This window comes from Microtus pennsylvanicus, chromosome 1 (assembly GCF_037038515.1).
Source record: "Microtus pennsylvanicus isolate mMicPen1 chromosome 1, mMicPen1.hap1, whole genome shotgun sequence".
NCBI lineage: Eukaryota > Metazoa > Chordata > Mammalia > Rodentia > Cricetidae > Microtus > Microtus pennsylvanicus.
In genome coordinates this window covers 157,028,985-157,101,073 of record NC_134579.1, presented here as the reverse complement: position 1 = coordinate 157,101,073, position 72,089 = coordinate 157,028,985, and the positions used below count along the sequence as shown (strand labels likewise).

The 72,089-nt window shown below is 38.7% G+C and overlaps 2 protein-coding genes and 2 pseudogenes across 4 annotated transcripts; 1 reads left to right on the top strand and 3 right to left on the bottom strand.

Moving 5' to 3' along the window:
• Positions 1-1,733: 1,733 nt before the first annotated feature.
• On the bottom strand, positions 1,734-21,545 carry LOC142832726 (uncharacterized). Of its 3 annotated transcripts, none has more exons than XM_075943451.1 (5): positions 21,363-21,545; positions 14,295-14,559; positions 13,684-13,810; positions 13,108-13,203; positions 1,734-5,568 (listed from the first exon to the last, which is right to left on the bottom strand). In XM_075943451.1, exons 2-5 carry the CDS (start codon positions 14,307-14,309, stop codon positions 3,032-3,034), a joined length of 2,775 nt encoding a protein of 924 aa, XP_075799566.1. In that variant the 5' UTR covers positions 14,310-14,559; positions 21,363-21,545; the 3' UTR covers positions 1,734-3,031. The 3 variants fall into 3 exon arrangements, with proteins under 3 accessions (XP_075799566.1, XP_075799575.1, XP_075799554.1); XM_075943460.1 differs by having other exon boundaries at positions 14,374-14,559; XM_075943439.1 differs by having other exon boundaries at positions 13,684-14,559.
• Positions 17,417-17,857, top strand: LOC142833024 (large ribosomal subunit protein eL29 pseudogene; annotated as a pseudogene).
• Positions 21,546-32,163: 10,618 nt separating the features above from the next.
• Positions 32,164-34,466, bottom strand: LOC142832950 (heat shock factor protein 2 pseudogene; annotated as a pseudogene).
• A 131-nt stretch (positions 34,467-34,597) lies between these two features.
• On the bottom strand, positions 34,598-70,412 carry LOC142859825 (uncharacterized). The gene is given in 6 exon segments (XM_075990295.1): positions 34,598-37,131; positions 45,821-45,827; positions 58,016-58,749; positions 59,881-59,941; positions 60,137-60,263; positions 70,353-70,412. Coding segments are annotated over 6 exon segments (1,710 nt in total). The 3' UTR covers positions 34,598-36,410.
• Between the last annotated feature and the right edge of the window lie 1,677 nt (positions 70,413-72,089).

Sequence of the window (72,089 nt, the reverse complement as noted above, 5' to 3'; positions counted from 1 at the left end):
CGAAGACACATACACTGAAACCTTGCTGGTAGGCCATGACCTTGTGGTGATGCACAAATTAATGAAGATGGGTTAAATTAAGATGTAAGAGTTAGCCAATAAGAATCTAGAGCTAATGGGCCAAGCAGTGATTTAATTAATACAGTTTCTGTGTGACTATTTCTGTTCTGAGCAGCCGGGAAAAACAAGCAGTCTCCCTCCAACAAATTGGCACAAATGTGGCAAACTAAATCCACTTATAAACAGGAGGAAGCTTGATTATTTCGGTTCTGGTGGCCGGGAAACAAGCAGCCCCCTGCAGCATAAAATGACTTCTGATTTAATGGTTTTGTGTGATTCCTGACACTGACAATTACTTGGTCTTTGCTTTTTATAACTTCTTTGACTCTTTTCCTTCTGTTGTTTTGTCTTCTAAAACTTCAATATGATAAGCTATGTTTTACCTAATTAAAATTTATTTTGTTACATTTAATAATGAATGGATGGATGAGTAAATGAGTGAATGAGTAAGTGAAAACTTCACTACATGAACAATTGAATTGTCAATTAACATGGTAGGAGAGGCAAAACAAGTACTTACAAGTAGAAGTCATGGTTTCCCTTTGATTGAGTGGGTCTTAAGTCGAATTAGAGAGCTGTTCATGAGCATCACATCAAAGCTGGGAAAAGCTGGTGGTTGCTTCTCTTTTTTGGAAACTTGCTGGGACCTTTAGAAACCATAATATGTAGTCCTCAGGGAGGGAATATTGCACATATTTCCAGCTCAGGAGTCTCTGGGCACTGTTTCTAAAGTAGCATGGTGTCTACAGCAATGGGGACTTCTATTTCTGGGGCCAGACAAGAACAACTACAAATAGGCTGTGTGTTTTGAGTCTTTTGGAGAGCCCTGTCCAACTACTCAAAAGGACTTCCCATGACTGACTATTATTAAGATTTTAGTTAGCTGTTCTTCAGCACTTGGAGACAGGGCTGTCAGCTCATATAAATTCATTAAATCATATATGAAACTTTATGTACAGAATTACGTGAAGTTTGATTTTAAATAGTATGGTTCCTTATGTTTGTTTCAGACATAAAATTTTTCCGTTACCTTCCTTCCTCCTTCTGTTTGCACCTCCCTTCAACTTCCACTAGAAACATCCCTTCCTTATTTCTCCTATCAGATAATTTATATTCTGTAGTTGTTTCAAGCATCTTTAGTGTTATGTTACCTTACTTACTCCCTCCTTCTTCAGTATTTACCTCCCTCAGGAACTCTCTTTCCTATTTCCCTTATCAGATCAAGTGTGTCCTGCTATTTACCTTCACACTCCTCATACCTGTTATCATATCTACTTCCTTCCACTTCCCTAAGAAGTACCTGAAGTACTAATCTTATTGGTGTTAGTAATAAAAACCTGGAGACAAATACTAGGGAGTAAAAGCTAAAAGATCAGAGAAGTAAAGTAGCCAGCCATTAAAGTTCTTACCTCTATGAAATCATCCGAAAGGACTGAGTTCCTGTCTTCTCCTGCTCTCTCCACCCAGCCACATTACTTTCTGCCTCCACCTCCCAAGTACTGGGATCAAAGGCATGAGAAACCAAGTGCTGGAATCAAAGGCATGTGCCAACACTGCCCAGCCTCTATCACTAACTAGTAGCTAGCTCTGCCCTCTGATTTTCAGGCAAATTTTATTTGAGCACAAACAAAATATCACCACAAGCATCTACTTTCTCATTATTTCTTTTATGATGAAAAATTTCTGTACAAATTATCACTCATGTTACAGCTAACATTAATGCCACCATTCCAGTATAAAACATTCATAACCCAAAGCAGCAGTAAATATTTTTAATTTACTAATTAGGAATATAGACAAGAGTTAATTTAATGTCATAAACAATCTGTAACATATAATTAAAGATTAAATACTATCAACACAGTAATCTTTACACTGAAATATATGCTACAAATGAAAATACAGTGTTCAACTCGAATATACAAAACAATGCAAGCTTGACTTTAGTTACCAGAAATCTTATTCTGGTACAAGTTTTAATACCTTAAATTATAAGTTCTAAACCATTAACAATTGATTTCAGACTTAATTCTATATGAACATTAGAACATATACCGCCTATTTTCAAAGAAATTGCTTAGTGGATGACTTAGGTGGAATTTCTATTGCTGTGAAGAGACACAGTGACCACAGTAACTCTTATAAAGGAAAACATTTAATTGGGGATGGCTTACATTTCCAGGGGTATTGTTCATTATCATCATGACAGGAAACATGGCAGTACTGTGGTAGAGAGGTAGCTGAGTTCGACATCCATATCAGCAGACAGCAGGAAGAGAGACACTGAGCCAACCTGGAGCATTTGAAACAGTGATACACTTCTTCCCACAAGGACACACCACTTAATACTGTCACTCCCTATGTGCCAGTGAGAGTCATTTACATTCAAAATACAAGAATGAATATAAGGTTTATTTCTGGGTAAAATGTTTTCAAATTCATACAAGTGGAGAATTTCCTGGTGTTACTCTCTGATGTTAAGGTTTGAACATTGGTTAGAAGTTTCCTTCTATTCTACTCATGTTAAAGATCATTTTTCTTGGGTGAACAGTGGGTTAGCATTACGCTTGAATCTGTCTCTTACCTAAATCATATGTGTTCTAAATTTAGGATTGTGGTAATGGATTTCAAACACTCTTTACATCTCTAAGGTTTGTGTCCACTATGGATTCCATGGTGATACTTAAGATTTGAAAACCAGAGTCAGGCAATGGTGGCACACCTTTAATCTCGGCACTCGGGAGGCAGAGATGGAGATCTCTGTGAGTTCAAGGCCGGTCTGGTCTATAAGAGCTTGTTCCATGACAGGCTTCAAACTCTGTCTCAAAAACTAAAAAAGTAAAATAAATAAATAAATAAATAAATAAATAAATATATATATATATATATATATATATATATATATATATATATATATATAAAGGGGGTTTGAAAACCAGGTAATGGAATTTGAACATTTATAAAGGTTTTCTCATGATTGGATTTTTTGATGTTTTTGAAGAGTTGAGCCCACAGCAAAAGACTTGTCATAGCCTTTGCATTTGTAAAGTTTTTCTCCTGTATGGATTCTGTAGTGACTTTGGAGATGTGAGTGCTGGGTAAAGGTCTTGCCACAATCTGTACATTTGTAAGGTTTCTCTCCAGTGTGGATTCTATGATGAACTTGAAGAGTTGAGTCCCTGGTAAAGGATTTGCCACATTCTTTACATTTGAATGGTTTCTCTCCAGTATGGATTCTGCAATGAACTTGAAGATACGCTCTTTTGGTAAAAGACTTTACACACTCTTTACATTTGTAAGGTTTCAGTCTCCTATGTATTCTTAGGTGAGTCTGAAGTTGTGAGTCCTGAGAAAAGGACTTGCCACAGTCTTTACATTTATAAGATTTCTCTCCTGTATGGGTCTTGCGATGTCTTCGAAGAGATGAGCTAAAGGAATAGGACTTACCACAATCTGTACATATGAAAGGTTTCTCTCCACTATGGAGTCTGTGGTGGGTTTCAAGGGCTGAGCCTTCAGCAAAACACTTGCCACATTCATTACATTTATAAGGTTTCTTTCTACCATGCATTTTGTAGTGAGTTTTAAGATAGGCACCCCAAGCAAAGGACTTGCCACACTCATTACATTTGTAAGATTTCTCTCCAGTATGGGTTCTGTGATGTTTTCGAAGACTTGAGCTGTTTGTAAAGGATTTGCCACAATCTGTACATTTGTAAGGTTTCTCTCCAGTATGTATTCTGTGATGAGCTCGAAGGTTTGATCCTTTGGCGAAGGACTTTCCACATTCTTTACATTTGTAAGGTTTCTCTCCAGTATGGACTCTGTGGTGGTTCTGAAGATGTGTGCTCAGGGTAAAGGACTTGCCACAATCTGTACATTTGTAAGGTTTCTCTCCAGTATGAATTCTCTGATGATCTTGAAGATTTGATCCTTTGGCAAATAACTTTCCACATTCTTTACATTTGTAAGGTTTCTCTCCAGTATGGACTCTGTGGTGGTTCTGAAGATGTGTGCGCAGGGTAAAGGACCTTCCACAATCTGTACATTTGTAAGGTTTCTCTCCAGTATGCACTCTGTAATGAACTTGAAGAGAAGAAGCATGAGTAAAGGACTTGCCACATTCTGTACATCTGTATGGTTTTTCTCCAGTATGGATTCTATGATGAATTTGTAGATATGATCCTGTGCAAAAAGTCCTTTCACATACTTTACATTTGTAACGTTTCTCCTCAGTATGGTTTGTATAATGCTTTCTAAGGCCTGAGAACTGGGGAAAGGACTTTCCACATTCTGTAAATTTGCATGCTTTTTCTCCACTAGAAAGCATCTTAATCCTGAGGCCTGAAGATCTGGAGCATTTCCCAGATTTCTTATATTTTTGACCAACAAAGAATCTTGAAGGCCCTGTAAAATTTGAAGGAGGGGTAAACTCTGGTCTGTATACTTCATATTTCTGAGGTTTTTCTCCAGTATGGATTGACTCATTTTGAACATTTAAATGGAAATTGAAGGAATTATTACTTCCAATAAACAGGCATGGTTTTCTTCTAATATCATTTATATTATCCTTCTCTATGTTAGATGATTCAACTGAGACTTTACTGTATTTATCACATTCCTGTCTGCAAAATTCTCCTGTAATCCTAGTTTCAGTACAAGGACAATTTGATAACCCCTTTAAAATTTCATCCTGCTGCTTATTTTTGGATAAATTCTCTTGGCTTTGGTCCTGCTGGTGGAAAGGAGATAGTGTGCACTGACCAGAGACATCCATACATCTACCATTTTTGTAACAATTCTCCAGAAAACAATTACTTATGTGACCATCATTAGGAGTTACATGATGATTATACTTGGCCCATGAGTCATTATCTTGGTTAGTAATTCCTGTCAACTGACATTCAAGCCTCGCTGGATTCATAGACACATTCTTATGTTGATCTAAATGCCAGAACTTGTCACAAAGTAGATTTAATTGCTCAGGAAGTTGTAAAGAATTTGGAGTCAAACATTTTTCACACTGAAAACACTGTATGTGTTTTTCTGTATTATTAACTCTATTTTCCTCACAAAGTGTTGAAGTACTGCTTTTTCCCATACTATATAAAAAATATCTCAAACATTCTGATCTATAACCACATATGTCACTTCCCAGTGTATTCACATTTCTCTGTAGAGTAAAGTAATGTTTCAAAAACTGATGTGAACATTTTCCTAGAAGAGGCTCCCACTGTGAATGTGTAAGTGGCCCAAGGTGAGCCATGTCAGGAGAAGGTGAAGTTTCTCGATCTCCTCTGTTAGGAATGTCAGCAGTGAGTGTTGCATAAAGATCATATCCGTCAACACATAATTCATGCTCTTCATTGTCACCTGTACATTCCCAGAATTTCCTTACATGTAACTTTCTGAGGTTATTACTTTCAAATTGTCCTGATCCTTCTCTGTTGACAAATTCTTGTTTGTTCTCTGTTTTGAACAGCTCCTTGTTATGAAAGCACGATAGGGCTAGAAGAAAGAAAAGCAAATCATTATCTCACTTTGTGACCTTACATGAAAATAATATAAAAACATAATAAAAGAATGTGAAATAAGTACTGGGACTGTAGCAAGATGGTGCTACCCAAACTTCAGTTCTGCTGTCAGGAAACAAGTATGCCAAACTTGAGGATTACAGGAGGATATTGTATGGAAACATGTAACTTGTAATAAATGGAAAGGCTGGCATTAATTTTGTAGTGTAAAAGACAAATTTTTGCTGTGCTTAAACATGTATAATATAAACTATTCAGGGCCAGGTTTCCAAAGTTCAAATCAACACCAGCTAATTAGTTGAGCTGACCCATACTGCCGTCTTGCTTCCTTGGATCATTAATCTCCTGGCATTGGTAGTTGCAGAGACATCTGTAACTTGAACCCAAAATGTAGAACTGGACCCTCAGAAGATAAGAAAAAATTTTAAATAAAAGTAGAGGTTATGAATTTGGTTCCACCATCCAATGTCTCACAAAGGTAAATAAAAGTTAAACAGTATGGGTTCTTCTTAATCCATGAGGCAAAGTATTTCCTACAAATACTAAGAGGTTTGTTAAGACTCAGAGGAACAAAATACTCAGAACAACAGCTCTCCAATTTCATACAAATAACTTTAAAATTCATTCTTTGGTTTCTGGAACAAAAATCCACTGATAGTGAAAACTACAAGTGCACAGGAAGCAATATAAAAATTTTGGACAATTATTTTGCAATCTGGATGTAAGCAATTCATGGCTTGGACCCTTTCAGAAGGACTGTAAAATGAAAAACATCTTCTGCTGTACACATCTTGACACCACAGGCTGACTGGACCCTACGGCTGCTCAGGCTTCCCTGTGGTTGCTGGGCCAGGCATTTGGGGGTTCACCCTCATGTGTGATCTGAGTAGAGACTGGCATAACCTGGGATCAGTGTAGCAATAAGCAGGTCTGTGCCTAAACACCAGGGATAGGTGGCTCTCCTGCCTCACAGTCTGACACAACACAGCAGATGGAGGGAGAAGGACCCAGTATTTTTGTAAGGGGTTTATAAGGACAAAAATCAAAAGACCACCACAAGATTACAATCTCAAAATACAGAATTACTTATTGCAATTGTCTAAAGGTTAGGTAAAGCTTAGCTGTTATTCTCTAATAGGCTGTCATTGCCTAGGGCGGGTTGTTCACTCATAACAACTGTCCCGTGGTCATGTCCTCAGGATATCTGCTGACCCTTTGCTAACCACAGAGGCTGCTTGAAAACTTATCTGATTGGTCCCTTGTTACTCAACTGATAGGGGAAGTTAGGTGGTCAGCATCATGTCAGTAGTTTTGTGTGACCTGGGTTTTTCCCATTAGCTAATACTTCCCTGCAAAGGGGGCTAGCAACCCCTGGCTTTTCTCAGGGTTGTGGTGAAGTTCAAAGTCCCACAAGGTCCCAGGATCAAAATGGAATCCGTTCTGGCCTCGCAACAAGAAATCATAGATTGGATAATGATAAGAAGGACAACTTATTGGTACAGAGCCTAAACAAATCATTGAGCCAATTAAATAATTGCAGGCTGATTGTTTCACACTGGCAGGAAGTAATGGCACGTTGTTACTCAGGATCTATAGATAACCATTATCAGCAAGATCTTTCAAGACTTTTTGAAGATATGCCATGAATAACATATAAAATTATGTCTTAAAAAGTCTAGAGATTGCTCTTACAGATGGCTCTTCAAAAGGACAAGGAGCTTATATTTTATATATAAATTCTACATCCACCACAAAAAATAAGAAACCCACACAGCTCAATGGTATAAACATACTATAATCAATCAGCTTTTCTTAGATGTTTCTCAGTTATTGAATATTTTGACTCTGCACACTGTGTTCAAAGTATTTCTTTCCTAGAAACTTCAAGACTTACATCCACCCACACTAACAATGTTATTTCACAATTATTTCTCTCCTCTTTCAGGCATCTATAAGACAATGGTCTCAAGAGTTGTTTCATAACTTACATTTATACTTATTCTAAGTTTCTAAGTTTGTTAATACTTAATTCTCATCTAATACTCAAGCTGATGTACTGACCTATTCCTTGCCCTTAATACTTTCTTTTACAGTCTCTTAAAAATCTCACGAACTTCTTTACCTTCTTGTTTCTTCAAACCCTCTACTGATGGAACTAAGCATCAAGGTTTAAAATCTAAAACACCATTTGGCAGATAGTACTCATATCTCAGAATTTGATGTTGAAAATATGTTCATGTAACAGTGCATACTTTTTCTAATATAATTGTTGCTTCTGTTCCCAGCAGTGAAACAACTTAGAAGCCATTAATAATTTAGTATGCACCTTTTCCTTTCTAGGACTCTTATTACAAGTAAAAATTTATAATGATCTTGTTTATACTAGTAAACACTTTAAACAATGTATGTGATATTAATAACGTTACTATAATCCTTCATATTCCACATAATCAAGCTATTATAGAACAACATGACACCATCAAATATTTAAACAGCAAATTTTAAAAATAAAAGGTATACAGTCACCTAAATCAGCACATACTATGGTATATGCAGCTATCTCAACTTTAAATGTTTTTACGTTAAAGGTTGGTTCTTTTTCTTTGGCCCAAAGTATTTGGCACTAAAAAAGATAGAGCTTAAGGTATATTAAAACTGTAAAAATCAAGAAACTAATCAAAAGAAAGAATAAGATGTCCTGCTAACATTCAGGAGAGGTTATACTGCTTCTTTCCAGGAAATCAAAGTCCTAGTTGGTACCTACTCTGATGCATTCAACCAGAACTGCACCCTGGAAACCAGTAGACAAAACACATGAAGACTGACAACAATCATATCAAGAGGAGACAACCCAACAGGAAGAAGATGACTTGTGGTGACAAAAGGACACAATACTATGGACCCCCAAATATGACACTCAGTTTGTCAATACAGACTCCAAATGCTTTCTTTCTTTTTCTTTTTTTTTTCTTCTTTTGGTCACAGGGGATAAATGCTATTCCTGGAATGGACAGTAAGATGTTGTCTGTCATGGTAAGGATTGTTTTTATGCTTTTTGATTATCGGTCCCAAGAGTGATTACTGGTATAGTAATAAAAGTTTAAAACATGGCCGTATGATTAGAAAAAGTACTAAAATTACAACAGATATATCATTGGAAACTAATAAAACTGTGGGTAAAATGAGAATGGTAGGAAGATAAGGCCTACAAGGCCGAAAGATGAGCCAACCTGAGTGCCTAACAGCAGGCACTGTCAGAGACCCTGATCATGCCTAGCCAATGAGGGGTGACCACAGGATGTCAGTGGACTAGAATGTAAACAGGGTGCTGGGAGGAGGAACCACAAGGCTCTCCTCGCTGCTGAATAAATGAGTTTACTTGACTCCTGGTCTCTATGTCATTGATAGGGTGGCTTCTCAATCTCACCCCCAAAGGAGTCTCTAAGACCCTGCAACATCTGGCACTTGAACAGGTTCTAGTTGTCTCCTTCTCACTTGCGGCAATGGACAGCACCCCCAAGATGGTGTATTTCAGTCAGGAGCTCCATCAATATTGTGTGGTTTTGGTCCCTTTGTCAGGTAAAATGTTGAGACCCCATTTCTTTCCTTCCTTGATGTCTGTCATGTTTTTCTGCCAGTATGGCTATAAAAAACGCATTTTTTGTTTCAGTTCACCACACATAAGGGCTGACCCCCAGTAGGTAGAACAAAGGCTTGGCTGCCAAACATCTCTCATGCAGAGATACCATGCTGGCATACAGCCATGACCTAAAAAACCAAGGAAGTCCCTGACTAAGCCTAAAACATAAAGAGTCCGACAAAATTTTCCACCCCTGTTAACTGCCATCATCTCTCTGCTGTCTCCCTCAAAATGGGTAACCTCGTAATCACCCCCACCCACCGCCCTTCCATAACTGATCTCTCTTTGGCATCCAATGAGGAGGAGACAGGCAGCTGAAGCCCTGCAAAGAAAATGCTAAGGAGAGCACAACCACAGTTAGGACTGCAAAAGCCACTTCCCTGTCAGCTCTGTTCCAGCTGTGGGGAACAGCACTTCTCCTGAGGCACTCTTGGAGGGAAGTGCTTCAATGTCCACCTGCCCCTGATGGTGAAAACTCCCTCACACTATGGCATGAGCCCTAGCCGCTACAGTCCCTGTGCACCCCCCAGTCATCTCAGGCCTCAAAGGCCAGCAGAAGCCTTTCCGGTCAACCTGGGACAGAAAGCTGTTAATCAGTCCTAGATTGCACCCCAACAGGTGGACTCTCCCTTATCCGGAAGGTGTCTAATGTCTCAGGTAGCGTAGTGGAGAGTAGACCTTGGCCCCACTAGGGAAATATTACTCAGACAATTGATTTGGGAAGGCCTTACGGTCCCCACATGCAATGCAGTTGCAGCAGTCCTTAATGCGGATATTTGCAAGTGAGAACTGGACACAAGAGAATATGGCATTTTAAATGTTTTAATAACTTAGGATTTTTCATGACAATGAGACACGTCTGATTTTGGCAGCACTAATCTACTTCAAGAGGAAGATGGGCATCAAAGAGGCTCCTTATGGAGTTGATTAGCCATTTGGGCAAGAAATTGTTCTTGCCTGGACTATTGCATAAACTAGACACAGAGAACCAGCAGAGAGAGGACTGCTGAACTTGCTAAAGGTGAGATGGTCCTTCGGGGTTCCTGACTCATGAAAGAGTCTGCGAGAATTTCTGCAGGACACAGCAAAAACTGACTGAACTCTCTTTGAAATTTCCTGCTTCATGGAAATGTCTGCTGGATACTATGGGCCTGAAGGCCAAAGATGGATGCCCCAACGGGACAAAAGAAATTTGGGTGACTGTCTAGGCAGCGAGATGTCTCTGTCATTTCTAGAGTTTTAGAAGTTGCTTACTTCTTGTTTAATTAGGTAATATTATATCCTTCTGGAGTTATTGATGGAGTTGAAGAATAGTCATAGTTATAGTTTTCCTTAGTTATGATAAAAGATAAAATAGGTATAAATATTGTAACTGTAATTCTTGCTTTACAACTGTTGTGTTATATGTAATTTTGCTATGTTAAAGTTAAAGCCTTTCTTTTTTGTTTCAACAGAAAAAGAGGAAATGATGTAGGTGGGTCTTCTATCTATCTGTTGCTTTCATTGGTTAATTAACAAAGAAAACTGCTTGGCCTGATAGGTCAGAACATAGGTGGGTGGAGAAGATAGAACAGAATTCTGGGAGGAAGAAAGCAGAGTCAGGAAGACGCCATGTTTCTCCTACCCAAGATGGCCGGTGGTTAGACTCATGCCAGTAAGCCACAGTCAAGTGGCGATACACATTAATAGAAATGGGTTAATTAAGATGTGAGAGTTAGCCAGTAAGAGGCTAGAGCTAATGGGCCAGGCAGTGTCTAAATGAATACAATTTGTGTGTTGTTATTTCGGGGCATAAACTAGCCAGGCGGCCGGGAGTCAGGCGGCAGGAACGCAGCCTGCTGTTCCTTCTACATCTGTCCATCCCTAATCAAGAGGTAAGATATCTCTCTTCATTGATGGAGGGCCCCCCTGCCCATCCTTCAAAGTTAGGCTTACTCATGAGGCTAAAGATCTATGACAAAGTGCTTTGGCCATTCCAGCTACCTCTAGCCTGCAATGCCACGACCCTCAGAAGTCCTGGTTGGCAATGTTCCTCTGGACACCCAGAGGTTTGGGGGAGCATATGGCAATCTGTCTAACTATTATGGATACATCAAATACATTCTGATCTGTGTAAAGTCACCTCTAAGTTTGATCAATCTTTCCAACTTGACCTTAAGGCACAAGTGTGGCAGAGAAAACATAAGGACAAGAGCCAGATAAGCTTGTCTTCCCCTGTTCCCCTGTTCTCTAAAGATTACCCAGTCAACCTGGGTGGGCTCTATCTTGTTCCAGGAAATGGTTGCAAGATTCACAGGAACTATGGACAATCACTTGCCAAAAAACAACAGTTTCAAAGGGAAAGCATCTTTATTTCTCTCTGGTCCACATTAACGGTCTTCTGAGGAACCAGAGAGAACTGTAGAATTCTGTATACTGATACTAATTCTAATCCCATAGAAGCTTCCTCATGTGTATGTGTGTGCATATTAAATCAATTTAAGTGGCATTCCTATGTCAAAGTAGAGACAAAACCCCAATCCAACACCATATGCTAACAAAGACTCCACTATAAGGAATGGGTTACATCTTTTTGATTAATTAGTCCAAGGACTCCAACAGGCACACCAAAATATAGAGGCTATATTGCTTTTTCAATTAACTCCCATCCAGAACCTGACAGAAGACCTAGATTCTTTGAAAAGTGAGAAATAGAGTTGGTGCTCAACTGGATATTTCATGTCCATAGATTCATATTCATAGTTCTCAGGAAGGTAAAAAATACGTTACAGGAGGAAAAAAAGCAATCATGAATATAAGCTAGCTATGAATTCTATGGTCTCCCATGATAAGACTGGTCATCAGCCCTAGGTAAAAACTTACTAGTATTCTGCTAAATGAATACATCAATAAAATGATTCCTAATGACACAGGACTGCAACCTTAGATTTATGCACCACTTAACCCTCACCAGATAAGTTTAACATAACACCCACAATTGGACAATGTGCAGAGAATGAGAAACTTTGAAGCACTCAGAACTATGTATCTTTAGGGCTTATATATGATATATATGAGAAGGCAGAACAAATGTAAAGGCCAGAGGTCATGGATAACTAAAGATAAGGCATTTTCCAGATATAACAGGACTATCAGCATGCACAAGATTTACACAAGCTCAAGACAGAAAAACTCCCAGTGAGGAGGAGGAGAGAAAGAAGGCACAATCTCATACCCCTAGCCAAGCACCTATTTAAAGTCCACAGATTCTGGGAGAGGGAAAAATCAATATCCTTCAATGGATGGAGATGTTATATCAACCACATTTCTGAGTATGCCTCATGTTCAGAAGCATATGGCCAACAAAAATCCAGATCTTTGGCCTTTTGTGATTTTTTTTAGTCTTGTTTTCATTTTTGAGAAACAGAGTGCATATAAAAAAGAAACCATGTCGTTGGGTTAGTGTGGCTAAAGGGAAGTGGATAGGAAAACGGTGAGAGAGGAGAAAACTTAAGAAAAACATGTATTTTACAAAATTCTAAAAAAGCACAACAAAAAACCCCAACCAACCAATCAATCAATCAAACAAACAAAAAACAAGTAAATGAATCTAGCAGTACTGGCTAGTAGTGTGTGGTGCAGCATACAAATGCACCATGTAGAAGAACACACAATAACCCTAAAAAACAGTGCCACACTTATTTTGAAAAAGTAGATATTACCTCAACACTATTTAGATGAAATGAGACTAAAAACAATGTAATTCCACTGTATACTACATTCTGGATGCATTAAGTATCATTTCTAATGAGGAAATGGGCTAATACATCTGCAAGTCAGTATTGCCATTTGCTTTAAATTCACCACAGGAGATGATGTTTCATTCCAACTTACCTGATTCTATGCCTTTTGCCTCCTCTATGCCTGTAATTGAGGATTCTTTGTTTTGTTCAAGACAGACGACTAGTTCTGGTTTTGATATAGGAAGGCCTGTGCATTGGAAGAGACAAATGACAATTTCCTTACATTATGTTTACTCTGGTTGGGTTTCAAAAACTGGTTTTTAGCCAGTGGATAAGGGACTAGAATGGAAGATCCACAAGAGACTTCCTAATTGTTACCTCTTAAGAGATGCTTTAGACTTTCAGATATTGATACGTTTAATTTTTGTATATATTTACTCTCCTTCAAATTACTCTAAGAAAAAATACAACTGGTAGAATCAACTTTAACAAAGATACACATATGTGCTACTAAATGTCAGATACATGTAAAAGTACTATTAAATTGAAGGAAGGATTTTGCTAAATATCAAGATAAGGGAGAGTGGTTTAAAATGCTTCTATTAACAACTATCTCAGTCTAGGACAAACAGAGCTGAGACTCAGAAAACAGACAGGTATAAATAGAAAACATATTTGATAAAAATCATAGAATGAAGTAGAAATAATGAAAGAAAACTATTCTCACCCACAGAGACCAGGTTGCTGTAATTCTCCAACATGACAACCCAGTACAAAGTCCTCTGAGCAGAGTTCAGGCATTCCCACTCCTCCTGGGAAAAGTCTATGGCCACGTCCTTGAAAGTTAAAGGATCCTGAAATAAAAATTGTTTCATTCTGTGTCCTTTGGCTGAGTCTTTACTAAGTGAATGAAACTTATAATTAACTACAAAATTTGTTCTGTTATCATTGATCAATCTACATTTTCCTAAAGTTCTGATCTGGGAGGGAGGGAAAGAGTATGTTTTGACTTGTCTACAAAGACCCCAAGGATCCTCAGGTGATAATTTAATGGGCGTGGGTCTCTCCTCGGTAAGAAGTAATCATCCACATCTTTCTCTATACCACTTAGTATCTACATTCATCTCTATTTCAGAAAGTTTGTAAATATTTCAGATCATGCATTCTTGGAGAGAAATATAAAACAAGGGAAGAGAGGGGGAAGCATATTGCAGCACATAGGTGACATAAATTTTAAAGGGTTAATATTGAGAACCATATAAAATAATCAAAACAACAAAATAGGCTAACTATAATGATCAGGTCCATGTTAGTATTGTTTTTAGAAGGATGGAGGACCTGGTGACAACTCATCTCTGTTATCTTTTGTAGTCTCCTCCAGCTGGGTGTGATGGGTACACAGGGTGACAGTGGCAACCTTCACTGATGTAGAAGTGATAAGGATCACAGGATATGGGCCTTTCTATGTTGGCCTCTGGCTTTGGGTAAGCATCCTCTTCACCCACATAAGGTCGCCAGGATGGAGTTGTGGGCAGGCTCAGACACAGGTAAGGGTGCAGCCTCTTGACTTGTCTGATAAATGTCCTCTGGGTCTGTGTAGGGTCTATAACAAATTGAGAAGGAAGGGGTTAGTAACTTGTTCCTCAGGAACTTCTCTATATGGGGTGCACCTCACCTTTGAGCGGCAGAGTAGGAGGTTGACCCAATTTTTACCTGTCTAAAGAGAATATTTAGTTTACCTAAGTTAAGCAGAGCATATAATAACATTTAGAAACACTGTAGATTATACATGATGGAGAGACTGATCCTGAAGAATATGTGAGGCAAACAGATGACATGCTCTGTGCAAGATTTGATATTGGCAATCATGTGAGAAAAGGAAAATAAAGTCTTATAAAAAGTGAGGAAATAGTGACTACTTGAGGGTTCTGCAAATGAAGCATTCCTGTAAGAACAACCTGTCCCATCCCTGTGCATACCTTAGAACAAGCCATCTCTCATTAACCTTCTGTTTGATATTCTCAGGAAATTTCACCTCAAAATTTCACCTTCCTCATGATAATCTAGATTTGAAGGCAAACAGCAAACCCTCTACACCTCTTACTATACCCAGAGACTAGAAAGCTGGAATCCAATATGACCTCACTCTGCCCTGTGTCAGGGCAGATGTGCTTCCTCAAAAGCTCCTAGAGGAAGAACAAGCCTAAGGTTATTACTTTCTGTATTTAGGTAGGCAAGTGAGAGGAAGGCCTACATTGCAGACCTGTGAAGGTAACTGAAATCACCTGCTACACATTACACATGCAGGTTGGCATTTCCAATGGAGCCTGAGCACAGCTGTCAGAAGCCCTAAGGACTCTTTTCCTTGCTTTCTTTTTCTCTGTGATGTTTGAACAATACTGATCATTCTCTTGAGAATAACTGACAAAATTTATGGTGTAGCAACAGCTAAAACTATTTCTCAAACTGGCTGAAAGATCTAGACGTTTGATACCAACAGGGAGCGAATAAATCCATGTCCCACAACTGTCTCCAATGAGGTACTCTGGTTTCCACATCCCAGTCTAAAATCCTATGGTGCTGCAGCATGGCAGAGACACTCATAATCAGATTCTTTTACAAGTTTCCTTTTCGCAATGGCATTGCTTCTCTAGGATGCACTGTCAAAAGCACTAATGTTAAGAAAGAGACATGAGAAACAGAAGGTGAAATTCAGACCAAAACGTGGTCTAATGCACTGCTCTAAGGCCTTTGGTGGTTAAGATAGACAACTAAACTCCATCCTCAAACATCATTGTCATTGTCGGCAATTTAACGTATATAAAAGAATGAAAAATCTCTCATATATAAGTGTGCTGTAAAAAACAAGAATTCCTTAATTCAATTGTACCAAGAATGCACTGCACAATACTGGGAAGTAACACTGTACTCCATTTCAGACCTCACACATGCTCAGTTTGTCTTCATTTTCTTCAGAAATTGGGCAGTAACTACTCAACCATTCCTTTAATATTTAAAGGGAATGCTCAAGCTTTTCTAATTTCCTGTCTCTGTCTTCCACTGAGGTAAGGTGTTTCATAAAATCCAGGCTGTATTCCATGTATCTCAGGATGCAGAATACAGGTTGTATGGATCCTGCACTGTGAAATTTAAATGTCAGAGTTCACTTCAAAATTACTACAAATGAAGAATATCCATTGAATTTTAAGTGATCAGTAGCATGCCAGTGCATAAAAATTTCCTTAAGTTAGAAATGAAAGCAGAAATTGAAAACATCCCTCAAGAGATTTAAATATAAACAACTCCAACATTGTCGGCTATGGAATTCTCCAGAAGAGGCACATCCAGCATAAAGAAATAAACCCTCCAAAGTCCAACTTTTCACCCAAGTTCCTGCAAGAAGAAGAAAGAAGAAGAAAAAGAAGAAGAGGAGGAAAAGGAGGAGGAGGAGGAGGAGGAGGAGGAGGAGGAGGAGGAGGAGGAGAAGGAGAAGAAGAAGAAGAAGAAGAAGAAGAAGAAGAAGAAGAAGAAGAAGAAGAAGAAGAAGAAGAAGAAGAAGAAGAAGAAGAAGAAGAAAGAGCAGCCCACAGTACAAGGAGTGAAAAAAAAAAGACCCATCACTTTGGATAATCAATCAGAGGTATAGCTGTGTTTATGGACAAGGGAAATGTAGCTTTTTTAATGAATAAAATGTATTATATTTCATGATATAATATAAAATGTTGCTCTATGGTGGAGAAACACAAACCTTTAATCCCAGCACTGGGGAGGCAGAGACAGGCAGATCTCTGTGAGTTCAAGGACAGCCTGGTCTACAGAGTGAGTCCCAGGACAAAGATACACAGAAACCCTGTCTCAAAAAGCCAAAAGGTAAAAATAAAAGAAATGGATGTTAAAGTACAGCCACATAGAGATGAAAAATACACAGAGAATCTTGATATTATATGTTACTGTCAAATTCACATTTAATTGTCTCCAGAAACATAACAAGGGAATGAGGAAAAAACAGACAGATACACGATAGGTGATCTCGGCTCTCTGATGGAGAAACTATATCACCAGGAAAGCTCAGTCTTTTTGTATATAGCTGAACAGAGAGGCCAGGTTATTGAACACAAATAAACAGAGTCAGGGTTGATAGATACAGCTGAACAAAGACATGCTTGGCTCCTATCACTAGAAGCAGTCTCTGTAGCAGAGCAGTGTTCAGGCCTGCAACATCTGTACACACTATCAACATCCACTTATGTACCAGAGGAAGCTTTGTCACCTTCCAAACTTCACATACTGGAGAGGGAGATGCTTTGCTTTTTCCCATGGTTCTGAGGCTATGGACATATACCCACTTCAATGACACATACCCAGCCACTCAAGCCTTCACACATTAAGAGCTGCTTTTGCCTGATGACTGCATCTGTTAGAATTTGTCTAAAGAGGGAGCCGCTGATTACCGTCCAGCCATGGCCAAGTCCAAGAAGCACACCACACACAACCAGTCCCGGAAATGGCACAGAAACGGCACCAAGAAACCCGGGTCACAAAGATACGAATCTCTCAAGGGGGTCGACCCCAAGTTCCTGAGGAACATGAGCTTTGCCAAGAAGAACAACAAGAAAGGCCTGAAGAAGATGCAGGCAAATAATGCAAAGGCCATGAGTGCGGAGGCCATCAAGACCCTGGTGAAGCCCCAGGTGGTGAAGCCCAAGGTGCCAAAGGGCCCCAGCTGCAAACTCATCCATCTTGCTTTCATTGCTCATCCCTAGCTTGGGAAGCGGATTACAAGCTACATGGCCAGGGGTCGTAAACTCCAAAAAACAAAGCCCAAGGTTCAAGCCAAGGCAGAGGCCTCAGCTGCAGCTCAGGCTCCCAAAGGTGCCCAGGCACCTGTGAAGGCCCCATAAAGAAGATCTCAGTCTGCCAATGTGAAGACAGATGAACTGGTGTGAATACCTATACAGTATTTGCAGATGTTCGGGACCTTATACTGTTTTTACAAATAAACTTGAGGCAAGTTCTGTTAAAAAAAAAAAAAGAATTTGTCTAAAGCAATCTACATTGTCCTGTCATAACATCTTGTTCGTTGCATCATGATTCATGGAACATCTAACATTATTGACACCATATCAGTATATAATGGACACTCATCAGTAATTGAAAACAAGCTTTAATATAGTTATTAGGTTTTGAAAAAAAGAAAGGATTTGAGACTAAAAACAATTTTTAATACAGTCTATTAAAAGCTCAAGTACTACCAACACAATCATCTTTATATTAAAGCTTATACAGATACCAATACTCTTTCTAGTAAGAGTATAAAACAAAGTCATAAATCAGAGTACTTTTATAGTATGTTAGTGAAAGCAGCAGAATGGTTTAGAGGGTGTTTTACCAACATGCCTAACAACACAAGTTTGATGCCTGGGACACATATGGCAGAAGAGAACTACCTATAACCTATACATGCACATGCTCCCAAACACATATGATCATACAAAACACACACACAAATATGTAGAAACCCACTCTCAGAAAATAAGAGACGGCTTTAGGAAGAGACTAGAAATGGTCATCTGATTTCCATGCCAATTTCCATGCAGGTGCAGTCAAACAAATAGATACACATACATACACACTAAAACAATACCACCATAAAACTAACATTGGTGGGACAATGAGATAGGAGCATTATAATAAAGTAGGGAAATCTCTATTATGGGCCTCAGATGCTCTCCAGTGACCTTTGCCTCTCAGTTATTAGAAACCATTGGGCTGTTCAGGTGAAACACAGGGGTGGATACTGAATACCTATCGAAGGAACATATACAGCTAAAGATGATTAGACTCCATACCTGAAACACACAAACTCTCTACAATCAATAGTACTTTCCAGTTCATCAGCCTCAAAGAATCTTTAACGTAGGTGCTGGTTTTAGTTTCTGGAAACTTCAGTTGTAGGCCTATAATCCCAGCACTCCAGAGTGGGATCACAGACACATTTCAGGCCAGACTGCTTTGCAAACAGTTGCAGGTTAGTCAGGATTACATAGGGACATCCTTTCAAAGGAGAGACAGGAAAGAAAAAGGAAGGGAGAGAGAAGGAGGGAAAAAAACACTTGCTGCTTTAGCAGAGGTCCAAGGTTCAGCACTCACATGAGGCTCACAGCCTCATGTAACTCTAATCCTAGGGTATCTATCAGATTCCCTCTTCGGGGCTTCTCTATACAAGCAATCAAACACTCTTATAAAAATAAACCTTAAAAATGAAACACTCGAAAAATAACGAAACACACACATACACCTGCTTTTACTGAGAAGCATTGTGTATGTCTTCATCACTTTGGTTCTGACTTCTACTCTACTCTAATTACTAACCTATCTCATCCCCAGCCAGGTCTCCAGGTAAGTGATCCTCCAACTCCTGCCTCCAGAATGCTAAGATTACAGGACAGTCCTGACTTCCTTGCTCATATTATACCTCCTTCCGCTCTTCAACTGGACCTTGGGAGCTCAGTCCAGTGCTCTGATGTGGCTCTCTGTCTCTATCTCTGTCTGAAGATGGGATCTCTATTTGGATGCACACCTTCCTAAACCTGGATGTACGGGGTGGAGGACCTTGGACTTCCCACAGGGCAGGGCACTTCGCCCCTCTCAGGACTGGAGGGGGAGGATGGAGGGTGTGGGGGGAGCTGGAGAGAAGTGGAAGGAGGGGAGTAAATGGAAATTTTGATTGGTATTATTTATAAAGTAATAATTTAAAAAAAGGATAACAAGTCAGTCATGTACCACCACAACCTGCAGGGCATAACTCTTAATTTCTAAACCTAAGACTCAAGTCAGTATACCAGAGACAGACATTGGCTCACTAGGGCAATTTAAGGCTTCTTCTGGCTAATGTAACCAATGTATGAACTCTCAGCCTTTGTTTTTCTTTTTTTCCTCTTAAAAAAAAATCAGGTGGTGCTCAGTTGGAGAAAGTGGCTCACTGGGGAATAGAGAAAAAATTTTTAAAGATTTATTCTTACAATTCCATTTTTTTTCTCAATTTGTATATGGGCTGTTTTTTGCCTGTCTGTGTGTCTGTTCATCACAAGCACAAGCATGCAGGACCCAGGAGGCCAGAAGGGAGCAATGGATCCCTTAGAACTGTAGCTCCTGCCAGTTCAAAGTCACCGCTGAGTGTGGGTGCTGAGAACCCAGCCCTGCTGAGCCATTTCTAGGCTCCCTCTGCTTTTCATTATCATCAATCTCAACAATAGGCATACTAGTTGATGCTGGCTCTTGCCTGTTTGGGTGCAGAAACTTAAGCTTCTGCCCTAAATCCACTTTGTGGTTTTTGTTGTTTTGTTTGGTTTGGTTTTTTTTTAATTTTTTTAATTTTATTTATTTTATTTTTTTAATTTATTTATTTATTAAAGATTTCTGCTTCCTCCCCCTCCCCCGATCAAGTCCCCCTCCCTCATCAGCCCGAAGAGCAATCAGGGTTCCCTGACATGTGGGAAGTACAAGGCCCACCCACCTCTATCCAGGTCTAGTAAGGTGAGCATCCAAACTGCCTAGGCTCCCACAAAGCCAGTATGTGCAGTAGGATCAAAAACCCATTGCCATTGTTCTTGAGTTCTCAGTAGTCCTCATTGTCCGCTATGTTCAGCAAGTCCGGTTTTATCCCAGGCTTTTTCACCTTTCTGCCAAACTAATCCTTATTACATCTACAGATCCCAGGCACAAGCCAAACTACTGACCCAGCCACTCATCCGCAGAGGACTCCAGTAGTTATGGAAACTGGCAAAAGGAAATAAATTAGGATTAGTTTTTAAAAATCATTTTTTCTGTTTTCAGCTCCAGTTCCATATAGAAAATACAATACAGGGAAGTGAACTTATCAGAATACTTGGTCACGGGTGCCACTAAACATACTAACCCATATTTACTCTCTTTCATTGACTTCTTTCTTTTCAGTAGAAGGAATCTATAGCTTATACTGTTTAGGCTGACATGGATGACGGATACTGTGTCCCCAGTTTACACGTAAATAAACTCATTCTCCCATTTTTACTTACCGCTTGTACTTTTTCTCCCCTCTCAGGCCCGTGTTTGGCTCGGAGTCAGGGCTCCGGTTACGACCTTCTCAAACATTACCGTACCAGAAGTTGCGCCTTCACAAGCACCGGTCCCAGCGCTGCCCAAGCCGCCCCACCAGTCTGACTCCCAAACCAAGCACGGCCTGCCGGGGCGGGTCACAGGCCACCTCGGGAACTCACCCAGAATCTCCGGGATCCTGCTCCCACACTCACTGAACCCTCTGCCCCGACTGTCTTCACCCAACTTTTATGAACGACGGGGTGAAATCCCACAGGAGAGCGCACTGGGAAGTGACAAATGAACAGAATGAAACGGGCCGTTCCCCACCTGTAGCACAAACCGGCGCGAGGCCTCCCAGCGTCCTCCCAGCTCGCCGCCACTCTAAGGCTCGCTGCACCTCGGAGACCCGGGACAACCGCACGCAGGAACAGAAGTGCACTCGCGGACACCCACACTTCCAGCGGCCGCACTCCACGCACACGCGCAGTCCTCGCAGGGAACTCCGAAAAGACCTAAGAGGAAGTGACCACTCTAGGCTACTTCCGGTTATTTTGTTTACTGAGTCTCTCAGCCTACACTCATGCTGCTTGTGGGAAGATACACAAGCGCGCTACCACTGGTGGAGGTAAATCTTGCCTGTACTTATTATGGCTCATTTGCTGGTTTCTGTTCCTTCAGAAAGTGACATGGCCGCACCCACAATCCGGTGAATGATAGGAGGCCACCATCAAAGTGAATCAGTTCCATACAAACAGGTTTCTCTGGAAGGAACAGGCTTCTGCCTCAGCTGCCCAGTCCCCTTTTCTTTGGCTTTCTATTTTCTGATTATTTCCCTACACCCTTTTCAGGACACTGTATCAACTCTTAAGAATGTTCATTTTGGTTTCTCAGGTGATTAAGTGTATAAAATATATTCAATAGTGAAAATCTAAAAATTTAATGTGATTCTTTAGGTAGGAGCTACCTATAAGCTGCAGGTGTACTTCCTCCAGAAATGGCACTGGGAAGAACCCTGTGTTCTTCTGTTCTTTGAAATTAGACAGGTCATTCTTGCCTCTGCAAACATCTTAGGTGGACGTAATGGCCTTAGTATAGGCCGCTGCAACCACAGCCTGCCTTCTCTAATTCTTTGCAGACAACAAATGATGAATGGCTTCCTATGAAGGCAGATGCTTGGTCCTGTATCCATTCCCTTTCAGCCTAGGCTTTCTGACACAACCGGCACTGGAGCTCTTATGTGTGCAAGAATGAAACCAGACCTTCGACTCTTACCCAGCACAAAAGCCATCCTTAATTCAGTAAAGGCCTTCAGGTAAGAACTTCCAAGTTGAAACTGTTAGAGGGAAACACAGGGGAAACTCAAGATACTGGCATAGGTAAGGACCACTGAAGAGGATTATGTTCCTCAGGAAATAGTAGCGATGCTCAGCCAATTCAAAGGCACTGTGCAATAAAGGGAATGACTAGTTAATTAAGTGAAGAGACAACCCACAGAATGAGGGAAACATCATTGCAAACTGTGCATCTAAATGAAGAGTCATAGATCCAGGACACTGAAAAATCAAAATAGGGAAAAATGTTGTCATTATTTTGCAATAATTCTCTAAATTGGCAAACACGAAGAAGAGGAGAGGTGCTTGCTATGTTTAAGCCTTTTAGAAAATATGGAGTCCTTCATGTGGTCAAAAACATGAGAGCCTTTGAGAAAAGTAATACTTTAGAAATCAGGAGAATGGGTGATGTTTACAAATTAATGGCCCATAAATGTTGCCATTCAACATACTGTTAGTGTTGTGCAATATTCTATGCATTGGAATAAGGGTAAAAGCCATCCTTAGTTTCATGTAGTGGAGACAGAGTTTCAAGTATGAATAGATTTTATCTAATTTTCATCATGAGAACATGCTGGATAGAAGATAAAATTGTGCCAGTTTTTGGGGAAATAAAAAAAAAAAGTAACCCCGTGGACTGGTAGGATATACATATGCCCTATACTTAGGAGGCAGAGGCAAGAAGGACCAAGAGTTTTAGGCTAGTCTACATTAAATCAAGAGCTTACATCTTCCTTGAACACAAGCTCATCTCTCTAAAACCACACATTTATCACAACAAAATGTAGTTTGTTTTTATTTTACTCTTTTGGGGGGCACCCAACTCCAAATTAATACACAGAGGTTTATTATTACTTATGAATCCCCAGATTTAGCTTGGCTTGTTTCTAGTCAGCTTTTCTCTTTTTTTATTTTTTATCTCTTTTTTGCATACCAATCCCAGTTTGTCCTCCCTCTCCTCCTTCTGGTTGCCCCATCTTCCACCCATACCCACCCAACTTTGGCTCCTCAGAGAGGGTAAGGCCTCCCATTGGGGGTCAACAAATGTATGTCAAATCACCCCCATTGAGGCACAATCAAGCCACCCCCCCATGTCTGGGCTGAGATAATGCAGAAATTGATCAATTACGGATTGGAAGTGTGTTGAAGGCCTCAGAATTCCATAAGAAACATCATGTCAATAGCAAAGGTTTATAGAAAGAGTTTTTTTCTATTGCATGGAAACAAGCCAAAGAGATTATAAAGAGATGTTCTACTTGCTGTTTCTATAACCAAACACCACTACCTGCAGGGATCAACCCAAAGGATACTCAAAGAAATGAAATTTGGCAGACAGATATGTTGCACTTTGCAGAATTTGGAAAATTAAAATATGTACACCACACCATTGACAATTATTCTGGATTTCAGTGGGCAACTGCTTTAAGCAGAAAAGGCTGATTCAGTAATCACATATTTATTAGAAATTGTGGCCATCATTGGTATACATGCTCAAATAAAAAGGGATAATGGTCTAGCATATGTCTCCAAAAAAATGAAACAGTTTTTTGCTTATTATAATATGAAGCATATTACAGGTATACCACACAATCCTACAGGTCAAGCGGTTGGAGAATGATCAAATTAAAGTATAAAGGATATGTTAAACAACAGAAAGGGATGGAAAATACCCCCAGAGATTTATAATGCTTTGTTAACCTTGAATTTTCTTAATGCTAATGAGAAAGGGACAACAGCAGCAGAGAGACATTGGATAATAGAAAAGTCTTCTGAATTAAATCATTTGGTATATTTCAAGGAAGTGTTGACTTCACAATGGAAGGCAAAAGATGTGCTACATTTGGGAAGGGGTTTTTATCTTATTTCAACAGGAGAAGAAAAACTATGGATACCATAAAAATTAATAAAGATTCGCTTTAAAAATAAAAGAAATATATTGAGAAAGAAAAATGACAGCTCATCCACAATAGTGACCATCATATGGGTGGTAAGGAAACCATATAGAGTTGGGGCATATAGGGTTCTACTCTTGTCTTTACAGGAAAATACACATCTTCAAAATTCAAGAGACCCTGGATGTTTGGATGCTGACAGAAGGAAAAATAACTATCCAATAAGGATCAACAAGAAAAGGGAATATGACTTGTAAGGAGGTGATCAAAACATATATAGATAGATAGATAGATAGATAGATAGATAGATAGATAGATAGATAGATAGATAGATAGATAGAGAGAGCTGGCTTTGGGGTTGGACAATGGCTCTGTCCTTCTCTAAATCCAAGCATGTTGTTAAAATAAAAATTCAGAGTTTCGGTCTCATGTCAAGAGCCATCTGGTATGAGACAAAAAGAAGAAAAAATTGTAAAAAAATTTAGTTTTCTTCATACCTATTTTTGTTTCTATAGTACCTTTCATTGGATATATATATATATATGTATATATATATATATATATATCTGTATGTGTTTAAGTTAAACTTAAATATTGTTTAAGTTTTCCACAATGAACAGTTAATTTTCCTGTGATTATCTTTGAAGTTTCCAGAAAGAAGATGGGGCCCCACAACAACAACTCCACCTGGTTGATATGACATCATGATGCTGATAGCACCTGTTTTGGGGACCAGCTGCTCAAGATGGTTCCAACTCGTTAGTTGAAATGGTGCGCTTTTCTACAACATTCTGGCCAGAACTCCAAATAGGAAGCTCAGAAAAAAACCCTACCAAATACTCAGAGACTATTTGCAATTATACCAGACGGTAATCTTAACCATCATTTTACTTTCACAGGATCCCATAGAAAGTACATTGCCCTTATGACAACTGGAAGTGATTCTAGGAGGTGACATCCCATTTCCAAACAACATTTGTCCTCGAGATTAGGGACATCATTTAGGGGTTGATTATAATTGGTACAGGGTTGGGATTGGGGGTGAGGGAAATTAAGTAGACTCAGGAATCTCTTTGAAACAAAAGGAGGAAATTGGATGGGATAATAGATTAGTGCGAGCTTACTCACACTAATAATAATGAGTAATAGAGTGAATACTTGTGAGCTATGATTTATAGGCAATTTACATTAGTATAAATTCTTGTATATTGATACATGCTTAAATTATATTGAATATGTTCCTATTTTCATCCACAATATTTTTATACCTAGGCAAAGTTATTTTGTCATATTCTATGTATGCTTGCTTCTACCTCTGCTTAAGACATTTTGTATATTGATACACTTTTGGGATATATTTATCATTTTGCAATATATATATATTTACCTTTGATCAAGATACTTATACATTGTTTACATTTTGAGATCATTGTCCTCATTTGTTGCACAGTTGTTTAAAGATTGTTTAATATTCTAATATGAAGTCTTAGTTTTAAGATATATAGGTATTAAGATTCATAGGTCAATAGTCATCCATGTTTATCATACTTATAGTTAGATTAATCAGGTTCTTTAGATACATAAAAATTGTATTCTGCAAAGATAGGTAACCTTCAACCACTTCAAAGAGCTGTAGAATATGACATTTAAATAACGTAGGGCTCTGTTGATGTGGGACACAATTGCTCCTGGCAGCACCGATCTATACCCAAGAGAATGTTGAGCACTGAAGACACTCCACTTTGAGCTTGTTTTCTTCTTGGTTGCACTGGCCTTTGGGCAAGGAACTGCCCATGCATCAACCACTGACAAAATGCACAATGTCCAGACAGAACAAGCAGGATACAAGAAAAAAAGACTGTCAAATATTGCCAAGAGAGGGTAAAACAGTTTTGAAAATTTTCCTGCCTCTGAAAATGGTCTTTCAGCTACTCTAGGCCAAGCCAAAGTTGGTTGCTCCAACATTGCAAATGCGATTTTGAGTGATTGCCCAGGTAGCCAGTTGTCTCTGTCACTTGTTGCATATTTTGGAAGATGCTTGATTGCACTTCCTGCTTACTCAAGTAATATTATTTCCCTTCTTGGGTCTGTGATTGGGTTAAAGACTATATAGTTATAGTTACTTTCCTCTCATGACTTAGCCAAGTTATTTCCTTAAACTCATTAGGATTGGATAATTATTGGAACATATGTTTCATGCTTGATATTGTTTATGCTGATTGTAATTCTATATTTTATACCTGATGTTTGTTTTTATTGTATATAACTTTGTATTAGGCTTAGAACTTTCTTATTTAAATAAAAGGGGGAGGTGCTGTAGGAATTCCTACCACCAGTAGCCTTTAAGTTACCTGCCCATTTGGGCTTGGCCTCTTATACTATATATGGTAATGTAAAGTGCACATCCCGCCTCTTTTCCAGCTGCAGGATTCAGTTGCTGCTCCCTGTTCCAATAGAGGATTGTGATCTGTGAGTCTGCCCCAAAATAAATAACCCTCTATTATACTCAATTCTGAGCAATTTTGGAATTTCTCTTAAGCACCTTTCTTCAACTTATGTTATCTAAATTAATTCTAGCCCCTATAAAATGAATTTATTACCTCAATGCTGATGAAATCAAAATGGGTGTTAATTTTATTTTAAAATAAAATATGTTTTCTAGACAAGTTAATGAATTACAAATAAATTGAGCCTGTGGTTTTGAAAGTACTGACATACTCCTGCCTCTCATTGAATCATCTTTAAGGTAGTATGCGGTTATTTTTTAAACTAGCAATTAACCTGCATTGACCATGTTGACAGACTATTAAATAGACAACCCTACTATATAATTAAGGTTTAGTCTTAGTGCCTTGTCCTCTTATGTTTGGGCAGTATAGGATGATTGATGTTTCTATACCACTGCTGTATCACAAGGCAGTTTCACCTTCATTTCTCCTCCTGATCTCTTAGAGACCATATCTTCATGGATCCAATTACTGTCCCTATAGCTTCTCGCACCTTCTCTTTAACTGAAAACATCCTGCGATGTGACAGCTTTAATCATCTATAGGTATTGGGTATTTTCACATTTTTTTCCTACAATTAGGCATGAACTTAGGTTTGAAATCCCAACACTTGGAAGGTGGAGGGAGAAGGTTTCGGATTTCCAGGTCACCCTTAATGAGGTAACTATTTCAAGGGAAGCCTGGGATAAGTTTGACCATATCTCTATAACAAAAATTATTTTATGCAAATATTGATATTTTTCTCTCACCTTTTCTTCTTAAACAGTACTTCAAAATATTACTGTAAGCCAATGCATAGTGATCACTACTCTTTCATTTTTTTTATTTAAAATGTTGTTTCTTGACCATTTTTATATGCACTTTATTATTAAATGTCTTTTTCCTCTGATTTCTTTTCACCTCAGCATCTGATTAGGTCAGAGACTCTTCTTTGAGTCATCATCATTTGAGGAGTTGGCTCATCAAAGACATCCTCCATTTCAGTGATTTGACATCCAGTTTTTGAGTTTGATTCATTCTCAAATTTTTCATATAGCTACTTACATTGTATTCTGTTTAAAATATATAAAAGCTGTTTAAAATGTTTTATAAACAAGTATAAAATATAGTTCACATAAATATACTGATAATTTTATCTAAATAAATATATTCATATAATTTATACGCGTTTATGCAAATAAATATATTTATAACATAAATTTGTTTATACTTGTCTTATATTAGGTTTACTTGTTCAAATAAAACTCTAAACCCAGAGACTGAGATCAACAGGTGTGCTGCCTAGACATGTTGAGTTCTTTGAATGGAAGGGAATAAAATATCACACAAACTAAAAAATCCGTTTTCCACTGTGTCCTTTTTCTCCATTATTACAACCAATACAAATTAATTCCAAAGTCCCACCAGTGAAATCAGAAGCTCTGTCTCTCAAAGCCTGCCATAAATCCTGGATATATTCCACCTACTTCTCTTACCTATTTCTTTGTGTAGCAGCGAATAATGAGTAAATTTTCTGGATTATCTTGTCAGATAGATTAGCAAAAACTTTTTTCCAGAGGCAGAATACACTTCAGAGGAACTTCTACAGAGGTAACCAGAAATAATCAAAGCAGGCAATCCTAGCTTAATTTCCTCAAGCATGTGCTTTGTTGTTCAATCTGAATTCCACACACTGTCCATCTGCTTCAAAACTTACCAAAAGAGAGAGAGAGAGAAGGTGAGTAATTCTGCCCAGGGTCTTCATAGGGTCTTCCTCTCTTGATCTATACTAACTCTGGTATAACAAAAATTTTGATTAAAATAGGCCTCTTTTGTTTTTCTACTATCTACTTACCTTTGGCTATAGAGTGTCAGTGGTAACCCTGTGATGCAGAGGAGAGGTTACGTATTTTTCTACTCTTTTATGTTTTTAATCATAAATTTTGGAATATCTGTGATATCTTTAAGTTTGAAACGAGGTATGCTGGTTTTTTGTACTTCATTTTTTGATTTCTATTATGACTGTAACTAGTTTTTAAAAGTTAAACATGATATATCTGTAGTGAAGACTGAATTGTCAGAGCTTCACAGTGAAGATTTAGGCTACTTTGTCTAAGACTTGCCCTGTTAATATTTTCTGTAGTTTAGCTACGAAAGGATACAGTTTTGTGTTGTTTTGATTTTGTGGGTTTCCCAAAAAACTTCCAGAATGAACCCTGTTGGCTGCAGATCTTTGTTATAGCCACTGTTTGAAACTCTGTTAAAGTCCTGGAGAGGAAAAATTTTTTGCATTTCAAATTATTAAATCTTGGTTTTCTTATTGGGCACATGCTCCCTATGGTTTTTAGTTGTTTATTACCTCATTTCTTCACTAAGCATTGCTAGAAGGAGAAGGCAGAAGCTGACTAACAAGACTTTTCTTAGGTAAGATAAAGTGCCCAGAAGGAGCATCCTTTAATGACAAGCCCTTGCTACTGAGAACACTCTGTAACATTCTCAAATGACTTCTTTCTTGAGTCCTCTGATGGATCACAAGGGTTTTTGTCTCCACTCTCATCAGTAAAAACCTTGTGAAGTTCTAATAAAACCCTTACAGTCTAAAGACTATACAAGAGCAGGCCCAAGATCTGAAGATAAAAGACACCCAGTCTTCAGCAACATCTAACTCTGGAATTAATTTAAATGTTTTTGCCAGCTATGGCTCCTGTGATTCTGATGGCTATTCTCAGTGTTGATGTTATATTTTCTCGTCTCTCAATTGTCTAACTGGTGGATTTTTCCTATAACCTCAATTTTCTGGTGAAATTCAGAAAGGTGAATGGACACAAGTTGAATACTTTCTTTGTTTTTTTATAAAGTCAATAGCAATGAGTTCCATTTTTAAAAATATTATTCCATTTTAAATAGAAATCAAATTCCAAAACAATATTACACAATATGCAACTTTCCTTCATATAGAAGCAATAGGATAACCACTTGAATGAGCACCTTCTGTTGAAATTTTATTTTGTTCAGTTTAACCCACCATCTCTTCACTATATTACATACATAAGCACTGGGCAGCAGAAGCAGGATACGGTGTTTAAAGCAATTGTCAAATCATAGTTTGAGGCTAGCATAAACTACAAGAGACATTGTTCTAAACAAATAATTAGCAACAACTGAGAAAGATAAAAAGAAATTCTTAATGACCTGCGAACAATGGGAAATAGAAACAAATAAGAGATTAAAGCATGGTGTATTTAAAGAAAATAAAACTTAAAAACTGAAACAAATAACTGTCTTTTTAAAAAGATAAATATAATTGAGAAAACACAAGGTCATACTGACTTTGAAAAAGAGAAAACCATACCCTGATAAAGGGATTGACATTAATAAGGTATTATTGCACCATGCAATTATGTTCAATGTTAGCTCGTGAGACCTGTGACCTGACATACAGCTACAGTTAATAGATATGACCATGACAAGGATTGCCCATATCTGCATACGAGAATTTCATTGTTGGAAACTCAATATTCATTGGTGCAAACTAATCTTCCCAAATAGTACACCCAAAATCTGTCCTGACATCATTTACCTAAGATGGATAAATTAATGCTGGGAAAAATCACTTATCCTGCCACAATCAGGTCCTATTTCATAATGGTGACTTCAGCAGCTGTTTGCCTACCCAGTTTCTCCCTACAGTGTATATAATAAACTATTCCTTTTATTTTGGTCTGAAGGCAGAAGAAAACAAATCCTTTTTCTGTTACTGAAATGGACAGTTGACTACATGACTCAAATTTGGAATTTTAAGACACATTGGTGGTTGAGTTCTTTAATATATAAAATGCAGTTGGTATAATCACAAGGGCAGCAAGGTCATTGGCCTGGGGATCAATGGCGTGAGATCAGTGCTACCAGATTCAACATAAGAAAATTTGTCTCAGAAATATTTTTCTTACAAGTCTGGAGGCGCTGCTGTTCTAGAATTAATATGACTTTCCAAGGATGACTCATTCCACACATTTAAAGGTTTAATAAAGAAAAATCTCTTTAATAACAACACACAATCAATGGTGGTCAGTGCTAGAAGAGGAGTCAGATTGGCACAGAGTTGGCATTCCACATATGCTGTCATCCTTACGTCTCTTAGGTTCCTACCTGAGATTATACACTGAACAACTTAAACAGGGACGGAGAATGCGAGTCTAATCACATAGGCACATGGAGATTTACAGAGCAAAACTATCTTTTAGATGAAGCATTATTAGCTAAACATAAATATACCATTATGCATGATTTAAAAAATAGATCATAGTCTAACATCTAAATGATATATTTAAAAGATGTATCAGTGCCACAACGCTCACACAATCCAAAGACAGAGAACACAAATTTAAAAAAAAAAAGATGAAAGTCACATATCGCCGGGCGGTGGTGGCACACGCCTTTAATCCCAGCACTGGGGAGGCAGAGGCAGGCGGATCTCTGTGAGTTGGAGGCTAGCCTGGTCAACAAGAGCTAGTGTCAGGACAGGAACCAAAAGCTATGGAGAAACCGTGTCTCGAAAAATCCAAAACAAAAAAGAAAGAAAGAAAGAAAGAAAGAAAGAAAGAAAGAAAGAAAGAAAGAAAGAAAGAAAGTTACATATCCCCACTGTGAATAATGAATGATCTTAAGATCATTATTTAAATGAACAGCTATTCTGAGCTATTCTAACCTCAGAATGAGGCTTCTTTTGCCTCCATGCAAGTTGGCTTAAAGGAAGGCTGCAGAGACTGCTGTCTCAAGACTGTGTGACATTACTGTAAAGAACTGAATTTTAAGCTTTATTTTATGTCAATGGGTATTGGCTCTCATGTGTCTGTGTTCAGTACGTGCAGAGGCCAGATGAGGGAATCATATCCTTTGAAACTTGAGTTACAGGAGATGGTTAGCAATCCTGGTTCCTGGCAATTTAACCTGTGTCCTCTGCAACAACACCAGTGCTCTTAACTGTGAATCTATCTCTCAAGCCACACATTTTATTTAAAATTTATTTTTATACATTTTAATTAAAACTTACTACATCACTTTCACTCTTCCTCGTCCTCTCTCCGTTTCCAAATTCTTCACTTCAAATTCATGCCTTGTTAAGTATGTGTGAATAAATGTGTTAATTTATGAGACCTATTGAGTACATTTATATTCATTGTATGTTATGATTTCAGTACTGAACACTCCGTTTTGGATATACAAATAGAAAGAACATCCCTGCCTGACGCTAAATGACCCACTAACAGGAGAATTTTACTCTTTTTTTTTTTTGAGTCTGACCCTTAAGTATCTTAAGTACCTTGAACAGAAAATATTATCAAGAAAACTTTGAGTGGTAAATACCTCAGCTAACACTTCCTAGTGCCATAGCCCTGAAGTTTTTTTTTTCTAGTACTCAACATTAGTCATATTTATTTTACTAAATACCATGGTTTAAAAGAACCAACCAGAAAACATACTTAAACTAGTCTAAGTGGACAGGGTTAATGCAACCTGTCTCCACGTTCTGTTTGTGGAGCTGGAATCACTTCTAAGTGATTTCTCGTGTATACTTGGCCTTTTTTGTTGAGGCATTTCTCTGAACCAAAAGACATGAAACATTACAAGATACAGGCACTTTATGTTTCCAGTTTTAAAAATAAGCCTAGTTAAAAATACTTAACAAAAGTAACTAGACCAGAGTTTCCTACCTTTATTTCTAAACACTTTAACTGAATTGAAAATAAACAAGTTTAACTGGGATTAAGTGGTCATATTTGCATATAAAAATCCAAATTACTACAATTGGAGAAAAATGGCCATTTGAATTCAACTTAATACATTCCAATAATGTGCATTAAAATTTATACACCTAAGCAGCCAAGTAACATCTGAAAGCTTTGCAAGAGTGTGGTTAGCGAGAAAAGCAAAAGGTGCTTTTATTCCACAGTATCTGATTAAACAAAAAGTAATTTACAAAACAAAGTACCAAATGATACTTTAAAATAAATACTTCATCATTTTGATGAATATATACATAGAGTGCCCACTGGGGGTTTAACTATCTAAAAGTGGCATATCACTATCCAGAGGTGCAGGAGCAAGTTCACATAAATAAAACAGAGTGGCTTCACTAGCTACGGCTTCAGTCAACGGTTCCAGGCGAACAAGCTTACTCTGGGTTGGCTCTTGGTCCGGGTTGCTGTCCAGAAGCTCATCAACTTCTATGGGTTTATCTACAGAGGGTATAACTTCTGAGGTCACTGTTGTAGTCCCCTGTTCAATAGCCGAAGCAGAGTTCCCATCGAGGAGTGCGAGAAGTGGAAAGGCAGTATACTGGATAAGTTGTTTATCTCGTTTGGACTTGGATTTTCTTCCGTCTTCTGAACCTTGTTGAATGACAGTGCTCTTGGTAGTTTCTAATACCTTATTCTCAGAATCAACCAGGAGATCTGGGTCTATGCTAAATTGTCTTCCTGAGAGCATGGCTTGGAAGTCCTCTAAACTACAATCGATGCTGTCAAGGTAATCCAACAGCTCAACCTTTCCCAAGAGGTTAATGTTATCATTCAAAATGGAATCCATCATGGTCACAGGATCCTCTGAGGTTAGACTGGATGAGCCATTTATCTGGACTGCACTAGACATGAGGGGGCTGCTGCCAGCACTTCCCAAACTTAATGACTCTCTGGCTAGCTCATTCTGATCTGTACTCTGAATGACAGGAGCGTACTCGTCTTCATTGTCATCTTCAACAATTACAATGTCAGGATACTGGCTACAGTTGGGATCAGATGCAACATCCTCATTCGTTTCTGGAATAACTGGAATATTTTCTTCATCCGCATTATCATCAGTAACATCATAAATAATTATATCATCTGAAATCCATTCTCTTGACTTTAAACCTTCAGTCCTACTATGTGGAACTTTATGATGGTGACTATCAGTTGGTTCTTTGACTATGTGCTGAAATAGATTCTTCTTCTGAGCTCCATTAGTGTTTAGAAGAAGAGGCCTTTTACGTTTTAAACTCACAAGCTGATTATTCTGAACCAATGTAACAATAAACTGGACAGTCTTCCTAATGACTTGCTGCTGCTGTGCGTGCTTTGCTCTTAATTCTGACACCTCCTTCCAAAGGGACTCATTCTCACTTTTTAATTCTGAAAGCCTGGACTCAATAGTTCCTTGCTTCATCTGAACCTTCTGAGCACTACTTATAATTTTTGTTAAATCTTCCTGACGAATTTTATTTTCCTCTGGTTTTGAAGATGAAACCTTCCTTTTAATGTTCTCCAGCAAGTCGTCTTGGCCTTGTTTGAAGTAAGGATGCTGAAATTCAACAGGGCCATCGCTTTCCTGTTTTATAATTCCAGAATCGATATGTAATACTTTACGGAAGCCGTACATAATTAGTTGTCTCACAAAGCTGGCCATGTTATTATGTTTGAAGTACTTGGGAAGAATTTCTTTTGCAAATCTCTGCTCATCCAAGACCAGAAAACTTTGCCCATTCTGGCTCCAGGTGATGAACTCATTGGTGTGGGTTTCCTCCACCAGCGTCCACAGCTTGCTGAGAAAAGCCGGCACGTTGGAACTCTGCTTCATTGTTAGCCAGGCGCAGGGATTCCGAATTCTACTCCCGAACGCGGAGGTCACTTCAGCTGCGGCTTCGGTGGCGGTGGTAGCGGCGGCGGCGGCGGCAGCGGCAGCGACGGCAGCCAGCCCTGAAGTTTTACAGCTACAGGGGATACTATGGAGACTGTCCTGAGATAATCACAGTCTCCCAAGGTTCCATGGGCCTCCCACCATACCCTAATAACCATTTTCATCTTGGACGACTTTGAATTCTTGCCTCCACTAAGTATCATGGTTACAGGCCTATGCCACCATAGCTGGCTTAGATGGCTTCAACTTCATTTAGTGAGTCACTAGAAGGATGAGATGAATAAGATGAAGCTATACAAGTATATTAAAAAAATACTTATCTGTATAAGCCGGAGCTTTACTATATATAAAATAAGGACAGTACCTTGCCAAAGTCACTTGATAAATTACAATAGACTCAAAGACAAAGAAAAGCAATATGGCTCGTATTTAGAAAACAGTGGATTTTGAGGCAGAAGGGCTGCAGTTGATGGGAGTCTTTTTCGGCTGGTTGTCTGCTGTGTGCGCACCTGTAAATCAGGTATACTGGAGACAAGGTGGGCAAATCTGATGTTCTACAAGAACTTAGTCTATATAGTGAGCTCCAGGATACCCAGAGATTCGTAGTGAGATTATTCTTCAAAATAAAAAGAGGGCAATAAAAAAGAAAAATGAGCAAATTATTATAAAAAATTAAAAACATGACTTTTTTTTCATTGTGACTAATTTGGAACACTGATGAAGACATAAGGCAGTTAATCCATTCTTGGGGTCCTAACAGGTTGGGATAAATGACAAGAGACATACACAACTAAGCAATAAAACTAAGCCATGTAGTGAAAGTTTTAACATCTCTAAAATGTCTCCCAACCTTAGATCCTGTCTCTACTGCAAAGTGGTCAAATAAAGAGTGAATGTTTCTTCAGGAGAGACATTCTCATCTGGAGGAATCGGTCTTTTTCCACAATAAAATTCCTAGGGAAATTAGAATTTCATGTATCTGCTATTTCACTATTTGTTCGCCAAAGGGAGAGATATAAATGTCTCTTACAATTCTCTTAGAGTCTGGGCTACCTCACTCCGAATGTTTTTCTCTAATTTGATCCATTTGCATGCAAATTTCAAGATGAGCATGGAATGTACTCACTCATAAGTGGATACTAGCTGTAAAGCAAAGGATAGAAAGCCTATAGTCCTTAGCCCCAGATAAACTAAGTAACAAGGAGAACCCTAAAAGAAACATATATAGTTTCTCCTTGGGAAGGGTAAATAGAAAGAGCTCCTTATAAAAATGGGGGCAAGGGGGTGGAGCGAGAAGGGAGGTTAGAAAGGGAGGAGGGTGGAAGGGAAGGGGAGGATAACTTGAGAGGGAATATGATGGTCAGGATGGGGGAAGGGAAAACATTAACCAATAAAAGCAACACATATACAGAAAGGAATCCCACATCAACTGGTTCTGTGCTCCGTTGGATAGGGATAGAGTGTGTTTCTTTGGCTCCAGGTCCAGGGGAAAAGTGTGTTTCTTCATTGTCCCCTTTTAACGTTTGGGATCTGTTTTCGGGGTCAGGGAGTTTCTTTCATTGGCTCTGAACTCAGGGGCAAGGTGTGTTTCATTGACTCTGATTTCAGCACCAAAGTATGTGTCTTTAACAAGTGCTGGTTTTAGGGCCAGGGTGCTTTTCTTTAGCTAGCCCTTCTACCCTATACATATATATGGCTTCATAAATTCATAAATTATTTTTTCATGAGTTTGCTGGTATAAACAATATAAAACAGATATAAAAATGCTTGAACAGATTTTTACACAAAATTTTTTCTACTTAATAAATATTCTTGTGCAACTGACTATAAGTGTGCTGGCTAAAGATCTTACCAAATGATTACAATAAGAAGCCCTCAATATTTTTTCAGGTAGTCAAAGATTACTGTGGTATGCAAAGACTTTAAATATTGATTGCACACAGTAAGTTTTACTCCTGCATAAAGGGCAAAATTTTACCTCACTGACTACATTTATAGAGGTTCTCTGCAGTATGATTTTTTCTCATGTTTTCGAAGACTACACATCCATGAAAAGGCTTTACCACAATTACTACATTCATAGGGCTTCTCTCCAGTATGTGTTTTTTTATGCCTTTGAAGATGAACTTTAGATGCAAATGCTTTACCACATTGATTACATTCATAGGGTTTCTCTCCAGTATGTGTCCTTTTATGTATTTGAAGATAACTGGGAGATGGAAAGGCTTTACCACATTGATTACATTCATAGGGTTTCTCTCCACTATGGGTTCTTTTATGCATCTGAAAATAATTGTGAGATGCAAAGGCTTTACCACATTGATTACATTCATAGGGTTTCTCTCCAGTATGGGTTCTTTTATGCATTTGAAGATTGCCCTGTTGGGCAAAGGCTTTACCACATTGATTACGTTCATAGGGCTTCTCTCCAGTATGTGTTTTTTTATGCCTTTGAAGATGACCTTTAGATGCAAAGGCTTTACCACACTGAATACATTCATAGGGTTTCTCTCCAGTATGTGTCCTTTTATGCATTTGAAGATTGCCCTTTTGGGCAAAGGCTTTACCACATTGATTACATTCATAGGGCTTTTCTCCAGTATGGGTTCTTTTATGCATCTGCAGGTGACTGTGAGATGCAAAGGCTTTACCACATTGATTACATTCATAGGGTTTCTCTCCAGTATGGGTTCTTTTATGCATCTGAAGATGACTGTGATATACAAAGGCTTTGCCACACTGATTACATTCATAAGGTTTCTCTCCAGTATGTGTTTTCTATGCATTTGAAGATGACTGTGATGTCCAAAGGCTTTAACAAACTCATTACATTCATAGAGTGTCTCTCTAGTATGTGTTCTTTCATGTTTTTGAAGATGACTGTTATATGCAAAGGTTGTAGTACATTGAGTATATTCAGAAGTTTTCTCTCCAGTTTGACTTCTTTCATGTCTGCAAAGATATAATGGAACATATAAAGCATTATCATATTCAATTCACTGTTGAATCTTTTTTCTCTTTATCAATTAATTTTACAATTTGGTCCAATTGTAAAGAAGAATTATATCTTAAAGTTTTATCGTTGTGTTTACACTTTACATGATTTGTTTTGCATCTTTGGGGAAACTTGTGATGGTAACATCCTTTATTACATGGTTCTCATTTACAGAACCTTTTTTCTATATGAGATTTTTCAGAAATTTGAATAGAACTGGAAAAAAATCAAACCTTTACCACCCTGATTGCATTCATAAAGTTTCCTATACTGTGATATTACATCTGCTTCATGCACTAGGGCAAACAGAAGTGTTTATACAGTCCTAGTACCCATGGGGCTTTTAGGCCATGTGAGTTTGTTAATGTATTAACAATAGAAATAAAAAAGAAATTACTTGTATACTTTAATCAAATTCAACAAGAATACTCAATGTAGGGACTGTTACATATCTTCTAATTATTCTGAGAGAGAGGTATGCTATATCTTTCCACATGCCTATGCTCATATGTCTTGTAACCAGACAGAAATATAATACAGCTAATGAACGAAGAATAAAAAACATAAGATTTCCCATTGAATACACAGTTTGACTTTCTGTCCTCATAGACTTGTGATATAGGTATTAAGGTTCCTCTAGAACAACTGCCCCTTGCCCCTTGACTCTGCCACCTCAAAAAACTTAGCACTTAGCACAGTCACAAGTATATGAGTTATACTAGTTTTACTATGGTCAATTTGTGTATTACAAAGTTTTGGAGATATGCTTATCAGCTCTTCAATGTGTACACCTTTTGCAATGTGAGCAATATGAAATAAATGGAATGACAATTCTACATCATAGCTCTCATGGAGCTATAATTAAAATGGTAACATATGTTAAGGCATTGTTTCCTTGACTTCTTTCTTAAAAAGATGCCTTACATATGAAATTCACCAATCTTATATGCTTTTGTAAGGATTTAATAATCTCCGATGCACTTTAAGTTGTACTCATTCACACTGTTGCTTTTGTTTAAAAATTCCAGGACAGATTACAATTTCTTCAGAGGCACATTTGTATCAGCTTGCACATGAAAATTACCTTTCATGTTTTCTAGAATGTTGACAATGTTCTTCAATATTATGGTCTTCCCAGTTGAATCCTAAAAGATAATACCAGAAAATGAATGTTATATTATTGCAAATTTGAGAAAAAACTACTATCTCTAGTGAACTTTAGAACTATGCCTGTTGTACTTACCTCATTCTTCTTCTTTCTCAATCAAATTACAGAATAACATCAAGAACCAACAAACAGTTGTCCCCTTAAACACATGAAGGAAAATTCAGTCTTACCAATGGTAGTGAGGTTCCTGTAGGTCTCCAACATCACATCTTTGTAGAGAGTCTTCTGGGAAGGATCTAGCAAATTCCACTCTTCCCAAGTGAAGTCGATATGCACATCATCATAGGTCACTGCATTCTAAAATATCCCATACACATGTATAACAGAAAACATGTTACTGGCAATATTATACATGTATACTTCTTTGACAGTATAGTCATATAACTCTGGTGTTCCTTACTCTTATTCCATGACATAGACATGATAATTGAATCACCAAGTTACTTTAGAAGGAAATTGAATAGGAGATTCACCTTTGTCATTTCTGTTCCCTTTGAAAGGGATATCACCTTGCAAGAGAAAAGCTTATTGAAAAAGAAAGACAAACAGATCAACAGTACGGGGACACATGAGAGAAATTGTATATAAACAATTCCTAACTAGATAAGAGAAAAATAAGATGGGCAACCTGGGTGCAATGACTCTTGCCTTTAATCCCAGCAGTCCAAAGCAGAGGCATGTACTGCCTCTGAGTTGAATGCCAGCCTAGTCTATGTAGTCATTTCCAGGACAGCAAGAAGTGCATATTAAGACCCTGTTTCCCATGCAAAAAGTCAGTCTAACAAAAAAGAAAAAAAAATGAGGAAAAACTCAGGGTTTTTGTGGAAGTTCTAACAAAGTGTTATGCATTCACTCCAGTTCTTTATTCATCTTCCAGAAACCTAAAATGCCCCTATTTAAACTGTAACATCAAAATGATTTTACTAAGAGGCACTGTACATTTAAGAAGTTACAAATGGATAGATTAAAACAACAGAAAAATTAATGTTAATCACAAATAACCAATACAAGGCAGGAAAGATGGCTCAATAGTAAAGAACTCTTGCTGGTCTTGCATATAGTTGGGCTTAGGTACATGCATGGGTGATCATAACTTTCCATTATTCCAAGTTCAGAGTTTCTGGGACCATCTTTTGATTACTGTGAGAACCATGTACCCATATGGTGCATATCCATGCATACAGGTAAAATACTCACATTCAATAAAAAATTCAGAACAAATACAACAATCAGGAATAAGGTTATGCACCTGCAATCCAAAGGCTAAGAAAACTCAGCTAGGACTAAAGTCATAAATACATGCCATTCTGAGACACAGAATGATAACCTTTGCCAAATTTTAAAATTTAAGATACGGGTAAAGCTCAGGACAACAGTATATGCTTGACAGAGGCAAAACCATCATCCAATAATATAAAAACAAGAAAGTCAGGAATGTTGGCACACCTTTAATTCCAGCACTTGGGAGCCACAGTCCAGGGAACTCTTATTGTGGGGCCAGGCTGGTATACAGAGCTACTTTCAGTACAGCTAGGGCTGCACAGACAATCCTTGTCTTTGAAAACAAACAAGCAAAAATTAAAACAGTAGACTACCAAACTGCATTAACACTAAATAGCAGTTACTTCTATTGAATTGTATATGATGTAGGAACAAAGTCTATAATAATGGTGAAGGCATGACACCACAAGAAGGAAGCTAGACAGATTAGTTTCAACCATAACACAGTAGACACAAGCAACAGGAAATAGGTTGATTCTACAGATTCATATCATATCCCCAATGAGGAATTTTATCCTGAAGGGCTCCTCCTAATAATTAATAATGGTTTGTTAACTTAAGGTTTTCATGACAAGGAGACACATCTGCTTCTGGCAGCAACAATTTACTTCAGAGATCATACACAACTGAAGAAACTAGACTGGAATTTGCTTTCATTGCAGCAAGATTAGCCACTGGGCAAAGAAACTGCTCTTGCCTATGACTGCTGGCAATGTGCTGTGCAGGCTGGACATGGAGGGCACACAGGAAAAAAAGGCTGCTGAACTTTGTCAACATAAGGTACAATAGACCTTCAAATTTTTTGCTTCACTGAAAAGTTTTACAGCTCTTCTGGGCCTGTAAGTCAAAGATGGATACCCAAACATCACAGAGGAACTGTGGGTGATTTTCCAGGCAGCCAAATGTCTCTGTTGTTAGATGATATTACATCCTTCTGTGTCTTTGATGGAGCTAAAGATTAGATAGTTATAGCTGCAGGTTTTCTTAGTTATGATAGAAAGTAAGTTAGGTGTCAAATTTTGGATTCATTATGATAGGATAGATAATGCATTATTTTCTCTGAATATGCTAAGTACAAATGGACAGCTTACTGTACACATAATTCTTACTTGATAATTGTTTTGATTGTATGTAGTTTTAATAGGTTAAAGTTAAAATCTTTCATTTTTGTTTAGACAAAGAGGGGAAATGTTATATTTTAAGATGTGTTACATTTGGTTATTCTATGGAAAATTTGCTTTGAAGATGCAAAAGTGTGTTGCATTTATTTAACACTGTGAAGCTATGTTGCTGTGCCCATATAAAATATTTTATGGTCTAATAAGTACCTGAATGGCTAGTTCCCACCACCCAGCTCCCGGCCACTGGCTAGCTTTACCCAAAATAATTACACGGAAACTGTATTCTTTTAAACACTGCCTGGCCCCTTAGCTCTATCCTCTTCTTGGCTAACTCTCACATCTCGACTACCCCATTTTTAATAATCTGTGTAGTACCACGAGGCAGTAGCTTACCAGGAAGGATTCTAGCCTATGTCCATCTTGGGCCGGGGCTTCATCGTGTCTGCCCCAGAGAGGAGAGGCATGGCAATTGCCTCACTTCCTCCCAGCATTCTGTTCTGTTTACTCTGCCTACCTAATTTTCTGTCCTATCAAGGGCCAAGGCAGTTTCTTTATTAACCAATGAAATCAACACAAACAGGTTGACAGATAACAATACTACATCATTTCCCCTTTTTCTGTTTAAACAAAAAGGAAAGGCTTTAACTTTAACACAGTAAAATTACATATAACAAAACAGTTATCAAGTAAGAATTACAGTTACAATATTTATATCTACTTTGTCTTTTATCATAACTAAGGAAAACAATAACTATCTATCTATTCTTCAACTTCATCAAAGACTCCAGAAGGATATAATATTACCTAAGTGAACAAGACGTAAGAAACTTCCAAAACTCTAGAAGTGACAGAGACATCTCGCTGCCTGGACAGTCACCAAAAGTTCCCCTATATCATTGGGGCATCCATCTTCAGCCTACAGGCCTAGTATCCAGTAGACATTTCCATGAAGCAGGAAATTTCAAGGAGAGTTCAGTCACTTTCTGCTGTGTCCTGCAGAATGTCTCACAGACTCTTTCATGAATCAGGAACTCCGAAACACAATCTCATTTTTAGGCAAGTTCAGCAGTCCTCTTTCTGCGAGTTCTTTGCGTCCATTATGCAACAGCCCAGGCAAGAGCACTTTCTTGCCCAAATGGCTATCAAACTCCATAAGGAGCCTCTTAGATGCCCATCTTCCTCTTGAAGTAGATTGGTGCTGCCAGGAGCAGATGTGTCTCATTGTCATGAAAAGCTCTAAGTTATTAAAAAACATTAAATGTCATATTCTGTAGTCTTTGAAATTTGAAGAATTTTGAAATTTTGAAATTTGAAATTTGAAGAATGTCTATCTAAAATATATCTATGTACATCTAGAAAATCTAAAATGACTACAAACTTGATTATTATTAATGATTATCCATTAACAACCTATATACATTACATTTATACATGAATGACATAATCACAATACCTTAGTCAAGATCAGAAATACATATACATTTTACAAAATTGACCTTAAATTTAAATCACTAAAGCAAAATCCATATCAATGCAAATTATTCATATCTATATCATATCCCCCTTTAAATGTAAAAGAACATTTATAAACAAAATTTGGGACATGGGTGCAGTTTTTTCTCTCCAAACTGCTTCCTGCTGTATGGGGGCGCTGTTAATCAGGTCTTTTATAGTGTAACCTGTGTGCTAGATTCATCTCAGTCAGCAGTTGAGTGAAGTAATTTTTTGAGGGTGTTCACAGCAACCTTTCAGGAGGGCGTGGTCTGTCATACTCTATTGGGATAGAAGCAATTCACAGGGTCTCATCCTCTATAAAAACAAAAGAAGAATCTCTTTTCCAAAGTATCATATCCTTAGATCCAAATTCTGAAGTCAAGTTATTTTCAAAATATCTATCTTGGATTAGTTCAGCAGCATTTATAAACAAATATCTTTTAGCAGCTGTTGCTCCTTCCTCAGCATTCAAACAATTCAAAGAGAGCATACAGTCAGGCAGGAGAAAGGATAAGAGGGGCTGGCAGGCAGAGAGAATATATAGAAGAAGAAATCTTGGAGGAAAAGAAGGAGCCAGAGAACAAGGAGAGGAGGACTCTAGGGGCCAGCCACACAGCCATACAATCAGTCACCAAGGAGTAAGAGTAAAAGTACGATATATAGAAGAAAAAAGCACAAAGGCAAAATGTAGACAGCATAATTTAAAGTTAAGGAAAATGGGCAAGACCACACCAAGCTAAGGCCAACCATTTATAATTAAGAATAAGCCTCCACATATGTTATGTATTTGGGAACTTGGTGGTGAGCTCCCCAAAAGAACAAAAATAACAGTTTATGGATTATTGTGAACAGGACTGCAAAACTAGACAAACATAGATACATTTAACTTTAAAATGGAAGTCAAAAATATATTTGTAATATAAAAATAAAAAGTGCTTTGGAGAAGAGTTTTTGCTTTTGTTCCCACAAAAGATGACAAGCTATAGATTCCTTCAGGAATGAGATGGATCAGGTTTGATCAGATGAAGCCTGAATCTTGAAATGTGACATCTTTCAACAAAGATTATATCTTGTCTTCTCTGGAATTGGACATTATCTCAAATTGTTTCTCTCTGACTCTAAAGATGCTTTCACCCACAGACTGCAGAGCAATTTGGAGAACATGATGCCCGAATCCCCAGAGTGGTGTGTGGTGTGGGAGGCTTATGGATATTTGGTGGGTTATAGGTGTGTGTGTGTGTGTGTGTGTGTGTGTGTGTTATCATTTAGGGGTATATAGGAATATAGGTTTTAAAAAAACACTTTACACTCAAATATTTTGCATAGGCATAAATTTTGGTATACCAATAAAAATTTAAAGTTCATTTTTGTTTCATTATACATGTTTCTACTCTTTATTGGAGAATTGAGCTTATGCAGCTCATTTAAATGCAATGAATAATTAAGAAATTGGGTTAGTAGTTAATCTATGATAATCAAACTTGTAGTAACATTAGGTATTTTCCAAGATTGAATATATATTAGATAGATAAATGGTCTTCAAACACTTCAAAAACCTATAGAATATGGCATTTAAAATGTTTTGTTAACATAAGGTTTCTCATGATAATGAGACACATTTGCTCCTGGCAGTACTACTTTACTTAATAAAATGATGATTGGTATCAAAGAAACTCCACTGGAGTTTGGTTTCATTGTTGCAAGACTAACCATTTGGGCAAGAAACTGCTTTTGCCTTGACTGCTTCAGTATGCTGTGCAGACTGAACATGCAGGACCCACAGAAAAGTGAATTCTGAACTTTGCTAACACAAGGTAGCACAATCCTTCATGATTCTTGCTTCAAAAAAGTCTGTGAGAAATTCTTTAGGACACAAAGGAAAATAGTCATGAACTTTGCAAATACAAGGCAGGATAGTACTTCAAATTTTCTGCTTCATTGAAAAGTCTGCCAGATGCTCTAGGCCTGTCAGACAAAATGGATTCCCCAATGTTTCAGGGGGATTTTGGGTGACTGTCCAGGCAGATGTTTCAGTTGTTAGGTAATATTAATTTTTCCTGAGGTCTTGAATGGAGTTAAAGAATAAATAGAGTTGTAGTTTTCTGTAGCTATGATAGAAAGTAAATTAGCTATTGGTCTTTGGAGTCACTAAGATGAGATGAATAATAGAGTGTTTTCTCTGAATTTGCTAAATACAAAAGAACTGAAGATTGTAAATATAATTCTTCCTTGATAATTGTCTTGTACAAAGTTTTACTATGTTAAAGTTAAAACATTTTGTTATTAGACAACAGGGGTGAAATATTGTGGAATATTATTTTAAGATGTGTTATTGATACAAGCTGCAACATTATACAGTAATTTTTTAGCCATTTCTTCACAAGTGACTTACCATAACCAAGGGATCTGATAAAGGTTAAAGCAAAAAGAAAGCTTTTTCGGGCATTGTTGCTTTGTGAATAAAGTGGGTGAACTTTGTTGGAGATGTTACTAACTCCCATTCTGTTACATATTTGGGAATTACTTCCCATAGTTCAGAACTGTTTCTTAAAAATAGTTTCCCACTACCAGTCTTCCTTTCCTCTCCCCTAGGTATACACAGAGATCTGCCTTCCTGCAATTATCTTTATCAGTAGGCATTCAGTCAGTACACAGGCAAAGAGCATCCCACTTAAGATAACCACAGAGCTCCAAGGACATAGAATTACTATCTATAAAAGCTGCTGCTCTAGCTTTACTACAGGACCAGAATAACTGATAACAGCATACCCCAGAACTGATAATTTAGAAGACTGGGTCCCTTATGTTTCTTTCTACTGCATAGAGTAAAACTCCAGACCTAGGTCCATAGAAACTTCAGTGTCTGGTATATGTGCTATTTGATCAACAGCCATCAGCTTCCTCCTGACTGTTTATGTAGATTGCCTGGTTACTTGGTAGGCTCAATGCATACTGGGAGAAAAGAAGCTGTACTCTGATTCAAAATATAATCTATGCTCTATTCATAATTTTACTGAACAGGCTGAGACTGCACAGAGTGGACCAAGAGGTAAATGATTACCCACCCAGCAGAGCACCCCACTCTCTTGGCCCTCAGTAATGGGGCAAAACCCTGTGACCCACCCCCACCTGCCACACTTCTCTAGTCAGCAAGCAGGACAGCTTCCTGCAGGTAGGCTGTTGGTGGAGGAAGGTCATTGGTTAAAAAATAAAGAAAATGCTTGGCCCTCATAGGTTAGAACATAGGTGGGTGGAGTAAACAGAATAGAATGCTGGGAGGAAGAGGAAGTGAGGTAAGATGCCTCAGACAGACGCCAATTCCTCTCCTCTCTGGGACAGACACGATGAAGCTCCGACCCAGGATGGACATAGTCTAGAATCTTCCCGGTAAGTGCACCTTGGGGTGCTACACATATTATTAGAAATGGGCTAGTCCAGGTGTGAGAGTTAGCCAAGAAGAGGCTAGATATAATGGGCCAAGCAGTGTTTAAAAAAATACAGTTTGTGTGTTGTTATTTCGGAGCATAAGCTAGCCAGCTGGCTGGGAGCTGGGGCGGCAGGAATGCAGCCCGCAGCTCCCACAACAGGCTGTTCCAAAACCCCCACCCCATCGATCAGACCCTGTAAGCTACAAGTTCCAGTCTGCCCCCAAAACTGCCAATACACCCATCACCATCCACTTCTCCATCCGTCACCCCTGAAAATCACAGAGCAAACCAAGAGAGCGGACCAAGGACATCAGTAATAACCATTCAAAAGATTCAATATTCCAGTTAAGGAACTAGCCCACTATTTCTTAATTCTGATTTACTAAATCTCCAGAATAAAAAAGGCCAAAATATCACACAAATGACTTCTAGCTTTAACTTTTATGGTCTGTCTTTTTCCATCTGAAATGCTATGATCTCAATCTCTACTTTCTGCCATTTCTTTTAACATTCCCATCTTCCTGGTCCTACAAGGATAGCAAATTAAATTCTGTATACAACTTTCTATGTTTTTTGCCACATAAAGTCATTTCATACACATTCTTCTAAAAAGACAATATTTCCAGGTTCTACCTAGCAACAAAATTACATTTTAGGTTCAATTTTTTGTTCTAACTTGTTTTTTAATTTTTATTTTTTGAGACAAGGTTTTTCTGTAGCTTTGAAGCCTGTCCTGGAACTAGCTCTTCACAGAGATCTGCCTGACTCTGCCTTACAAGTGCTAGGATTAAAGGCATGTGCTATCACTGTAGGACTTTAACTTGTATTTATGCTGCTGGTCAAAAATGCAAGTTAGAGGCAGGTGATCTCTGGAGTTCAAGATCAGCCAGATAAGTAGAGTGAGTTGGATGACCATAAAGGCTACAAAGAGAAACCCTGTCATGAAAGAAAAAAAAAGTATTTTCATAAGTAGCAAATCATGCAGCAATAATCAATGATAATGTTTGTTAAATGCAAGGCAGGTCTTGGAGGTTACAGATTCAGACCATCGCTGTCTTAGAGTTACTAATGTTATAATGAAGCACCATGACCAAAAAAGTAAAGTGTGGAAAAACAAGTTCATTTCACTCAGTTTCATGTAACAATTCATCATCAAAATAAGTGAGGACAGAAACACAAGCATGGTAGGAACCTAAAGGTAGGCACTGAAGCAGAGGCCATAGAGGGGTCCAGCTTACTGACTTGCACTCTATGGCTTGCTCAGCCAGCTTTCTTATAGAACCCAGGAAAGCCATTTGGGGATTGGCCTCACCAACAATGGGCTGGTCACTAGCCCACTAATCACTGTTTAAGAAAATGCCCTTCATTTTGACTGCAGCACAATATTATGGAAACATTTTCTCTGTTGAGACTTCTTTTCCTCAAATTTTTCTAGATTATGCTCAATTGACATAAAACTTGGCAGTACAACCACAGAAGTAAATAATACCTTGAAGCAAGACATGTGAGTTTTGTTATTTTCCTTGTTGTTTCCTAATGCATACAAAATTGTTTCTATACTTTCCGTCCAACATGATAGCATTGTTTCCAAATACTGTATTATCCCTAACTTAGAAATGTGCTGCAGATCCAGCAAGATGGGAATACCACTGGGCCCCGAGCCTGAAGTTCTTAGTTCCATCCATAGAAACCACATGGCGGAAGAGCAAAACCAAATCTTACGAGTTTTCCTTTGACTTCCACACTCATATTGCCTTAGCACAAGTGCACATTCACATGTAAAGAATAAATATTAGATGTTTAAAGAAAAATATGCTTCAGCTAAGAACTATTGATGATGACAGGTGTGGGAGGTCATGCCTGTAACTGCAATACTTGGGAGCCTGAGACAATCTAGACTACATAGTGAGTTCCCAGACAATCTGGGATAAAGAACAAGACAGTGCCTCAAGAAAAAATAAGCTAGGTACATCTGGGTGTTACACATATGTTCATTTGGAAGTCAGGATGCCGAGGCAACAGAAGACTAAGATTGAGGTCAGTATACAATATACAATACAAGAAAAACTTGCCCCAAATGGACAATCACCACATTCAGCATAGTGTTCCCTTTTTGCTGGAGGCATAATTGATTTTGGTTTCCATACATGCTGTCTTATGCAGGGTCTGCATACGGGCTAAAGACTGGGTACATGTGACAACTTCCTCAAAGAGCTCAAAAGATTACTATTTTCACTACAAACACACACACACACACCAGCATGCTGTGCTGCTTGATAGCATTTTACCTGCAGTAAAATTTTCTTCAAAATCAAGGGCTAAGAATATAGTACATTTCCGTAGCAATTTGAAGTCCTAAATTTCATGTCACAGGACTGTCACAAGTGGGGAAAGGGACATCACTGACCTTTCAAGCTACCTGACTCTTACCATGGGAGCCCCAATGGAAAATCACTAGCAAGATATTGGTAGTTTGATATAAAATGTTCCAACCTTGTCAGGCAGTGGTGGCACATGACTTTAATCCCAGAAATTGGAAGACAGAAGAAGTGGATCTCTGTGAGTTCAAGCCCAACCTTGTCTATAGGAAAGGCTTCATAGCTACAGAGAAACTGTCTTAAAAAACCACCCCCCCCAAAAAAACAAAATAAATAAACGCCCTAGCCTTCAGAACAGTAGGTAGGCATATTTATATTTCTTGTAAGTTAGCCAGCTTTGGATATTATAAAAATAATAAACTGATATAGGTCTTATCATCTATATTCTAACCAACATAAGTACCTGGGGAGGATGCAGTGAAAATACTTTTTTTTTTGCCTGCTTGAAATACAGTTGCTGTTTACTCATGGAGGACACTAGATATCTCCTTGTTTTAGCAGTTATAAATAGATCTGCCATGATCATCCCTGTGGGGGAGGGAAAGGGAGAACTAGAGTGACAGGTGGCCACACCCCACGCTGCAGAACGAAGAGACAAGCCTTGGAATCATAGTGGACCTGAAAGTCAGGTGAAGGACCAGAAAAAAAAATAGGTGCTCATCATTTGATAAAAATTCAACAGCCATTCATGACAAAAGTCTTGGAGAAAGCAGGGATAGAAGAAATTTATCTAAACACACACACAAAAAGGCAATACAGAGCAAGCCAGCAGCCAACATCAAACTAAATGGAGAGAAACCCAAATCGATCCCACTAAAATCAGGAACAAGACAAGGTTGTCCACTATCTCCATATCTATTCAGTATAGTACTTGAACAGATATAGTACACCTAGTTACAGTAATAAGACAACAAAAGGAGATCAAGGGGATATAAATTGGAAAAGAAGTCAAACTCTCACTATTTGCTGATGATATGATGGTACACATAAGAGACCCCAAGAACTCTACCAAGGGAGCTCCTACAATTCATAAACACATTCAGTAATTTAGCAGGATACAAGATTAAGTCGAAAAATCAGTAGACCTCCTTTAAAGAGATGATAAACAGGTTGAGAAAAAAATCAGAGAAACATCACCCTTCACAATAGCCATAAATAATATAAAATATCATGGGGTAACTACAACCAAACAAGTAAAGAATGTGTATGACAAGAACTTTAAAACTTTGAAGAAAAAAAATGAAGAAACCGGAAAAATGGAAAGATCTCCCATACTCTTAGGTAGGTAGAATTTACATAGCAAAAATGGAAGTCTTACCAAAAGCCATCTATAGATTCAATGCAATGCCCATTGAAATCCCAGCAAAATTCTTCGCAGAGCTTGAAAGAACAATACTAACTTAAAATCGTAAAACAAAAAACCCAAGATAGTCGAAATAATCTTGTACAATAAAGAAACTAGTGGAGGCATCACAATCTTTACCCACAAACTCTACTATAGAGCTACAGTAATGAAAACTGCCTGGTGTTGGCATAAAACCATACAGGAGGACCTATGGAATTAAATAAAATAACCGAATATCAATCTAGGCACCTATGAACACCTGATTTTTGACAAAGAAGCTATAATTATAAAATGGAAAAAAGCATATTCAACAAATGATACTGGAATAACTGGATGTCAACATGTAGAATACAAATAGATCCATATATATCACCATGCACAAAATTCAGGTCCACATGGATCAAATCTGTGACTACATCAAGAATTTATACTGGATTCTCTGCAAGCTCCGTGGAACTCTGTCATACATTCTGCGCCAATACTTGGGGGACATAAGAGGTAAGTAAGCAGCAGCCCTGTGACCCAGACACACCACTCCCTAAGAACTCCAGGGGGGAGGAAAGCCAGGGGGCCCTTCCCAGGTTCCTCGGCATTTCTAGTCACCAGCAAGGAGCTTGCCTGCTAGCTCTCAATCCAGGAAATTAATCCACACACCTATGAACACCTGATTTTTGACAAAGAAGCTAAAATTATACAATGCAAAAAAGAAAGCATCTTCCACAAATCATGCTAGCATAACTGGATGCCAACCTGTAGAAGAATGAAAATAGATCTGCAAATATTGCCATGGACAAAACTCAAGTCCAAATGGATTAAAGACCTCAATATAACTTTGACCACACTGAACCTGACAGAGGAGAAAGTGGGAAGTAACCTTCAATGCATGGGCACAGAAGATCACTTCTTAAATAACTCCAGTAGCACAGACAATAAGAACAACAATGAATAAATGGGACCTCCTGAAACTGAGAAGCTTCTGTAGAGCAAAGGACACAGTCAATAAGACAAAAAGGCAGCCTACTGAATGGGAAAAAAATCTTCACCAACCCCATATCAAAGGACTGATCTCTAAAATATATAAAGAACTCAAGAAATTAGACATTAAAATTCTAAATAACACAATTCAAAAGTGGTGTACTGAGCTAAACAGAATTCTCAACAGAAGAATTTCAAATGGCCAAAAGATACTTACGGACATGTTCAACTTCCTAACTTCCTTGACTATCAGGGAAATGCAAATCAAAACAACTGAGATACCATCTTACAACTGTCAGAATGGCTAAAATAAAAAACAACAATGATAACCTATGCTGGAGAGGATGTGGAGTAAGGGGAACACTCATCCATTGATGGTGGGAATACAAAATTGTGCAACCACTTTGGAAATCAGTGTGGTTGTTTCTCAGAAAACTGGGAATCAATCTACATCAGGATCCAGCAATACCACTTTGGGAATATACCCAAAAGATGCTCAATCATACTATAAAAGCATTTGTTCAACTATGTTCATAACAGCATTATTTGTAATAGCCAGAACCTGGCAACAACCTAGATGCCCCTAAACTGAAGAATGGATAAAGTGGGGCACATCTACACATTAGAGTACTACTCAACGGTAAGAAAATAATGACATCTTGAATTTTGCATGCAAATGGACGGAATTAGAAAGCGCTATCATGAATGAGGTAACCCAAACACACACAAAAAGAATGAATATGGTATGTACTCACTCATAAGTGGATACTAGGCATAAAAAGGGAAGGCATCGAGCCTATAGTTCATGATCCTAGAGAAACTAAGTAATAAGGTGAACCCAAAGAAAAACATATATAGACCCTCCTGGAAATTGGAAACAGACAAAAATTTGGGAGCATGGTGGGAGGGGGTAGAAGGAAAGGGAGGAGGGGATTGAGGAGAACTTGACGGAATGGGATAGTCGAGGTTGAGAAAGGACAGATATGACAGCAAGGAAAGAGCTATCTTGATTGCGGGAGCTATTATGAAGTTAGCAAGAAACCTGGCTCTAAATAATACCCAAGAATTCACAGGGATGACACTAGCTAAGACCCTAAGCAATAGAGAGGGTGTCTGAACTGACCTTACCCTGTAGTCAGACTGATGATTATCTTAAATATCACCATAGAACCTTCGTCCAACAGATGGGAACAGAGGCAATGACCCACATCAGAGCACTGGACTGAGCTCCCATATCCAGTTGAAGAGTAGAAAAAGTGAGAGTTTGAGCAAAGAATCCAAGACCATGAGGGGTTCATCCACTGAAACAGTTTGCTTGAGCTAATGGTAGCTCACCAACTCCAATTGGACCAGGAGTCAACTCTGAAGGGGGTTGACAGTTGGGGCAGACTGAGGGGCCAATGATAGTGACACTGGGATTTGTCTCTACAGCATGTACTGCCTTCTTGGGATCCTATTCTCTTCGGATGTAAACCTGGCTCAACCTAGATGTAGTCGGGAGGGCCTTGGACTTTCCACAGGGTGGGGTGCATGGCCCTCTATTAGGATTGGAGGGGGTGGGGTGGGGGGGTCTGTGAAGGGAGTGGGATGGGAGTAGGAGAAGGGGAGGTAGTGGGGAGTGGGAGGAGGGGAGGAAGTGGGAATTTGGATTGGTATTTTTTAAGTTAATAAAATAACATTAAAAAATTATACTGCGAGAAGTTCTGAAAATATGACAATGTATGAAAACCATCTTTAAAACTTTTTACACTTACGCAACCTTAAATGCTTCTTAATGAGGATAAAACACAGACCCCTGAAGAATGTGATGCTTTGTAGCAGGTTCCTGGAGACTGAAGTGATCTGTCTTTGACAGGAGCTGACTAATTCAGGAAATGTACACCTCAATAAAGCTTCAAAGAATTCTTGAAACTGACAGGATTCAGAATGCTTAACTCAAATGGAGAATGTCAGATCATACTGTTTGAAGTAGATTTGATAAAATAATCCACCAAGACAGAAGGAACTTTAATTTGTATTATGCCTACAATCCTGCAGTATGCTCCAGGTGGCCTGTATGCTTATCTGCATCCTATGATTGTATCTTTATGGTTACAACAGTCTTAGAGTCCCTTGCACTACAGTAAGCAATAATTTTCCCATATTCCTCTAAGTAACCCCCAAATGAAGCTCATTGTTTCAACAAGTTTTAAAAAATAGATATGAGTAGCTGTTAATTCAGACACTTCCATCCCTAAATGAGCAGAACTCACACCTGAACTTTCTTATCTGCCTGGAACAACAGGTGTCCTTAGATGCCTAGAGAATAAGGGTCCCAGTGTGGTCAGACCTCATACATTCACCATTACCCAAGAAATGATGAGGTTCTTAACTGATGTCTGAATGGGCTGCAGATTCTTTGTGACTTAGCTGCCTTTTGATTTCACAAGGCTGTGTTCTACTCTTCCACTGGCTGAATATCTATGTATGTAAAAGGAACAAGCATCTGAAGGAACCTCATGATATGGGATGACACTAAATGACAGCTGTTGCTCAAGTCCCAGCAGCAGCATGAAAGTTCCCCACAGGACTGTGGCTTGGTGGAGGTAGTTGAGAGCACTGTCCAAAAGGAATCTGGAAGAACAGAATAGTTGCTGAAGAACTGACTGCCTCATCTGAAACAAACAAACAAACAAAAAAGACTGAGTTCATACTTAAAAGCTCAGACTGTAAGAAGATGGCAGGATCTGGATATCCAGGCCAATATCCTGAATCTGGTGCTACAGGTCGGTCCCATATGACTCATCAGGTTAGGCTGGAGGCTCCAGATAGCTACTGTCTGAGTGAAGAACTGTAATCTTATGCTGCAGTGGTCACCAATCCTCTGTTACTCTGCCCCTTGCTGATCCATCACTTTTTTGTTCCAGTGAGAGTAGCCCATTATTGTCATTCCCCTGTACTTGGGACAGATAAGACAACCAGGAGAATTGGCAAGGAGGAATACTGAATTGAAAAGATGGAGCTGGGGGTCACATAGAGCCTTGTTCATATTGCAGCTACATTTAAGTATGTTTGAAGGCAAACTGCAGTGGTGACAGTGAAAGATCTTGAATCACAACAGGCAAGTCCTGGATCTTCCTGAGGAGCAGGCAAGTTTTACACTTGATGTTGACTGCTAGACACTTGGGCAGGTGGAAGGAATCCCCAAATGAGTGTTCTGCACAGACTCTGGGCATATCTACAACCATAGCTGAGGTAAGAATCTGGGGCCCTCCTGAAGCCTGAGGGTAGGCTCAATGTATTTCTGTGATGAAATGACTGCACTTAAGAATATATTTTGAGAAACCGAAACACTGACTTCCACAGTGGTTGCACAAGATTGCATTCCCACCAGCAATGGATGAGTGTACCCCTTCCTCCACAGCCTCTCCAGCAAAGGCTATCCTTGGTGTTTTTGACTTTAGCCACTCTGACAGGTGTAAGATGATATCTCAAAGTTGTTTTGATTTGCATTTCCCTGATTGCTAAGGAGATTGAGCACGACCTTAAGTGTCTTTTGGCCATTTGAACTTCTTCTGTTGAGAATTCTCTGTTCAGTTCAGTGCCCCATTTTTTAATTGGGTTAATTAGCCTTTTAAAGTCTAGTTTCTTGAGTTCTCTATATATTTTGGAGATCAGACCTTTGTCTGTTGTGGGGTTGGTGAAGATCTTCTCCCAGTCAGTAGGTTGCCTTTGTGTCTTAGTGACAGTGTCCTTTGCTTTACAGAAGCTTCTCAGTTTTAGTAGGTCCCATTTATTCAATGTTGCCCTTAATGTCTGTGCTTCTGGGGTTATACTTAGGAAGCGATCACCTGTGCCCATCTGTTGTAGGGTATTTCCCACTTTCTCTTCTATCAGGTTCAGTGTTTTCGGGCTGATATTGAGGTCTTTAATCCATTTGGACTTGATAGATATGGGTCTATTTTCATTCTTCTCAGGAAATTCGGGATCAACCTACCCCTGGACCCAGCAATACCACTCTTGGGAATTTACCCAAGAGATGCTCTATCATATGTCAAAAGCATTTGTTCAACTATGTTCATAGCAGTATTATTTGTAATAGCCAGAACCTGGAAACAACCTAGATGCCCTTCAATGGAAGAATGGATGAAGAAAGTATGGAATATATACACATTAGAGTACTACGCTGCGGTAAAAAACAATGACTTCTCGAATTTTGCATGCAAATGGATGGAAATAGAAAACACTATCCTGAGTGAGGTATCCCAGACCCAAAAAGATGAACATGGGATGTACTCACTCATAATTGGTTTCTAGCCATAAATAGGGGTCACGGAGTCTACAATAGGCGAATCTAAAGAAGCTAAGTAAGAAGGTGAACCCAAGGAAAAACATATAGTTATCCTCTTGGATAAGGGAAGTAGACAAAATTGCCGGGGAGAAAAGTGGGATGTTGGGGGTGGGGTGGGATGGGGGTAAGGGGAGATGGGGAGAGAAAAGGTAGAAGGAAAGGAGGGGGGACTTGGGGAAACAGGAGGATCGGGATAAAGGAAGGTTGGATAGGGGAGCACGGAACCCCATTTCTTAGTTAAAGGACCCACTTTAGGATGGGCAGGAGACTTGACCCTAGAGGGGCTCCCAGGTGCCCAAGCTGAGGCCCCCAGTTAGTTCCTTGGGCAGCTGAGGATAGGGAACCTGAAATGACCCTATCCTAGAGCAATACTGACGAATATCATGCATATCATCCTAGAACTTTCATCTGGCGATGGATGGAGATAGAGACAGAGACCCACACTGGAACACTGGATAGAGCTCCCAAGGTCCCAAGGAGGAGCAGAAGGAGGGAGAACATGAGCAAAGAAGTCGGGACCATGAGGGGTGCACCCACCCACTGAGACAGTGGAGCTGATCTACTGGGAGCTCACCAAGGCCAGCTGGACTGTTACCAAAAAAAGCATGGGATAAAACTGGACTCTCTGAACATGACGAACAATGAGGGCTGATGAGATGCCAAGGACAATGGCACGCGGTTTTGATCCAACGCAATGTGCTGGCTTGGTGGGAGCCTAGCCAGTTTGGATGTTCACCTTCCTAGATATGGACGGAGGGGGGAGGACCTAGGACTTACCACAGGGCAGGGAACCCTGACTGCTCTTTGGACTGGAGAGGGAGGGGGAGAAAACTGTGGGGAAGGGGAGAGGGGTGGGAGGAGGGGGAGAAGAATGGGAGGAGGGGGAGGGAAATGGGAGGCTGGGAGGAGGTGGAAATTTGTTTTTTTTTTTTCTTTCTTTTCTTTATTCTCCTTTTATCAATAAAAAAAAAAGAATATATTTTGAACAGAGATCCTGTGTGCATGAGATTCAGCATTAGTCATAGTAGCCAAGAGGTGTGGGTTCAAGCCATTTATCTATGGATGGATGAGTGGATCAGATAAACACGATCCAGCTAGGTATGGTGGCACAAGGCAGTAAGCCCAGGTCTTCTGATTCATAGTAGGAATATGGAAGACTGAAGGGTGGTCTGTGGCATTTAGCAAATATATTGACTCAAAACCAACAAAATAGCTGGGCAGTGGTAGAATACTCAAGAGTAAGGGGCTGGCAGAACTCTGTGAGTTCAAGGACAGCCTGGTCTATAAAGAAAGTTACAGAACATCCAAAGCTAGAGAGAAACCTGGACTGAAACAAATAAATAAATAGCAACCAAATATGAATAGAGAAATCCAGACTCAAATAAATGGATAGCAATAAATCAAGCTAGATGTGATGGCACATGCCTTTTATAGTCACACTCGGAGGCAGATGGAGGCTGATCTCTGTGAGTTTGCATAGATCCTGATATAAAAAGTAAGTTCCAGGACAGCCAAGGCTACTATACAGAAAATCCCTATCTTTAAAAACAAATGGCACACGCCTTTAATCCCAGCACTCGGGAGGCAGAGGCAGGCGGATCTCTGTGAGTTCGAGACCAGCCTGGTCTACAGAGCTAGTTCCAGGACAGGCTCCAAAGCCACAGAGAAACCCTGTCTCGAAAAACCAAAAAAAAAAAAAAAAAAAAAAAAAAACAAATGAGAAAAAAAATGAATCAAAAGAATGTAAGGCAGATTGCTACCATATCAGCCTTGTGCCTGCTAAGAATGCTGAACATTGCACTGATGGCTTGTTGTAGCTTTCTACAATATCTCCTCAACTGCTGGCTTCTGACAAGACCCTCTTCCCAGGTACCTTCACATCACAAGGCTCACAGTGGGTGTGGATCATAGAGACCATCCCAACCAACTTCCAGCCTGGCAGATGATCCCCTTCAACAGAGAGGTTGACCAGTGGAATCAAGTCGAAGACAAGGATATTAATTCACACACCTATGATTTCTATCATTTGCCTCTGGATTGTACTCAGGAGGCTGAAACATAAGGATCATGAGTTCAAACATCTCCCTTACTAACTACTGACATCCCAATTAGGCTGGAATAACAAACAACATCCCAAGGGAATTTATGAAAATTTAAAAAAACAAAACCAGAAACATCAGTCCATGACCCTTTCACAGACAAATTTACTTGAAAGTTATGATCACAAACTGCCTGATATTTAAATAAAAAAATGGACACACCTTTGGTGATTGATGTCCAATTCAATACATTGCAGCAAAAAAAAAAAATAACTATCATTAAGGAGAAGCACAATGGAGGATAAACAAAGTAACACAATGAATATAAAGACACCAAAATAAATTTTAACAAGTGGATTTGTCATATATGGCATATTTTAATATCGACATCAAATGTTGGAAACAGGGAACACAATGTAGTTATTTCCACCATCAGTCTTGAGGGAACATGGTAGTAATTTACTTCCTTCAAAGATAGAATGAAAAAGATTTTTTTTTCTCCTTGAAACTAATGGCAACTAAAATATCTAGTCTTTATCCAATCATTTACATGAATATGGTCTTTCTCTTGTATGAATTCTTCACTATTTCCTGATTTCAAGTTGATATAAAAAGGTTTTTAAAAAATTATATGGCTAGAGACACGGCTTTAACAAAATGATTGCACTTAGAAAGAATTAATCTTGTATAAAAGCTATCATGAAGTGCAAAACATTACCACACTGACTAAATTTATCAGGATTCTCTGTAGTATAATTTTTTTTCCCATGACTGAAAAGACTACAGAGACATATAAAGTCATTACGACATGGATTACTTTAATAGGGGTTTTCCTCCAATTTGTTTTCTTTTATGTACATGGAAATAATTCTGTTGTGAAAAGGCTTTCTAATATTGATTACGTTCGTTGGGTTTCTTCCAGCATGTGTTCTTTTTATGATTTTTGAGTTGACTCTGTTGTGTAAAGGCTTTACCACATTGTTTACATTCATAGGGTTTCTCTGCAGTATGTAGTCTTTTATGCACTACAAGATTATCGTTACATGCAAAGGCTTTACCACATTGATCACATTCATAGGGTTTCTCTCCAGTATGGGTTCTTCTATGCCTTAGAAGATGACTTTTCTGTGCAAAGGCTTTACAACACTGATTGCACTCATAGGGCTTCTCTCCAGTATGTGTTCTTTTATGATTTTGGAGACTACAGTGAAATGCAAAGGCTTTCCCACAATGATTACATTCATAGGGCTTCTCTCTACTATGGGATCTTTTATGCAATACAAGACTGCTGTCACATGCAAAGGCTTTCCCACATTGATTACATTCATAGGGTTTCTCTCCAGTATGTGTTCTTCTATGTCTTTGGAGGGAATACTGTAGTGAAAAGGCTTTACCACATTGGCTGCATTCATAGGGCTTCTCTCCACTATGGGATCTTTTATGCAATAGAAGACTGCTGTTACATGCAACGGCTTTACCACATTGATTGCATTCATAGGGTTTCTGTCCAGTATGTGTTCCTTTATGTCTTTGGAGGTAATACTGTAGTGAAAAGACTTTCCCACATTGATTACATCCATAGGGTTTCTTTCCAGTATGTGATCTGTTATGATTTTTGAGCATACTCTGATGTGTAAAGACTTTACCACATTGATTACATTCAAAGGGTTTCTCTCCAGTACAGATTCTTTCATACCTTTAAAGATGATTATGATATGCAAAGGCTTTAACACATTGAGTAGTTTCAGGTTTATCTTCAGTATGGCTTCTTTTAAGCCTGAAATGAAAATTGGCATATGTAAAAGCTTTACCACATTCATTATACTGTTGACTATATCTGTATAAATTAGTTTACAATTAGGTTTAATTATAAAAGACAATCAGATCTTAAACTTTTATCACTTTGTTTACACTCATGTTGATCCCCTTTATTAAAGATTGCTTTTTACTGTTGAATACGCCTGTGATGTAAGAGCCTTTCTTACAGGACTCACGTTTAAAACATCAGTTTTCCATAAGAGATTTTTCACGTATTTGAAGAAAACTGGGAACCACACATTGGATTCATAAAACTTTCCTACAGTGTGAGTCATACTATGTTTTTAAAGTTAACCAGGACAAACAAAATTATTTCCACATTACTAGTACTCATAGAGCTTTTCTGCAGTGTGAGTTTGTTGATGTATTTCCAATGAAGCTTGAAAAGCAATTACTTGTAAGCTTGAATCACATTCAACAACTATATTCAATATGGGGACAACTAGAAATCTAATTGTTCTGAAAGAAAGAGGGATACGTCACTACATTCATTATCCCATGTTCATATGACTTGTCTCCATAGTGACATATTATATACCTATTAAATGAAGAAAAACAAATAAAGGGTGTACATGTAGCAGTCACATGGTTTGATTTTCTTTTTCTCATAGACATACAGTATACTAACTAAGGTTTCTCCACAACAACTTCCCCTTGGTTCTTGACTCTAACTATATCTCCTCTCATTAAACTTAACAGAGTCACAACAAGAATATGAGTAACATAAGGTCTGCTATGGACTATTTGCTTCTTAGAAGGTTTTGGACATATAATACTTATAACCTATTCAACATGCAAACATTTTGTAATGGAATTGTGTGAAACTAAATAGCTTGACAGTTCTACAGCATAGCTCTCATGAGGCTATGATTGAAATGGTGCTATCTGTTAAAGGCATTGTTTTCGTGTCTTCCTTCTTAAAAGAATCACTTGCAAACACAATTCACCTACTTGACATTTTAGTATATGGTTATGAGTATTCAATAATCATCAATGCACTTTAAGTTGTACTAATATACTGCTGCTTTCTTCGAGACATCTTAAAATTTTTTCCAAGGCATATTTGTATTAGCTTGCAAATGCAAATTACCTTCCATGTTTCCAAGAACTTTGACAATGTTCTTCAATATTATGACCTTCCCATTTGTAGCCTAAAATTTAGCATAAGAAAATATGATGTTATTTGAAATTGTATAAAATAAATTATAATCAGTGAACCTGAGAACCATGCCTGATTTTTTCATATCATCATTTCACAGTCTCAATCATAATTACTGAAGAACATCAATAACCAAAATCAAGTTGTCCCCTTATTTTAAAATGTGAAGGAAAACTCATAGTCTTACCTATAGCAGTGAGGTTCCTACAGGTCTCCAACATCACATCATTGTAGAGACTCTTCTGGGAAGGATCCAGCAAAGCCCACTCTTCCCGGGTGAAGTCAACATGCACATCATCATAGGTCACTACATTCTAAAATATCCCATAGATGTGGACAAAGAAAATGATACTGAAAACACAGTAAATGTATACATCTTTGAAAATATAGTTATTTAATTCTCATGCTATCCACACATATTCCATGACACAGAAACTCTATTGCAATCACCAAGTCAGTTTAGAAGGAAACTGAAGAGGAGGATCACCTTTGTCATTTCTGAACCCTTTGAATGAGATATCACCTTGCTAGAGAAATGTATTAACAAATATGGAGAGACAAGAAAACAGATCAATAGTACTGAGTATGCATCAGAGAAATTGTATGAACAATTTCAACTGAAAAAAAAAGGTGTACTGACTCATGCTTTTAATTGCAGCACTCAGAAAGCAGAGACAGATAGGTCTGCCTCTGAATTAAAAGCTATTCTCATTTATACAGTCAATTCCAGCACAATCAGAAGTACATTTAAGACCCTGTCTCCTCTGCAAAAATCAAACAAACAGAAGGATAGAAAGAACTCAGTGGTTTTGTACTGAAATTCCTACAAAGAGTTATGCATTCACTCCAGTTCTGTATTCACCTTCCAGAAACCTAATGTACCTATCTAAAGTCTAATAATAATAAGATATTAATGAAAGGAACTGCAGGTTAAACAGATGAAGACCAGACCAAAGTACCTTTACAGTACCTTTTAATAAGGATGAAACTCACAAGTTATGGACACAAAATGAACCCTGGCAAAGAATGTTTAGTAATTTTTGGGAGAGATTAACAACAATTTTCCCAAAAGCCAGAGAATTCAATCTATAAAGAAACTTAGCTGTATCTTTCCTTCCATTGTACAGGAAATATAAATAACTACAGCCCCTACATTCTATAATATTAAAAATGAATCAGGAAAGGCAGGTTACAAATCAGAAAATTTAAGTAAAGTGGATCAAATCACTTATGAGTCTGTCCTAAAGTCAGAATTATATGCTATTCTCATGGTACTGAGGGGTTTTAATAAACTTCTGAATACAGTTATCGATTGGCAATATACAGAAAGAATTTATTTGCATATAGAAACCACTGAATTTATATAAGATGAAACAAAATTTACTTTATTATTTATTCAGTTATAAGATACATTCAGAAGTAGGAATAATCCCATATACATAACACACATCTGATCCTATACAGTTCTTCCAGGTCCTCTAGAACAAGGTATGCAGAAACCAATCAATTACTAATTGGAAATGTGCTGAAGAACTCAGAATTTCATTTAAAAAAAATCATGTCAATAGCAAAGGTTAGAAAAAGCTTTTCCTTCATGTAACAAGCCAAAAATATTAAAAGGAAATATCCTACAAGTTCTTTACAAAACCAAACACACTCCTTGCACGAAGTAATGCAAAGGGTACTCAAAGGAATGAAATCTAGCAGATTGATGTGTTCCATTATGTAGAATTTGGAAAACTAAAATATGTACATTATGCCATTGATACCTATTCATGTTTTCAATGGGCAACTGCTTTGAGTTCAGAAAAGGCTCATTTGGTAATTACACTATTTGCTAGAAGTTATGGCAATTATGTGTATATGTGTACAAATATAGAGAGACAATTCTCCAGCATATGTCTCTAAGAAAATAAAACCGATTTTTCTTCTTATAATACAAAGCATATTCCACACAATGCTACAGGGTAGGAAATTATAGAAAGATCAAATCAAACTCTAAAGGATATGTTAAGTAAACAGAAACGGATAATAAATACCCCCAGAAATAGATTGCATAACGCTTTATTAACTTTGAATTTTCTGAATGCTAATGAAAAAGGAGCAATTGCAGTGAACAGAGATTGGATAGTAGAAAAAACTTTGGGATTAAATCAGGCAGTATAATTTAAACATGTACAGACATCAAAAGTAAAACCAGGACATGTGTTACTTTGGGGAAATGGATTTGTTTTAGTTTCCAGGGGAGAAGAAAAATTAAGGAAACCATCAAAATTGATAAAGAGTAGATTCGAACAAGAGACACCTCCTAATTAGAAGAGATAATAGCTCATTAAGCACGATGACTGTTTAATCTAAACTGACCTATAATACTAGCAAATGCTTTTTATTTGATCAGATATAACTTGCCAAAAGAGAATTTCCACAAAATTAGAATTGGAGACAGTTATGTTTCTGTCTTTTCAGGAGAATAAAAATATCCAGCTAAGGAATCTGAAGACACAGAACAAATAAGACAGCTGAAAAAAAAAAGGAACAAGTCATTTAGAAAAGAAATGTCAAGAAAAAGAGTAAATTGTCCAATTGGTAAATCACATTTCCAACAGGATAAAATTTCATAAATCTTCCTTATATTTGTTTCTCCCGTTCCATACTGACATATAATGTAAATAGTCTTTCTCTACTCCCAATCCAATTAAAGATTAAAACTGGCTTTGCAGTTGGAGTGTAGCTCTCTCTTAAAAATAAGCATGTTTATTAAAGTGAAATCCAAAATCTGTCTCATGTCAGAAAGACAACTGATATGGGACAGAAGAAAAGCAAAAATTTAAGAACTTTTTATTGCCACTAATCTCATAAACCTTTGGTTTTATATTGACTCTCTAACAGCTGTTTTTTTTTTAAGTATAATATATATAAGATATAAGTGGCAGCAACCTCCACAGGAGCAGGTACAAGGGAGTGACCACTGAGGGAGCAAGCCTAAGCCAGAGACCTCAGCAGGACATGGCATGAATCAGGGTCCTCCAAGGGAGCAGACCCAAGCCAGAGACCACAGTGGGATGGGGCCCAAGCCAGGGACCTCCAAGAGAGCAGGTCCAAACCAGGGGCATCTGTGGAAAGAAGCCTGACATTGAGCCCTGCAGGAGTAGGCTCGAGGCAGTGACCTCCACTGGAGCAGGCCTGAGCCAGTGTCCTCCACTGAAGCAGGCTCATGGCAGTGACCTCCATAGGAGCAGGTGCAACAGAGCAACCGCTGAGAGAGCAGGTCTGAGCCAGACACCTCTGCAGGACCAGGTGCCTTTCAGCTAGACAGCAACCTACGCTAGAGTAGAACCAAGTCAGTGACCTCCTCTGGAGGAGGCCTGAGACAGTGACCTCTTTCAGAGCAGAGCCAAGGCAGTGTCCTCAGTAGGATCAGCCCCAAGCAAGCAACGTTCATGGGATCAGGCCCAAACAACCTCTATCTACAAATGCAAACTACCCCTGGGAATGCCTAGTAATCACCTAGTGACCTCCAAGATGACTGAAACCATGGCTCTGCCTGCACCACAAGGAGCAATCAGGTGAGCCTTGGATCCACTGGCACCTCTAAGATTGCTCACCAGAGACACAGTCCCAACTAAACCAATCAGAGGAAAAGATAAGTAGACAAGGACACACTCAACACTACAACAACATGACACCAGCAAAAACTAGTGACTCTACAACAGCAAGACTTGAAACCCCAAATATAGATGAAGCAGAAGAAAATGACCTAAAAAAGTATCTTTAGGAGAATGGTTGAAGCCCTTAAAGAGAAAATGAAAAATTCCCTCAAAGAAATGGAGGAAAAGACAAAAAATTTGGAAGAAATTAACAAATCCCTTAAAGAAAATCAAGAAAATACAATCAAACAGGGTAAAGATATGATTCAAAACATGAAAAGCGAAATAAAGACAATAAAGAAAACACAAACGGAGGTAATTCTGAAAATGTAAAATATAAGAAAATGATCAGGAACTACAAATGCAAGCACAAACAGCAGAACACAAGAGATCGAAGAGAGAACCTTAAGCGCTGAAGGCACAATGGAGAAAATAGACTCATTGGTCAAAGTAAACATTAAATCTAACAAAAGCTTAACACAAAATACCCAGGAAATATGGGACGCCATGAAAAAAAGAATTACTATAACTGATTACTAGGATTCCTATTAATAACACATGAGGAGGAGCTACACAAGCCTATGTATAATATGATTCTATCCAAGTAAACTTAGCAGTGTTTCTAATAATATTTCCTCTCTAAAGGGCAATGAATCCTGAACTGCCTTAATTAGGGTTCCATTGGCTGTGAAGAGACATCATGACCATGAAACTCTTAGAAGGAGAAATATTTAGTTGGGTGGCTGACATTTTAAGAGGCATAGTCCATAACCATCATGATGCAATATGGTGGCATGCAGACAGACACGATGCTGGAGAAGAAGCTGGGCATTGTACATCTTGACCCACAGACAACAGGAAGTGGTCTGGGACAGTAGAAATGGCTTAAACATATACAAGATCTCAAAACCCACCTTCACAGTGATACATTTCCTCCAACAAGGACTGACCTACTGTGAAAAAGCCACACCTCCAAATAGTGCCACTCATTATGAGATGACTATTGAGAGAGGGAGAATTGTTTTTCCCAGGAATGAGCCTCCTAGTTGGTTATCAAAATCAAAATGGTCTGCCCTGTATTCATATAAATAGTAGAAATAGGAAATGGACTCAGCAGCTCATATTTAAATATGTATGTGTACAGACATATAAATATATATTCAATAATAATAATAATAAAAGTGAAACAACCAGTTTGAGACAGAGTAAGTGGGGGCACCTAGCAAGCTTCATTTGGGGCCAGAAACTACCTTGCAGATCATGGCATGGAGACTTCTTATTAGTTATGAATTATCAACCTTATCTTAGGCTTGTTTCTTGCTAGCTCTTAACTTGTTTCTCCTTATCATCATTTTGCCTCAAGGCTTTTTATCTTTCTTTCTTTTTTTCTTTCTGTATGTAGGTAGGTAGGTAGGTAGGTATGTAGGTAGGTAGGAACTTCTTTCCTGCTTCTGTTGTCTCCTGGCTGCCAGCTGCCCTTTTTCTGCTCTTGGGCATGTCCATCTATTTCTCCCTCATTCTCATCTTCTTCTCTCTAGATTCCCCCTCCTATTTATTCTTTCTGCCAGCCAGCCCTACCTACCACTCTTTTGCCTAGCTATTGACTGTTCAGCTTTTTAGACCAATCAAGTGCCTTAAGCAGGCAATGTCAAAAAGCAACACATAATTAGACAAATGAAGCATGAACAAATGTAACACACCTTCACATAGTTTAAATAATAATCCACAGCATAAACCAAAGTAACATATCTTTATATCATTAAAGTAATATTCCATAAAAGCAGCATGAAGTGATTGGAGAGAGTAAGAGAAAGGGAGTTGTTATGTGTTTATATTGTAAATATTAATCATGGGGAATAGAACTAAATAGACAATTTTCAGAAAATGAAATACAGCTGACTGGCAAACATTTAAATGTGTTTAACATACTCAACTACTGGAGAAATGCTGATTACAACTTCTCTCTTATTTTATCTCACCAAAGTCAGGATGTCTAAGTTTTTTTTTTTTAATGACAAATGCTGGCATTGATGAGAAGAAAAAAAAATCAGTGCTTAAGTGAATGTAAACTGGTGCTACCATGTTTTTTTTGTTGGTTTTTTTTTTTTTTTTTGGATTTCGAGACAGGTTTTCTCCGTAGCTTTTTCGTTCCTTTCCTGGAACTATGATGGAGGTGGGTCTTGTATTTATCTGTTGCTTTCATTGGTTAATTAATAAAGAAAACTGCTTGGCTTTAATAGGACAGAAAATTAGGTAGGCGGAGTAAACAGAACAGAATGCTGGGAGAAAGAAGCCGAGTCAGTGAGTCGCCATGATTCTCTCACCCGACACAGCCGCAGGTTAAGATCTTCCCTGGTAAGCCACCTCGTGGGCTACACAGATTATTAGAAATGGGTTAGACCAATATGTAAGAGCTAGCCAGTAAGAGGCTAAAGCTAATGGGCCAAGCAGTATTTAAAAGAATACAGTTTCCGTGTAATTATTTCGGGTAAAGCTAGCCGGGTGGCAGGACGCAGCCCGGCCACTCCTAATACAACAGAACTAGGTCTTGTAGACCAGGCTGGCCTCGAACTCAAGAAGATCCACCTGCCTCTGCCTCTCGATGGTGTTACCATTTTAAATCAGTATGGAGTTTCCTCAAAAGGCTAACTCTAGATATACACCATATGACCGAGCAGTACATCTCCCATCTATGTACCAAAAAAGTCCTTATCTTATTTTAGAGACATGCTCTAACCCATGTTCACTGAGATTTTATTTATAATAGCCAGGAAATAAAAATACCCCAGATTTGCATCAACTGATGAATGCTCTAGGATGGCAGGCAAACCTATGTATAGTTAATGCATTAAGAATAGACAAACAAAACCATTTGAGTCGGCCCTTAGACATACATGCAAATTAGCTTTGACAAATAAATTAATTAATAAAAAATATGAGGACTAAGGGGTTGATTCAGAAAATAAAGCCTGTTGCAGCCAAGGCTAGTTTGATTCAAAAGACACATATGTTAGAAGGAAACAAATTTTCTATAGTTGTCTTTTGGCTTCCAAAAGCATTGTGAAAACTGTGTGCATGCAAACAGTAGCACTGTTGAACACATGTGTTTACATGAACAAGACAAGTAGTGTGCTTTTGTTCTTTCGTTGCCCTAATGATAGGATACATTCTGGTATCTATTGACATTACTCCTAGATGACATCTGTCTGCTCCACTAATTTACACTCAATCATTCCTACTAACGCTCTTAACTATAATGGCTCTTCTGAATCTAAGATTTCAATCGGCCCATGTAAGTTCCAAAATTCAACCTGGTCTCTAGCAACAAAAATCAGTCATATTAATGAATGAACTCATAGACCTTTTCACTTCTCACTATTCCTAATCATTAACTTTTCTTTTTAATTTGCATGAGTATTCACCTATGGTGCAACGTGTGTATAGGGTGCAATGTTCATGAGCAAGCAAGAAGACAATTTTGGGTGCCATTCCTCAGATGTCAACCTGAGATTTGGTTTAGGAAGATCAAAGTGTATGATACATGGAGCAGATCCTGTCCACATCCAAAGCATCCATCTCTGTTACCTCTGAACAAAATCATCAATTTGGTTAAAAAACAAAACACTTGGTTAAAAGTCAAAATACTAGATGTTTTCATAACCAAATATTACAAAGTCTTGGGAAGAGGATCAAATTATATGAAAAAAAATAATGGCAAAAGATGAACTAATTGTAAGGATTTATATATTTACTTAGTTAGTTACTATATTTGATTTTATATTCACTACATAGCCCAGGCAGACTCTTAACTCATTTTCTTGTGCTGGTTGGTTTCATCTCAACATGACAAAAGTTTGCGTCATTTGGAAAGAGGAACTTCACTTATAGGGTGTTTTCCTGATTAAAGACTTCTGAGAGAACACCCAACCCACTGTGGAGCTGCACTATTCCTGGGAAGGTGGTACAGCGATGTGTAAGAAAGCAAACCAAACTTTTGATGCCTGTTTCTTTTCTAATAGGAGAAAGACAGAGAATTGGGGTGTAGATTTGGAATAGAAAGGAAGTTGTGAGAGGAACTGAGCAGTGAAATCATAATCAAAATTTACTATATGAAAATATATATTCAATTTAAAAGGAAATAAAAGAATAAAGTAAGAAAACTGAAGAAGCCTGGAAGAAAAAGCAAGTAATCACTCCAGGGTCTCTAATTCAGTTCCTGACTGATCTGCCTGCATGAAGGACTGTGAACTGGGTCTTTAAGTCAAGTAAACCCTTTCCTCTGCCCAAGAACTAACCAAACACAGCATCCCATGAAGTGGAGATGAAAGAAAAAAGGCACAGGCACAGAAGTGGAGGAATTAAGAATATGTTGAATATCTTGAATATGTTCAAGATACATTATATTTATGTATGAAATCCTAAAATTAAGAAAGGGTGGCTACTGTAGGGCTAACAAACCAAAACAGTCAATAACCCTGAAATTCTCCTCATGATTTTGGTGACTTATGTGCCTAGGTAGAAGAAAAGCAACTACAACATGACGTATGATCCTAGCACTTATAAATGAAAGGAATGATTCTTAAACCCAGAAAACAGTTTTAAAAGTTGCACAGAAAAGTACTAGAAATGTGACAGTGGGTTGATTTTTCAGAAGTAGGCATTAGTAGAAAATTCAAAACAGAAATGGAAAACCATAAACACATGACAGGTGGAGATTTATTTGTTTGGGGACGCCAAGCATTCAATTTCCAAGGCCCCATTTGGACCTAACAGCCATTTTGACCGATGTGCTGGAGCGGACTTAGGTCACATGGTTGGGCATAGACTTTAAAATGGGCACTTAACAGTTCAAAACCAGATTTGCTTTTGCCCCTGTAATGACTCTTACAAAGATCTTTTTAAATTGAGCCTGTGCTAAATCAATCTGTCTCAAATGGCTAATTTCCCTATGTACTAAGTCTTGAGCTTAACATCCTCCAGGACCTAAAAAAAATGTTTGTTGCCGTAAGGACAAGTGGACAGAGCTTAGATATGTGCATGGTTTTTCGTCTCTGTGCTCGCCACCGCCCCTCCCCCCCCAGTAGCCAGGGTCTCACAGAATCATGCTGCCAGAGGCACTGGCTCCTCCCCCACTCCCTCAAGTCCACACTACCCAACTTCCTCCTGTCGAGCAACATTCTTTCCCCTCCCTTCCCAATTTGAAAGTTCAAAGTCCACTTCCACCTTACCCACCTTCCCCTCCCTCTCCTACCTCATCTCTTCATTCCCTACCCTTGGACCCCCTCTGCACACTGGGCTAGCCCCTCCCAATCCTCTCCATGTTCCCTTTTCTCTTCCAAATCTCTCTCAGATAGAAAAGCTACTAGTTTCCTTTCCTACTAATCCTTCTGCTTACCGATTCTATCTCTTAGTAAGTTTTTAATGCCTGAGAGAAATAAGCTGAGTCTTCCTGACAAAGCTACAACAAACTACAGACCCAGGCCTTAGCAATTGCCTAAGGTCACAGGAATGGGGAACAAGGGAAGCCAACCACAAAACTCTACCCTGATAGAGCCCAGCCTAAGTCAACCTCACAGACAAACTGTTTCAAGTGTGGCCTAAATGGTCACCATGGCACGATACTGCATTATGCCTCCTCCGAGGTTATGCCCTATCTGCCAGCAACCTGGACACTGAAAATCACAATGCCCCCATGTGGGCTTGTCCTCTATGCCACCCCATGGAGGTCCAGCCTCACCAACAGCAGCAAGTGAAACTGTGCCAGCCTTCAAACTTCTCAGCCTTGCAGAGGATTGACACTGCCCAGACTTGGCTTATCCCATAACCCTATCCAATCCCAAGGTAAAGCTGCAGGTAGCGGGTAAGTCCATTACTTTTATTCTCACTTGGGCCTTAAGTTTCCCTCACCAGTGTCAGCTATGGGGATAGACAGGGCCCATTCCTCCCCACTTAAAACATTGCCACTGCCCTGCATTCTTGCAGGACAATTTTTCGCTCATTCTTAGTTATACCTGCTTGCCCAGCACCTTTACTGGGTGGAGAAATAATTATCCATTTCCCCAAAGCTTTGTTCCACTTCTTGGAGCCCAGTTTTGACTCCACCTATCTCTGAGATTCTATTTTACAGGTTCACTCTACAAGATGTGTTCCCAGGCCAACCCACAAGGGGCTCTCTACATACGTCAGTCTCTACACCAGCCTCATGGACACCAACTGGGCAAAGATTGGCAGGTTGATTTCACTCATATGCCTACTCATAAAAAACTCTGTTATCTCTTAACACTTGTGGACGCTTTTACAGGATGGATAAAAGCGTTTCTGGTCTCCAGGGAAACAGCAGATGTGGTGGCTCAGTGTCATGGAGCTTGCTGTCAGAAGCTCTCAACATCTCCTGGACAATGGGACTCATCAAACAACAACCAAGCTCTCCATTGAACTCAGGTTATCTTGGCCCTCCCTTCTCTCTGACTTGCCTCAGGGCCACCCCACGTTCCCCTATGGGCTGAGCCCTTTTTAGCTGCTTTATGGCAGGCCCTTTCTCCTTAACCATCACCTTCCAGTTCAAACTCCTTCACTGGCAGGATACCTATCCTACCTCTCCCCTTTAAGTTCCCTTCCCTGTTCTCACGTTGACTCCCTGCCACCACACCAGTGGACCCTAATGCCCCTAAACCTGCCCCACTCTCCCCAGGGCACAGAGTACTCCTCAAACAGTTAACTCCTAGGTCTCTCATATCGCGATGGACAGGACCTCACATGGTAATCCTCACCAACCCCTCGCCTGCCAAGCTCTTGGGACACCCATGCTGGTACCATCTCTCGAGCCTCAAGCGGGTGCCTACTCAAGACACTTGGTCTGTCCAGCAGACAGGACCTTCCACCCTCCGGTTTTCCAAGATGCCACAATAAAGGGCCTACCTTGCTCCTCATTCTGGCACACTCATCTTTGATGATAACAATTTTTCCCTAGACACCTGCCTTCTCACCTCCCCCAAGGAAAAGATGCCTGATGTCTCCGGGATGACAGTACATGTGATGCCTTTCCAGCCACACCTCTTGCTGGAACATGACCACCCAGCTCTCCCCTTCCCATGTTGCCCCGTGTCTGCAGGAAGTAGCCAGATTTGAATGTATGCCTTTTTTTTTCCAAAGAGAGCATAAATGTTTGTCATAATTATCACTTCAATTTTCTGTCATCCCTATATCCAAAGAGTCTGGAATGTTAAGTTGGGAGTGTAGGCCCCAGACCCTCGCATCTATCTCAGCCCCCAGGCCTGAGAGTTATATTGGTCTGGACTTCAAATCCCAGCAGGCCAGGTCCTGACCCCTCCCTGGTCAGGTGGGGTCAGGACTACTCCCACAGAGTATTTAAATGAACTCCCAAAAGAGGAACTCGTGGTCTCTTTTCCTTCCTTCCTGTGGTCACATTCGCAGCCCCTCAGGGCCACCTGAGAGCACAGAAACTCCCATTAAAAACCTGGATATTTCTTAGTTTGGTTTGTTTGGCAATTTGCATCAGCAGAGAGCTCACGTTAGGAAATATTCCTAAAAGTATAAACATAGGAAAACTCAAATAAAAAGCATGATGCTTGAATAGAAAGTTTGCTAAGAAAAAAAGTGGGGCAAGAGTAACTATATAATGACTTGGGCTATAAGCATAAAAAGACAATAGTATGAAATAAACACCAGGATTGCATATGCAGTTTTATTCAGATAAATTAGAGATTAGTACACTCTTGAATTCTGGCTATGCTTAATCTCTTCTCACTACATTCTTAACCTAGGGCCCCTACATTAACAACAAACACCAAACTGATCCTAAAAGCCAAGCTAGCTAAGCAAGCAGGTCTAGTTGTGTGACAAAAGAAGGCACTGAATGTCCCTACAAGGAGCACAACCTGTTCTCAATGGCCTAGGAGAACAAACTCTGGGAGTGCAGAAAAACTTTGTTTCTTAATTTGTATTTGTCTGGTGTGGCCAGCCTCAAGTCAGAACCAGGGTATGCAAAAATAAATAAAAAATAAAATTCACGAAAGCAGCAAAAACTAAACGTCTCTGTCTGAAGAGAAAAAAAGCAACACATGTTTTCTGGTGGTAACTGGACTTCAACCTTGAAAAAAGTTCTCTTCACTGAAGAACTCTAGCCAATAAAAGAGCTGTTGCATTACATTTCTTACATAAACAATAGGGACAGAACCACTCTGTAAACACATAAGAAATCACTAGGTATTTCTCTCAGACTTGAAAAAGTCACATCAACCATAACTATAGCAGTGCTTAGGTGTAAGCTAGTTTCCTGGATCTATATAAGTCTGCAAAGCAGGCTTTTAGAAAAGACAAGGCAAGGGACAGTGACCTAGAGGATGTCCCAACCCTTAAGATACATTTTTCTACTCTGCATACTGAAGAGTCCAAGAATAAGAAAATTAAAAAAAATGTAGATTCCAAAAGTAAGAATGTAGAAATAAAGAAATATAAAGTTATAAGTCTAAG

What these genes read in the sequence shown, in the direction of transcription:
- LOC142832726 (XM_075943439.1), bottom strand. Translation starts at nt 13,831, where the DNA reads ATGAAACAATTTTTATTTCAGGATCCTTTAACTTTCAAGGACGTGGCC. An exon ending in CAGCAACCTGGTCTCTGTGG is followed by an intron (nt 13,204 to 13,683) that starts GTGAGAATAGTT and finishes TCCAATGCACAG; the next exon opens with GCCTTCCTATATCAAAACCA. An exon ending in GGCAAAAGGCATAGAATCAG is followed by an intron (nt 5,569 to 13,107) that starts GTAAGTTGGAAT and finishes TCTTTCTTCTAG; the next exon opens with CCCTATCGTGCTTTCATAAC.